The following is a 72,089-nucleotide window of genomic DNA, read 5'->3' on the forward strand; positions in this document are numbered from 1 at the left end:
TTATTTTAGAAAATGTCTTAGATCTTTCAGTGGTTATAATGTGAAGCAATGGGGTCCACCTCCTTCAAGTCCCAAAAATGTGCATGCATCCTTCACAAAAGTAATCCATCCGGCTCCAGGGGGATAAACGAAGGCCTTCTGAGGGTAATCGGTGCGGTTTTGTCGTAAAAATATACATATTTAAAACTTTATAAATGAAAATATCTGGCTTCCGGCAACGTTCGACGCGCGTTCACGGGAGATGGATGCCGGCGTAGGACGTAGCGTTTGATTTAGCTATACTTCGTTCTACGTCACGACGCTTCCTACGCTATGCCCTACGTCATACGCCGGCATCCATCTGCCGTGAACGCGCGTCGAACGTTAGCTTGACATTATAACCACTGAAAGTTCTAAGACATTTTCTAAAATAACTGAAAATGTGTTCGTCTGAAAAAAGATTGACATATGCGTCTCGAACGGCTTGAGGGTGAGTAAATCATGGGTTAAATATCATTTTTGGCCGAACTATCCCTTTAAGATCATAAAAGAAACCGTTGTGATCCTTCTGGGGTATCTTATGAACAAAAGGAACTCTACCAAAATCTGTCATTCTAGCAGTGGTTGATAATGATGCATTTGTAGGATCATAAAATAAAAACCTATTTAAGTTTAAAAACTATGACCTAGAATTTCTAGCCATTTATCTGGATGGACAACAGCACCCAGGCCCGCAAAGCCACTGCAACCTGAATATGAAAGTGGTTCTGCAGTGTGGGAATTTTACCAGTTAGTGCTGGCTTCTGGAAAGAATCTAAAAAAAATAAAACGCATCTATTGATAGAGCGGACTTCCTACACTGCTATACACTCTATGCATTCAATCTCACGCGGAGGTCTTCTGAATAATTTAAATGTGTTGATGGTGTCCCCGGATGCACTTTTTGTTTTTTACTCTTAGATGAACCGGTTATAATCGATATAGTCGATTTGGTTTTGAAAGAGTTAATTGCATGTCTGACATAGTGGTTTGGAACCATTGAGTATGCTATATTTAAATTAGCAAATGCTTCCAGAAACTCATTCCACCCAGGAGGTTCATCAGCAATCTTTAGGTGGAGCTGTGACACCTTTAACCAAATTGTTTTATTAACAAAGTTCGGGAGGAGCACGTTCAGATAATTAACATGAGCGGAGAGCACTCAGCAATCAATGATAAGAGGTGTATATACATTCAGCAGTCTCACCTCAATTCGTTGACAGTTTAGCAGCATCCCTCCACCACCCCTTCTCCACACTTCTAGTCCTAACCTCTTACATACGGGGGGAGTACTCTGGGTTCGGGCCGAACTCCGAGCTCAGAGCCCTTACCCCGGACAGCACGCCAAATACGCATTAAACTTTACTTACTCTAATTGTATGTAAGTGTGAACTCGTGAAATCGAACATGTGTGAACCTGAACCAGGGATCGTTCTACCTTTAAACACAAACTCACCTGAATCAGTTCAGGATGTGACATCTTTAGTTTTAGACATTTTATCTAAAATGTATCTAACATTTTTCAAACTCCTCTGTGGAACATTATTTAACATGTCATGTGGAACATTATTTAACATGTCATGCGCAACATTATCTAATGTGTCCTGGACACTCGCACTGCCTGTCACAGGTGAGGATTCTTATTCAGTGTCGTCAGGCTGTGGAAGGGTTCATGTTAATGTGTTAAAAATCTCTGTAAAACAACAGTGTGTACATCTTAGCCTTTTCATGTGTTTCCAGATCAGTCTTGTGCAGAATATTTCTTATGGTCATGTCCAAGTCATTCTCCATGGCCTGTTGAATAGATTCACGGGGGCCGCCAGTCTTGAGCTTATTCAGCTGGTACTGTGGTACTAAAAACATCTTCTCAGCATAAAAAGGGTAACAGAAATCCTCCATGTTGGTTGATTAACTGTCTTTTTCTACTGACGCCAACTTTATTAGCTGCAGCAATTTTGATTTTGTTTCTTCTCTTCAGTTTGTGATTTTGCTGTGGTGTGAGTGGTATAGTATTACCATGGAGTACATTAAGAGCTACTTCACACAATGTTACAATGAACTCGTCTGTGGCAGACTCAATAATTTGCCTTTGTTTGGGTGTAGCTTTTAATAACAACTTTAAAACAGACAGGCTTCTTAAAAGTCTGATTTGTCTGCTCTGTCTTTTCCTTTGGATACAGATGAGCTGAATAAAGAACAACATTCAGATTCTTCGTTGGCGGAGCTGTTCACTGCTGCGCTTCAGGACAGTGATGTACCAGATAAGATATTTAGATGATCTTGTAGTGTTCAGTGATAGTTGGGACTTGCATCTAAAATAGTTGAGTGCAGTTCTGAGGCGTTTGTCAGAGGTAAGACTGACGGACGGTGAACCTGGCAAAATGTGACTTCGCTCAGGCTACAATAACTTACCTAGGTAACTTACCAAAATAACTTACAAATAAATACATATAATACAAAATAACTTACAAATAACTTAGAAATTACAATAACTTACCAAAAAGTGGCCCTGGACTTTCTGGCCCACAGCAGCCCCCCACATCATAACACTTTGGCTCATTAACCACCTTCTGTTGGTGCCATCTTTACAGCAGAAAACCTTTTGAACCAAAGCTTTGCTTGAATTTTGTTGAGAGTGGAACTTGAAAAATATGTCTAGATTTTCTGATGTCGGTACAGTGAAGAAATCAAAGCTGGGGATGGCTTCCTGACTCTGGCTCAGTCTATCTTCCTGAATCTGAATGAATGAATAATAATAATAATAAAAGGTTATTTAAGTTTATTTAACATATAGGTGCCGTTCTTCACAAAATAGGCTCATCTGTGTGTTGGCACACTGTTACCTAGCACTAAAATGCAAAAAGACAAATAATATTAATACTCATAAAACCTGCCCAGAAAGCCACACGGACAAAAAGGTGCAAACTTCTTGTGTAAGATGTGTTGGTCCTATCTGCAATGATCATAGCTACAAAATCTACAAAGGATAGTAGCAAATTTAAATTTCTCTAAAACACAATAACATAAAGATAAAAGATAAACATAAAACAAGGAACTTGTTTTTGAAAGAAAACAATATAATTTAATAGGATTTATTATTTAAATTTTAAAATAATGGTTGAGTTAAGAACTAATTTCTCAGCACTCAGCAGTGTTTGGAATTAATATTAACTACCATCATTGTTAAAATGAGTAACTAGTTTACTAGTGCGAGCTAAATAATGCTACTACTGATTTCATTTCAGCTTACCGGTTCAGTTTGATTGCCATCTTCACTACTAGACTGAGGCTCAGGAACAGGTAAGAGGAGTTATTGGTCATCATCAGCAGGCGCTGCTGGTTCATCATCAATGACCGTGGTGCTGGATCCAGCCTCGCTATCATTGGCCTTGGCTGTAAAACTAGAGCCGTCAGAGCCTGCTGAACTGCAGCTTCCCTTCGCGCCAATTCTGCCAAATGCATAATCAGTTCATTTGAAGCATTTCACAGCATCTACCTCTAATGCTTTTTCTTTTTTACGTTTACGCGTAACTTTTCAGCTCCACCTTTTCTTTTCTTCCCCCTTTCATCCATAGACAATTATTTGTTATTATCTCATCTGCTTAGAGAAATTCGCTGTACCGGATCAATCTGTCTCTCTTTCTGTAAATTAGACGTGAAAGGGGGCGTTTCAAGATACGCAATGGAGTAGACCAAACTAAACAGGGAGGGAGGGCAATACACTCTTGCATGCAAACAAAACACACTCCTTGTCGATCGACTCACTCATCCATTTGCATAGAAAAGAGATGTAATATTATGATTTCCGTCATTTTTTAAAAATATATTTGTGTACCAGGTGGGCCGGCCCACATTTGCCAGCGGCCCACCGGGAAAAGTCCCGGTGCTCCAGATGGCCAGTCCGCCCCTGGTGGTGGGGAATAGTGAGGATCGCCCAGTAAATGCCCAAATTCATGCCATTCATTATTATCCTGCACCTACTTCGAAAAAAACGAGCTTATGCGTTTTTTAGGGTTAGTGGGTTACTATCGTTCGGTGCAGGCAGCGATGGGTGCACAAAAGCTGTATAGCACACATACTGAATACAGTATTGAAGCACAACTTCAAGAAGTCTGAGGAAGGTGATAAAGAGGATGGTAGAGATGAGGAAGAACTGCAACAAGAAAGAAGCTGCATTGAGCAATGCAAGACCTGGACAACATTTTTTACAACTTCTGATGGCTCTGATGATTGGAGTTCCAAGATGGCGCCTGTGTGTTTGGCTGGCCGTCGGTCTCTCTCGTATATTTTATGGATCTATTTATGGATGTTTACCTGGACCTTAAATTGCTGTACACGCCTGGTCTATGACCGCCAGTCACTACTGAACATTCGTACCTCTTTTATGGACATGCATAAGCAGGATGCAGCGCACGTTCTTAATCAAATGTACAGAAGCTTCACTACAGATACTCTGGAATGTCTTCGCCAGTGGCCTCTCATCACTTCGCGGAGAAAACGCAGGAGGAAACGCGGGAGTCGGGGTGGACGCATCATCAGATTGAAAGCGCTTCTTCGAGCTGGGATCGATCTAAATCCGCATCATATGTCGTGTTATGGCGGATATGTTACCTGGCGACTGCGAGCGCTGGCTCATCGATGGCTTCAACCTATTATTCCCCTGCGACCGTCTCCTGCCTGTTTGGATAGCTTCCCTCGGATCGGCTTTTGCCATCGGCAAAATGGCGTGACCCATGGAAATCTACGTTCATTGAGGAAAGCTTCGTCTTCCCTCGATGTTATTCCTCCGCCTAAAATGGCTCTGATCAACGCCCGATCCTTGGTGAACAAAACCTTCCTGCTCAACGACTTTTTCTCCTCTCATAGTTTGGATTTTATGTTCATCACTGAATCCTGGACTAAGGTTGGCGATCTAACCCCTTTTTCTGAATTAGTTCCAACTGACTGTTCGTTCTTTAACTCCCCCCGTCCAAATAGACGAGGTGGGGGGATAGTGACTATTTTTAAAAACTCATTCTCTGTACGATGCCGGTCAGTTACTGTCAGTGCATTTTCTAGTTTTGAAGCTCAGCTACTTCATTTAGACTGGAATGGCCCTGTTTTATTAGGGGTGATTTACCGTCCTCCACACTCAATACAGGATTTCATTCAGCAATTTACAGAATTCATTGGTAATATCACCACAACCTACGACCGTTTTTTATTGATGGGTGATTTTAACATCCACGTTTGCTGTCAATCAAACACCCTATAAAAGGATTTCCTCAGCCTCATAGAATCCTTCAACCTAGTCCAGTGGATTAATGACTCCACTCACATTCAGGGTCACATCTTGGACCTTGTACTTTCCTATGGGATGGCAATCAGTGATGTTGTTATATCTGATTTTATGCTTTCGGACCATAAGCCAATATTATTTTCTACATCCCTTCCTTGTATTTCTCACTCCACTATTGCAGACGTAAGACTGTCTCGGTCCTATTGCCCTCAGTTTGGAGCAAATTTTAATGAGCACTTTATGAAATCCTCATCGCATTTGCTTTTGGATTCACCGCTATTGGACCTAGATGCCGACCAGCATCTCGCTCTGTTAAACTCTGCTTGGCTGAATGCCCTAAATGAAACTGCTCCGCTTAAGCCTTATAAACCTAAACCTAAATCTGAACCTTGGCTCAACGTGGATATTCGTCAACTAAGACAAATTAGCAGAAAGGCGGAGCGCAAATGGAAAAAGGACAAGCTACATATTTCACTCCAGCTGTTTAAAGCCAGTTTGTCGACCTACCAGAATGCTGTAAAGTCGGCTAAAGCCACATACTTCTCTGACATGATTATGGCAAACCACTCTAGACCCAAGGTTTTATTCTCTGTTATCAACTCTGTTTTAAATCCTCCGGTAAATACATTGCTTGGTGCTTCTGATGAGCTATGTGAAAGCTTCTTGAGATTTTTCATCGACAAAATATCCAATCTGAGATGCAAAGCTAGTCCCTCTTATACCGAACACTCTAGTCAGTTGTTGAATTCTGTTACCTGGGATACTTTTGAGCCTATCACTCTGAATCTCCTCAAAGAAATTATAGCAAATATGAAACCTTCGTCCTGCTCTCTCGACATAATTTCTCCTAAGTTTCTTAAATTAATTGTTGATTCAGTAGGGCCAGGATTGGTGTCATTTGTAAATAAGTGCCTCCTCATCGGCTCCATCCCTACTGCCCTTAAGGTGGCCACGGTCACACCGTTACTCAAGAAGCCTTCACTGGATCCTGCCGTGCTAACTAACTTCCGTCCTATCTCTGCATTACCTTTTGTTTCGAAGGTGTTAGAAAAAGTCGTTCTTGGCCAACTCCAGTTTTTCCTAAAGTGTAATGACATTTCTGAAAAATTTCAATCTGGTTTTAAGTCTGCTCACAGTACTGAATCTGCCCTGTTGAGAGTTTTAAATGACATCTATTTATCCACGGATACTGGTGACTCTGTGGCTCTTGTACTTTTAGATCTATCAGCAGCTTTTGACACCGTCGACCACTCTATTCTGATATCCAGACTAGAGCATTATGTGGGGCTAAAAGGAATTGTCCTCCAGTGGTTCCAGTCTTATCTCTCGGGTCGAACTTTCAGAGTAAAGTTAGGAAATTGTTCCTCTTCCATTGCGCATCTAACCTGTGGTCTTCCTCAAGGATCTATCTTAGCGCCATCTCTTTTCTCTCTCTACATGTTACCACTGGGCACTATTCTAAGAAGACATAGGGTATCCTTTCACTGTTATGCAGACGATACACAAATGTATGTACCTATCAAGAGAAACGATCCCTCTGCCCTTTCACCATTATTAAGTTGTCTAGATGAAGTTAAATTTTGGCTGGACCAAAATTTTTTATTTCTAAATGAAAACAAGACCGAGATCATTGTCTTTGGGCCCACTGTAAATCCACCGGCCGCCCTCGACCTAGGTAGTCTATCGGCTTTTAGATCCTCACGTGTACGAAACCTGGGCGTTCTACTAGATGAGTCTTTAAACTTTGATAAACAAATCTCCTCTGTAGTAAGCTCTAGTTTTTATCAACTTCGTCTGCTGTCAAAAGTCAAACCTTTTCTTAATCACAAATCTCTTGAGATGGCTGTTAACGCCTTTATCTCCTCACGTTTAGACTATTGCAATTCACTTTACCTCGGAATTTCGAAAACTCAAATTGCTCGTCTCCAAATAGTGCAAAATGCTGCTGCAAGATTCCTCTCAAATAGTCGAAAAAGTGACCATATCACCCCAATTCTGAGGTCTCTTCATTGGTTACCCGTTAATCTCAGAATCGATTTTAAAATCCTTTTATTTGTATATAAATCTTTATGTAGCCAAGCACCAAGCTACCTATCTGAATTGTTACAACCATACACCCCATTAAGAAGTCTGAGATCGAGTGATAAGAACCTGTTACTAGTCCCACATTCCAGACTGAAACGCAGAGGTGATCGAGCTTTCGCTGTGGTTGGGCCTCGGCTGTGGAACAATTTGCCCTTAGCAGTTAGGATAGCCCCTTCCGTGATTTCTTTTAAGTCACTTTTAAAAACGCACTTGTTTTCCTTAGCCTATAATTAAGGATGGTTAGATTTACTATATATATATATATATATATATATATATATATATATATATATATATATATATTTTTTTTTCTCTTTCCCTAAGTCTAATACTGCCATTTCTGTTTTTATTATTGATGTGTCTGAAACCGTTTTGCCATATTTGTTTTCTTATTTTTTTTATCTTTGAAGTTCGACAATGCTTTTGCTATTCCTGCATAAGGCTGCTGTATCTGGGCTGTGCTCTCATGTATGGTTCTATTGTTTTAATCTTGTAGTTCTGTAAAGCACTTTGGTCAGTCAGTGGCTGTTATAAAATGTGCTATATAAATAAAACGAACTTGAACTTGAACTTGAACTTGAACACAACTTCAAGAAGTCTGAGGAAGGTGATAAAGAGGATGGTAGAGATGAGGAAGAACTGCAACAAGAAAGAAGCTGCATTGAGCAATGCAAGACCTGGACAACATTTTTTACAACTTCAACTCAAGCAGTCTTTGAAACAAGAATTTTAAACAAAATGTAATACTAAATTGGAGATAGTCAAATCTGAGCATAATGCATTTAGAGCCATTCAGTCCATTCTGCTTGAACAAGGAGAGATGCATCGCATGAGTCACATATCCAAAGGCATTCTTCAGATGCTTGTCCAATTCCTGTAGCCTTTCAAGCAGGCCTGAAGAGCTCAGTGGCTCAAAGTACTGTTCAATAAAGCTTAGTGGTCCTCTGGAAAACCACGCTGATGACCCATTGCCACTTCTCCCAGTCCCAAGCTGATTAAGTGCCGCTCAGGATACTAAAACACAGGTAAGATGTAGTCTAACAATTTCTTTTCTAATTTTTTAACACATTGACTTTATATTTAACTGTGCAGTATAAAAAAGTTGGGTAACACTTTATAAAAACTGCACGCTATTAATCATTAGTTAAGCATTAGCAAACAGTTCATTCATCACTTATAAAGCATTAATAGACATTAAAAAGCAGTTTATAAATACAGTTATAAATGCTTTGTTCATATCTATAATGTGTTTAATAATTGTATTTTCATACTTTATTAATGATCATTTTATCATTTCTAAATGTTTGTCTCAACAGATGTGCCAAAAAGTCCAGAGGGCGAGATCAGAGAAAAATGATAAAGCACAGCACAATCGAGCTTGGAGGGATGGATGCCAAAAGATGTTAAAATAGAAAGGACATCTACACCACCACAAAAGTGAGGAAGACTGCCAGCATCCATGGTTATCAAGAACATTACAGGTCCGACACGATTTGCCATCTCAAGAGTCCACAACATACGCTCAGCTTTCAAACTTTACTAGATTATCCTGGATATGACCTAGAGGGAATCTGGAAGATTGCTATTTTTTGCTGGAGTGTACAGATGAAAGGCAGAGGTAACTGACAGTTTATGGAGTCCAGCGTGTGGAAGGCCAATATTTCGCTGCACAAAGTCTCAGGAAAGATTCCACAGTTTCTCTGGTCATTCGTTTTGATGACAGACCCAGTCGAAGTGAGAGGGACAAATTAGCGGCAGTCAGAGATGTGTGGGATAAATGAGTAGAAGTTCTACCTCATCTTTGCAATCCTGGATCACACATTACAGTGGATGAACGCCTCGTACCATTCAGAGGACGCTGTCCTTTTCGTCAGTATATTCCAAAAAGGCCAGCCAAATATGACATCAAAGTATGGGCAGCCTGTGATGCCACATCCAGCTATGCCTGGAAAATGCAGATTTACACAAGCAAGCCATCAGGTGGAGCACCTGAGAGAAACCAGGGGGTTGGTTCTCCAAATGAGACACACTTTTAGAAATACACTCGCGAACTTCCCTAAGCACTTCCCCTCGTGGGAATCCCCACCGCCATTTTAGAGAAAAAAAATTTTTTTCATAATTGTTGCGAGCAGGACGAGGTCGAGGGCCGTGAGAGAGCGGCGCGAGGCCGGTGGCGTGATTAATGATTTTTTAATTTTTTTTAAATTTGTTTATTTAACAGGGACAGTGCAAGGCACTCAGCCATACCAGAATTAGCTACAAGCTAAATTTCATCTGTAGTCCCTGGGCAGGAAGAGGTAACATACAATTAATCCAACAAACACATATAAATATACCATAAAACATCATCACGCAAGTAGCCTTTCAGACAACAATAAAGTTTCACATTCTTAAAAACACAATAAAACAAAACAACAGAACAAAATAAAGTGCAATATTAATAGACACAACAAATGCAGTGTTAGGATACGACAAAAAATGAGTTTTTTGAGTTTATGATTAATGGGTACATGATTGTATAGATTTTAGCCATAATTTTATTTTATATTTAAAACAAGTAAATGTACTGATGTCTCTAATCTCGTTTGGGACTGAGTTCCAGTACTTAGAGGCTCTGACAGAGAAGGCTGATCTGCCAAACTCAGTACGTCTGTGCTGTACGGCACAGTGACCTCTACTGGTCGCCCTGGTTGTTCTCCGACTATCTGAGAGCAATGATATGAACTCCTCTAATGGGGGCGCAGCCAGATTATTAATTACTCTGTACACTAAACAAACATTGGCAAAGCGCATAACATTTTCAAAAGTCAAGAGTTTGTGCTTTTGAATGATATTGCAGTAGTGATAACCTGATGGCTTTTTGTCTAATACTTTGAGAGTTTTGCTGTGTTCCCAGAATTTTGTTCCCAACTCTGGTGCTTTGTCTTCTCATGGTGAGATAGGACTCCATCCATTTCATAGCATCATCAGAAAAATTAAAGTTTGACAACTTATAGAGAAGAACAATATGATTTACTGTATCGAAAGCTTTTTTTAAATCCAGAAAAACAGCTCCTACAGCACTCCCACTGTCTAATTTCGATTTGATTTTTTCAACAAAATAGCAGGTAGCCATTTCGGTCGAGTATTTTTTCCTAAAACCAAATTGCATTGGATGAAGTATTTGTCCAGAATTTAGAAAGTCGGTTAACTGCTCAGTTACCACTTTTTTCTGCAATCTTTGATGCCACCGGCAAAATGCTGATGGGTCTATAGTTAGCTACATCAGTAGGTTCCCCTGCCTTGAAAATCGGAACTAAAGCCCTATTCGCACGGGATTAGGATTACCCCTGAACCTCTGTAATTAAGAAATTACCCCCTGACGTCTGTGTTTTTCGTGGCTCATTCACACGGGCAAATAAATGTTCGTAATTCCCTCGAGTTTACGGACTTTACAGCGCGCGCCCACCCATTCACACTTCACTAGCTGAACGTGCTGAAACGAAGATCGCGCTGCAGTATTGCAATTCAGAACATAGCCTATTTAAAACCAATTTATTAGAGAAATATATTATATATATTATAGAATATCATATTATTGTATAAATATATAATATATCTTCTTTTTCTTTTATTCTTTGTCCATATTTACAACAAGCCTGCCTGAAGAAGGTATTATAAATACCGAAACGTCGCGATAGGCTTGTTTTTCTAATTATTTGGTTTATTTCATTTTATATCATTTTTACTCTTTCACACTTTCAGGATACTTACAGGATGGACGTCTTTAGAGGCCGTGTGAGACAAAGAAATGCTCCATGATACAGACTACTAAGTTACACTTCCACAAAAAGCGTCCAAACTTTCCAAAAGAGCTTCCATGTTGCGCCAAAATGCTTAATTTGACGTTTCCATGACAACGGTCCGAGTTGAGCTTCCGCATCACGTCTAGTTTGTTTTCTCTTTTGCAGCACTTCATAGTTTTTACTGGAGAAAAACTATAATCGGATTGGAGTAGAGCATATCGAGAGATTTTATTGTTAATATAGTTTTAATACAGACGTAAAATGGACTGTTAAACGGCCCATAATGGTTATTACGTTCTTTAGGAAACGATAGACTCACAGAAAAACAGCCCAAATCACAGACATGGGGATTCGCACGGGACTGGTATTATCAGAGGACCCCTGTGTTGACCGAAATACGGTAGGTAATTTTCAGGGGGAATTTTTACAGACATTTTTACAGACATGGCAGATTCGCACAGGATAAAAATCACAGACGACCTCTGCGATTATTACAAATTACCGGAGGTCCCTAGGTAATACTAATCCCGTGCGAATAGGGCTTAGGTGTGTAATGGGGGTGCTGAGGGAGTGAATATTGTTCTTTAGCAACATTGAATCCCACTTGAATGTATCTTTTGCCTTTGAGAACTTTAAAGTGCTTAGTGTCTTACACATTTTATTTTCAGGAACTTCAGTTATCTTAAAAATGGTCTTATTATAATCTGGTGTTGCTATATTTTTAATTCTTGCACCAAAAGTGTCAGATAAATTCTGCACTGATGCGGTAAAATAAGTATTAAATGCAGAAGCTATTTCACTGGGATCATTATTTAAAATTCCATTCATTTTCAGCTCATGTCCATTTCCCTGATTTTGCTTGTTGTTTTTCTTTATTAGTTTATTCATGTTGCTCCATATCAATTTACTATTTCCTTTTCCGTCTTTAATAATGTCCAGAAAGAACTTTGCCTTTGCTTTCCTTAGTTCATTGACTACTTTATTACGAAGGTTTGTAAAAAATTGTCTGTCAGTTATTAATTTAGACTTCAGAGCTACTTTCAAGGCAAAGTCACGTTTTTTCATCAGGTCCCACAAATGGTCATTAAACCATGGTAGGTTGCCCTTACTCCGTCTAAAAGTTTTTGTATATTTTTCTTTAAGTCTATTTATTGTACCAATGAAGGACTCACAGGAGGCATCTATATCATCTGTGAGTAAAACATCTCTCCAGTCAGTTTGACTTAGTTCTTCCTTGAATGCATTCATGTCATGTTTCCTTATTCCATAGGAGTTTTTGATTATCTCTCGTTGGTAAATAATCCGTTTTTTTGTTAATTTCCTTGCAATAAGAGTCATGTTATGATCTGACAAACCAGTGAGCAGATTATAAGATTTTATAATTCTCTCTGGTTTGTTACTGAAAATGAGATCAATTTGTGTTTTTGAGACATTTGTTATTCGTGTGGGTCCATCTATTAATTGAGTCAGTTCGAACTTGTCTGTAAGTGCTTTTAACTTTTTTAATGATGAGCGACACCTGCGCGACTCACCGGTCTCGTATCTCTCACGGAGGAGCGGAAGCATAAAAGGAGAAGCGACGACAGTGGAGATCGAGAGAGGCCAGGCCTGGATTTTATTTGATGTGACAGCAGCCCCGCTGTCACATCAAATAAAACATAAACATCAAATAAAATCCAGGCCTGGCCTCTCTCAATCTCCACTGTCGTCGCTTCTCCTTTTATGCTCTGTGTGAACAAGACGGGGGGAAGTTAGCGCAGGAGGGGCATACAAACATGTCCTTAAACGCAGCCTCTGAAACCGCATTTTATTTTCCTGTTTATCACTGTAAAGCTGCATTGAAACAATCTGTACTGTATAAAGCGCTATATAAATTAAGATGACTTGACTTGATGTGTAGGATGAGAATACAACATTGATTTGTAAAATATCATTGCTTTATGTTATAATGCTATAATAAAATCCGTCAAGGCCACTCTCTGCCCACAATCTCTGAAAGTAAACTAACCCTGTAACACGAGCTGCTCCGGAGCAGGTTATGTTTAGAGTTACTATGATCATTTGCAAACCTTGAAATTTACTTCCATTCTGGGAACTGAGAATTGAGATTACTGCTAATGTATCCGTAATCTTATCCAGGTGTGTTGTGTAACCTGCTTTCTGGAATACCTCCATGGTAGGTTTACAAGAGCAACATACAGAGCACGCAGAGCTGCGTAAACCAGGGCAGTTGTGTTTGACTACCAAAGGACATCAGCAGAAACAAAAGTTGCTTATTAAATGTGATGTTAAGTGTTTTCTGCAAGAACTTAACTGTACAAATCACTCCATGTGATCAAACTATCTGTGGTGTTGATGGTTACGATAAAAGCCATTAGGTTTCTCTATATCAGGAAGCATTTATGGTTTTTCGAGACATGTCCTGTGGCATATTTGTGAGCCTTCTAAAAAACGAAGTAGTCTTCATTACCTGTGTACAACACCTTGATGTTGTCCCTATGAGACTAGTGTAAGAGAGTTAAAAGTTTAGCACATTATGTTAAAAGAGGGAAGCTGATGTTATATTTAAATATTTGAATGTTAATTCAGCAGTATCTATTCTGTGTTAAAGAGCATGTTGTTGTGAGTACTTTTATTATGACGGGGGATATAGAAAGAGGCGAGCAGAAGGAAAGGAAAAATGAGAAAAAAGTGAATAAAAAAGAGAAAGAGGCTAAAAAGAGGAACTCATCAGTGTTTGAGGGTTTTACTTCTTTATTCCTAAAGTTATTTTAGGATTAAAAGCCCTGAGAACACCCACAAGCAAATATTACTCTACGAACAGACTGTGAATGGTACCTTGATAGCAATACAGTGCACTTTCCATCAGGGACATGAAGCCCAGAGTTTTGTGACCTTAAAGAGCGTGATGGATTGTAAAGCGATAGAATATCGGTTAAATACACAGGAGCTAAATCATTTAGGGCCTTATAGGTCAGTAGCAAAACTTTATACTTGATACAGAAATGAATAGGTAGCCAGTGTAGAGATGATAAAATTGGGGTTATGATCATATTTTCTTGATCTGGTAAGAACTCTAGCAGCTGCATTTTGGATCACTTGTAGCTTGTTAATTGAGGATGCAGGAGATCAATCTAGTAATGATTACAGTAATCTAGTCTAGAGGTCATGAATGCATGAACTAGCTTTTCTGCATCAGAAACAGATAGCATGCTCCGGAGCTGAGCGATGTTTCTGAGGTGGAAGAAGGCTGTTTTTGTAACATTTGAAATATGATTATCAAAAGACAAGTTGCTGTCTAATATAACACACAGGTCTTTAACTGTAGAGGATGAAGAGCTTCTTTATTCAGGTTTTTTGTCCAATATCTGAATTTAATAGAAGAACATTATCTTTAACACACTGTCAACTTGGATAATTTAGAAATTGTATCTGATCTAGATGAAATAAATATAAGTATCATCAGTATAACAATGGAAACTAATTCCATGTTTCTAATAATATTACCAAGTGGCAGTATGCATACATGCATATTGAAAATAGCAGATGGCCTAAAACAGACCAGTTTGGATGCAGCACTCCATACTTTACTGGCGTTAAAGTATGTCCTGATCAATAGTGTAGAACGCAGAACCGAAACCAAGTAAAACTAGTAGTGAGATGCAGCCTTATTCCAATACTAGAGGTCATTTGTAATTTTAACAAGCGCAGTTTCGTTTCTCAAAATGTCCAGTTGACTGAGAACTGTGTTTAGTGATTTGCAAACAGTCTGTTATACAGTGCAATTGCAATTCGAGTGTAAAGTAGATAATGTGCTTGCAGTTTTGCAGACGAAAGATTAAAAAAGTGTTAATGGTTTCACTAAATGTGGGCATTAGGGAACCACTTTTAGTGTTAAAGCAATTAAAGGGGTGATACAATGCAAAACCAAGTTAACCTTGGCATAGTTGAATAACAGCAGCTCGGTGGGTAAAACGGCCATACACAGAATCTCAAAATCCTGTCACCTCCTTAATATGAAAATCTCAAAACTTTAAACTGCAGCTGTAAAACGGTCAGATCTATAATCAGCTCAGATGTGACGTCACACCTGGGGGGTTTCCTTATTTGGATCTGGTCTGTGCCTTTTGTTACGCCCCTAAATTTGCATACACACAGCCTACTTTCTGGGCCCAGGAATATCAATGGTGGTCGTGCAGTCAGACACAGTTTAGCTGCAATGGCTCGAGAATGACGAGTTCTCATGGTGGTTAAAGCCGGTGCCTGGAGATGAATACGAGGCAAACTCCGCCGTTTGTCGAAGACGTTTTAAACTGGGTACAATGGGAATCTCCTTCAAAAGAACTGTATTTCTCTAGCTCTTTGGCTGCTGTTTGCTGATATGAAAAGCTCACTGTATATTGTAATAATAAATAGCATTTGTGACAGCAATGATATTTTGTGATATGTGATGATTTATATGTGTATGTGTGTATTTCCATTGCAGGTTTGGTCTTAAATTTCATATAAGGTGGTATTAAAAAGGTCTTTAAAATACTAGCTATTGTTATCTAGCAGGTGCAGTTAGTGTGACGGTTTGGTTTAATTGAAATATTTATTCGATAGTAGTTTAGATAGGTCAGTAGCAATACTTTGTAATCAATACGGAACTTAATAGGTAACCAGTGTAGAGATGAAATAATTGAGTTCTTTAAGAATCAGTTATTTTAAACAGTTATTTTCAATCATGGCCAACATGTTGGTTTGTGGGACCTAAAGGTGAGATCATGAAAATGTGCTCAAGTGTTGTAAAAATGAACATCAAAACACTAGGGGCCCTATTTTAACGATCTGAAACGCAAGTGTCAAAGCGCGAAACGCAAGTAACTTTGTGGGCGGGTCTTGGGCACTGTTGCTATTATACCGGCGGGATAAATTACTCTTGCGCCCGACGAAAATCTAAAAGGGGTTGGTCTGAAGTAGCTTCATTATTCATAGGTGTGGTTTGGGCGTAACGTGAAATAAACCAATCAGAGCGTCATCTCACATTCCCTGTAAGAGCAGGCGCGCTTGTTCCATGGCGGATTGATATTATAACGGTGGATTTGCCAGGAGCGGTTCACAGCCGAGGAGACCGACGCTCTCGTCAGGGCCGTAAAACACAGAGAAGTTCGATTTTATGGGGATGGGAGAAACACCCCCAAATTAGCTTCGGTTAAACAGGCGTATAATAACTTGGGTAAATGTGTAAGCTAGATTTATGCCTATTTTTTCACATCTTCATGGACACCACAATGATTTCCCTCGTGTGTTAATATTTTTCCTTGTAATAATGTATGTAAAAAAAAAAAAAAAAAAAAAAGAGAACTGCTGCGCCTGTGTGTAGGTGAGTTAAGCAAAGTGTATGTGCGTTGTGCACACGCTACATTGGTTATGGCCAAGCATGTGCCCTTAAAATAGCATATGAATACCATGCGCAACGCGGACTTTTCCCTCCACAGACGCACATCGGTAAACTAGCAAATGCATTTGTGCTCCCGGGGGCGGTTCAGCGCAAAGAGGAGGGTGTTCCGGAGTAGAGGGAAAATTCCGCTGTGCGCGGGTGCAAAATAGTAATGATACATGCGTCGGTGTACAAAGTCAATTGTGCTGGGTGCAAGATAGGGCCCTAGGTGTGTATTCTAGGTGACTGATCAACTACCCACATAACAGTGTACAAATAGACCTATTTAGATGATGCAACAAAATCATAAAGATAATAAAGCAAAATTGGTATTGACTGAAGCTAAAACATCAGTAAAAAAAAAATCAATTAAAATATATTAATAACATTAAATTTTTTAAATATGAACTATACATAGAAACACTGCACCTTAAATGTATATTTTAAAAATAATTAAATAAAAGTGGAAAATATTTTTGTAGATTAACTGTGAATGTTTTTACTCTGTGATTTTTGTCATGTTGACAGTGTTTGAGCTTCTTCCTCATATTATGAAAGCATGTTATGACTTGTATCCTTTGACAAACAATGTTAGTCTGTTACTATTTGTTTTACCGTCTGCCCTTTTTATTCATGTAAATTTGTATTTCTTTCAGTTATTTATCATTTTTCAGACGTTTAACTTTTTCGTCATTGACACCATTATTATGGTTTAACTCATTGTATGTTTGCTTTGAAATAGCTTCATGAGGAGAGATGGTGAACATATTATTTTTAGCACTATATATTAGACAAATTTGGTAGCTAGAAACAGACATTTAAAATGTAATGCGGGCACAATCTGAGTAACTCGAATAAGTTAACACCATAAACATTGCTGGACTAAACATCCTATAGGCAGTTAAGGCCCCATAAATACATTTTAAAAAGCTCTCTATTACTATGTCCCATCAGTCAACATACTTTAAGATCTACATTATGACTCACCACACTCAATTCAGACTGATAACTCAGACACAATTCAGACTGATAACTCATGAATTCAGTTCAAAACAAAAACTAAACAAACTAAAACCCACAGTGGGAAACGTCTCAGGTTACGACTGTAACCCTAGTTCCCTGAGTAGGGAACGAGATGATGCGTCGATGACACTTTGGGAACGCCTCCGCGTGATTACGTCTGAAGCATGTATGTCAACTGGTCCAATGGAAAGAATGAGAGGGTGGCGTGGGCGGGTGACGACATGACCAGAAAAGGATAAAAGCACATCCGGTGCAACCATTCGCTAGCTTAAAGAGCCGACGCAAAGTCGATCACAGGGATGCAGGAAGTATGGCAGGGCGACGCATCGTCTCGTTCCCTACTCAGGGAACTAGGGTTACAGTCGTAACCTGAGACGTTCCCTTTCGAGGGAACTCGCGATGCGTCGATGACGCTTTGGGAACGAGAATACCCAACACGCCAGACTTACAATTGCCTGTATGTAAAACTATCGGCAACCTAAGTATAAAGCACCTGAGAACCTGGGGCAGCAACCAGGTCCAGGCTATAAAACCTCACGAATGTGAGCGGCAAGGACCAACCTGCCACATCACAAACCTCCCAGATAATAAGGCTTTAGAGGCCGCCATACCCCTAGTAGAATGAGCTCTGACCACCAAAGGGCATGGCTGGCCAGAGGACTCATAGGCAAGAGAGATAGCCTCAACTATCCACTTACTGATTGTTTGCTTAGAGACTGGAAGACCTTTCTTAGGTGATCCAAATCAGACAAATAACTGATCAGATATGGTCACACTGGACACAAGAGATTCAGTTTTTCCTTGTCCGAAGAGGTAAATGGAGGAGGACAGAAAGCCTGCAGCACAATAGGCCTCAGAATATTGGTTGGCACCTTAGGAATGTAACACTGTCTAGGGTATAAGAATGCCTTGATCATCCCGGGTGCAAATTCAAGGCAGGTGGGAGAAATCGAGAGGGCCTGAAAGTCTCCGACTCTTTTGAGGGACGAAATAGCTAGAAGTAATATGGTCTTGAATGTCAGAAATTTTTCTGAAACCGACTCTAGGGGCTCGAAGGGAGGCCCTGAAAGGCCTTCCAGAACTATTGCCAGGTCCAAAGCTGGCACCCTAGTGCGAGTTGCAGGCCTAGCCTCAAGGTGCCACGAAGGAAACATATGATCAGGGGATCTCGACCCAGTGATGTAACACCCACCAGGGCATGGAAAGCCGCAATGGCCGCCACGTATACCTTTAAGGTAGATGGACATAAACCTGATGCAAAGCGATCTTGGAGAAACTCAAGTACTGTACTAACTGAACAGTTAACTGGATCCCACTGGCACTGGTGACACCAAGACGTGAAAACTCTCCACTTTAGTGCATATAATTTCCTCGTAGCTGGAGCTCTGGATTTAAGAATGGTCTCAACAACCTCAGTTGAGAGACCACTCTCTAAAAGTTGGCCTCAGAGGCCAAACCCATAGTTTACAAATCTCTGGTCGGGGGTGAAATATTGTGCCCCCTGCCTGAGACAGAAGGTCTCTCCTGATCGGGATCTCCAAGGGAGGGCCGCCGAGGAGATAAATTAGGTCCGCAAACCAAATTCAACTCGGCCAGCATGGTGCTACTAGCAATAGACTTATTCCATCCCGGCAGACTCTCTCCATAACTCCTGGGAGTAGAGCAACAGGGGGGAAAGCGTACAGATGTAGCCTCGGCCACGTCTGCATCATAGCGTCCAGTCCCAGAGGGGCTGGGTGAGTGAGGGAGAACCATAGTGGACAGTGCGTCGTGTACTGAGATGCGAACAGATCCATTTCTGTATGGACAAGCACATGATGGCCCCTCAGATCTGGGAGGAAATGTTTCAACGCATTGAAGACTGCCATCATCTCCAGGCAGTTTATGTGCCAAGAAAGATGATGACTCCTCCACAGACCCTGAGCTGAGCGGCCTTCCATTACCGCTCCCCAGCCGGTGAGGGAAGCATCTGTTGAGATCGCAACTCGATGGCAAAGAGCTCCCAACACTGGACCTTGGGATAGGAACCAGTGTTTCCTCCATATAACCAAGGCGCGGAGACACCGCCGCGTGATATTGATCGTACAAAGTGGGTTTCCCCTCGGGGAGAACCCTCTGATTCTGAGCCACCACTGCAAGGGTCTCATGTACAGTAGGCCAAAGGGTATCACATTGGATGCTGCTGCCATGAGGCCCAACAGTTTCTCGAACTGTTTCACAGTGCGTGACTGGCCTAGCTTCAACTCTTTTGTGGCTGTGAGGATAGCAGCTACACGAACGGGCGATAGTGGCTCACATCATGACTGAATCCCATACCACACCAAGGAAAGTGGTTATCTGTAGTGGAGAAAGCACACTCTTCTTGGCATTGAGTCTCAACCCCAATTTCTTGACGACATCTTTGATGCCGAACCGCTAACTGCTCTGATTCCGCCAGAATCAGCCAGTCGGCGATGTAGTTCAGAATGCGTGTGCCCTGCAGCCTGAGTGGGGCCAGAGCTGCATCTACGCACTTCGTGAACGTGCGGGGTGATAGAGCTAGACCGAATGGAAGCACCCAATATTGGTATTCTTTGCCCCCAAAAGAAAACCTCAGGAACTTCCTGTGTTGAGGGAGGATGGAGACATTTAAGTAAGTCCTCGGATCTGATTTGGGTCACGATCTGTTTGAGTGCGAGCATCTTGAACTTGAGTTTCATGACTGCACAATTCAACAGACAAAAATCTAAAATGGGTCGCAACCCCCCCCATCCTTTTTTGGAACAATAAAGTAGCGGCTGTAAAACCCCCATTCTCTGTCGGTTGAGTACACCGGCTCTATAGCACCCTTCGCTAATAGAGACTCTACGTGGTCTACTCTACGTGAAATGGTAAATTGCATTTATATAGCGCTTTCAACAGACCCATGGCCTCCAAAGCGCTTTACATATTGCCTCACATTCACCCATTCATACACCGACGGCGGTGTCAGCCATGCAAGGCGCCATCCAGCTCGTCGGGAGCCGCTGGGGTTAGGTGTCTTGCTCATGGACACCTCGGCATTTGGTCAGGTAGAATCAGGGATTGAACCACCAACCTTCCGGTTTGTAGACAACCTACATGAACCACTGAGCCACCACTGAGCAACCACTGAGCCTATTTACCATTTCAAGCCGCCCCTGATAGGCTTGAAGCACTGCCATGGTATGCAGACAGGCTCCAGCTTGACCTGCCGCCGTATAAGGTTTGCCCACTAAATTAGAAGTTGTTTTTAGAGGTTTAGTGGGCAACACGGGAGCCTTCAAGGACGATGCTGACCCAGGGTCAGACAGTTGGCGAGCTCGCAATGCGAGTCAGCCCCCTCGAAGGCTGACATACATGCTCCACTCCCAAACAAGCTACACAAAGATCGTGTGTATCCCCACCCATAAGGAAATGAGGGCAGGGAGGAACACACTTCTTGAATAGTTGTTTCGCCATACTTGTATATAAGGAATGTGACAGACTAACAATAAATATAACAGACAGTTTGACACAGAGCGCTTTGCTGAGGCACAAAAGCTAGTGAACGGTTGCACCGGATGTGATTTTATCTTTTCCTTGTCATGACGTCACCCGCCCGTGATGCTCATTCTTTCCATTGAACTAGTTGACATACGTGCTTCAGACGTAATCACGCGGAGGCGTTCCCAAAGCGTCATCGACACATCACGTGTTCCCTCGAAAGAGAACTGGTTCCATCATCCAACATGAAATTATGTCAGTGTCCAGCACTTTGGCTAACTTCGGTTGTTTTAAATGTGCTTTTCAAATAAAATTGTATTGTATTGTATATTATATATCCACTGTAAAAGTCCCTGTATTTCCCCTATGGCTCTATGCCATGAAGCCGGTTCACGTTCTGGTAGACTGAGGAAGAACCTGTTACACAACATGAGAACCAGCAATCAGTTCACGCATGAAGGCAAGATAATCTTTAATAGATATGCACTTAATAAAAATTTTAGGAGATTATGCAAACATTTACTAAATATTTCACATTTTGATATGAGTTCACCTTGTTTTTCACATTTTGATATGAGTTCACCTTGTTTGTCCATTAGTCTTGGCTGCAGATGGAAAACTTGTTGGCAAAAGCTGTATATAATATATGTGGTAGAGCATTGCTAGAATGTAACTATTGAATTGCAATAGCTTACATCTGCCTTATTTTACACTTAGGCCTTGATTTACCAAACGTTGCAAATGTCATGTCCAGCTGATCTCTGTAGTCTACTGAAGATTGTATCTTTTAGATGCACAAAATAGCATGTCCTGTCATTAATCTGCAGGTTTTTATTGATGTAAAATACAGGGCAATGCCAATGCCAATATGATCATTTTATCAGCAGGGAGCTTTGGGTTGGGATCAGTGATGGTGTAATGCATTAAGTATATAATTACTGTAGTTGAATTACTTTTCCCTTGAAAAGTAAACTAAGGGATTACTGATTATTTTTCTATCATTTAATTAGTTCTAATGTAAGTGCATTAAATACTGTATAGACTACGGAACAATTATAAAACAAAAGTGGATTTAACATCAATATTTAACGTTTAATGTTGAAATGTATGTTTTTAATGTAACCTTCTCTGTTTAAATACTTTGTACAATTCAAGAATGAATAATGCAGTTTTATATTATTTATTTAGAAGGATTAAAAGAGCAACTTCAAGTCAATCCTTGTATTGGTCAACTGGTCGAGGGTGATATGGGATTTAGAAAGTAATTAGTAATGCAATACTTTCTAGAGAGAGTAAGTAATCAAATTACACTGTTGAAAATGCAATCAATTAATTACTTTTTTATAATTATAATCTTACCCAAGACTGGTTGGGATTTTGGTGGACAGAAATGCAAAATCATGTAAATAAAAAAAAAATGAATGGATGTAAAGTCAATTTTAGTACGAGGATTTAAGGGAAAAATTAACCATAGACATTTTTTTTAATAATTGTTTAACAGTTTCTACTTCGATCTCCAGCTGCAGGGAGACATTTAAAGCTTCTCTTTAGCTGACAACATTTTTCTAAACGATTCTCGTGACAAATTTAGGAAGCTGGCAATTAGTTACAGAAATATGTGTGATTGATTAAATGTGTGTTTTTTTTTTATTGAAAGCACTAGTAATTATCCTTCAATATTGAAAGACACCCAGAGCAGGAACTAAACACGCACCCCTCCCTTGTGAACGTGTTCTTTTGAAGCTTTTGAGGAAACACTCACACAGAAACACTCACTTTCCCTTCAGACACCAGGCTGTGCTGTATGCTTTGAGGTATGCTCTTACAATTTCATATCAAATATGAATAAGAAAGTGTTTATTAAATAATGATTTTTCATATACAAACTTTTTTTTTTTCATGTTGGATAGAAATATAAACATACCAAACATAAACTTTTTGAAACTTGTTTAGGCTCAACTGGTAGAATGAAATGCCAATGTCTGGAGTTTGATTGGCAAGAAATATACAAGCTTATCAAATGTCAAACTTAAAACCACAGTTAGTCACTTCAGATAAAAGCATCTTCCCAACTGATAAATATAAATGTGCTGTCTTTATTTGAAATCGCTGCTTTCTTCTCTGCTGTGCAACTCAAAAGCTGCAAGACTGTAAAAGATTCTGAGGGATGAGGGATGATTTTTATACACAGATAAAACTGAAGCATCCAGAGCTCAGCATACAGATTACTGTTCACATCGTCAGAGAGTGAAGATACAGATTACTGTTCACATCGTCAGAGAGTGAAGATATCAAACCCCTGCCATGCATCCCTATGCAATGACTTTGTTAAAATTGATTAGCAGTGTTAAAGGCAATAATTGTTGTAGCTTTAGGATAAAAATATGGTAATCTGTGGTCATAAACACTGCTATATGTGTGTCTGAGCAGAGTCCTCTAAGCAAATGTGTTTTGGTCTTAGTATCAGTTCTCTATCATTTAAGGAAGTGACTGATGCAGCTGAACTGAGGGATCATGACTGACATGTAATATAAACTTCTGCTAAAGCAGATAATTTGTGGAATGCAAAAAAAAATATAGGCCTACACTCTTTTAGCAATACAAAGGTCAAGGGCTCCATTTACACACATACTGATAAATGTACACTGAAAGCAGTGTCGGTTCAAATCATCCGAAGAGGCATTTGGATGCAGAGAAGGTCAAACACATATACAGTCTAAAGACATCTAAGATTTGTTTTCTGCTGCTAGAGCCACTTAAATGAAGATTAAAAAGAGATTATACCATGGTCTGGGTGAATACTCGATTCTGATTGGCTGCAGGGTGTCCATTAAAAAGTGATAGAGGACACCTAGTAACCTTCAGGCGTAACCAGGGAAACCAAGTTATTGTTTGTAAAAACTTTATATTTCAATTGTAAAACTAATTAAAATATAAACTAATGTTTTAAAAATGTGTTATTTGGCAAGTGACCATGGTATAAGCGGGTTAATGACCTTTCTAGGTGTCCATTGTCAGGTATTAATGGACTTCAGCGGAGGCAACCGTCCTCCGCTGCGCGTCGTCACCTCGTCGGACATTAACCCTTACATACACTACACCAATGAGTTTAATAAACAGCAAACATAAAAAAAAAAAAAAAATTACTTCTGATTTTTTTTTATCATAATACAATTGATGTGATGTCTGGTTAAATTAGATTTTCATCTTGACCAAATATAAATAAATAAATAAATAAAACCGGTGTGTGTGAGAATTAACATCAAAATTCAAACTAAATGTACATTCAGTAATTGCAATAATACATTGATGTACCAAATGTGATTCTTTTTTAGCTTTGCAGTGTAAATACCTGTCAAAAGTTAAAAGACAGGTTAATCTCATGAGTAATATATTTTGTCTTACACAGCAGGAGTTGAAGGATGCAGCTGGTCATTTATTTCCTGATGATATTAACATACACACATGCAGATTATCCTGCATTAAAAGCTCTTCTGTCAGAGAAGGGGCTCAGAGATGGTGAGTTTTCACTGCATTGATCTGAAATGACACCTAACAACATTCTTTATTGTGAGATAGACATACTGTCCATCAGGGAAATGCTCAGTGGTTGTTTTCTTTACTATATTATACATTTATCCACTGATTCCTTTCATATATAACCTTTTCCCTCCGAAATCAATTTTTTTAGTAAGAGGAAAACTTATTTCATGTCGCCAAAACAGGATGACATCCGTGAATGTTAAGCATAAATGTTTCTAGGCTGGCAGTAGTAGGACATAAACACCAGCCACTGGCACATGCAGTGATAAAAGTGTTGAAAACTGGGCTTAAAGGCACAATATGTAATATATTTGGATTAATATACCCAAAAACCACTAGAACAATCTTATATATTTTGTTGACTTGTGTGCTTGCATTATCCCAAATGTTTCCAACAATGTTTAAATCCAGAGAAATCATTGTTGTATAGCTCAGTACTGTTAGTCTTATTGTTTGAATCTCTTGTTTTATAAAGAAATCAGAAAAAAATATTTTGTCAAATGGCAAACATAGCATTCTCAGAAATAGCTTTATTTGTAGTAACAGTAAAAACAGCATTTTATCCACCATACAATGTTTTAAAATGAATTATAACAGATAGGCATAATAAAAACTAGGGCTGTTGATTTAACGTGTTCATTTAATTAATTAGTTATCGTAAAAATGTACGTGTTAAACTTATTAATGCATTTAACACACCCTCCTGCCCCAGATCAGACTTATATAGTTCTTCTTACATTTCATACAGTTTATTGGTGATGAACATGGTAACAACACACTGTGTGATCGATCCTATAGAAAACAGTTAGTTGCTCTTAACATTCAAGATATCAGGGCAAAATGCCCCGTATGAGTTTTTGTCTCATATTTATATCATATATGACACAGTTAATCAATATCACACGAGTGCTGTTTTTGTCCCAAATAGCTCGAGTGCAAATGTGATATTGATTTTATACAGGTTTAATAAATAAGAAGTTAATATTGTGTTATATCTTAGACACAATATTGTCTGCCGTAACAAAATTTCATTGACAATTTTCAATAAATTTTTTATCTATAATGCCAGAGAACTAATGATTCAATGGCACATTCATAAAGAGAGCCATTTACTTAATTTCTGAATGAATAAGCCGTTTGAACGAATCGAAAGAATGAATGACTCAATGACTTACTCATTTAGACATTTACCGCCATCTACTGGCAGTTTTAGCTTTTTATTTAAAGTATAATTTAATTAACTCACGATTAATTAATCACCACATTGTGTAATGTGATCGCTTGACAGCCCTAAGAAAAAAACAATGTAAAATGTCTTAGTCCTCTCTTGTGCCTTTACTGTCGTCATTCCTTCTTATATCCTTCCGGAGCTCCTTACATACTTACATACTGTGCCTTTAAGAATACTTGATATAGCTTTTGATGCGACCATCCAGACTTTGAATCAACCTTTTTCCAATCCCATTGTTCTCCCTTTCCCATCAAATATCATATCATCATATTCAGAGAGGCATTTATTTTAAATAAAGTGAAGACAATTTTTGGTAAGTGGAAATAAAGTCCCCTAATGGGCATTTAATAGCATCCATCATTCCCTTGCTTAATGGGTATTTATTGAAAGAGACATGACAGAAAATTATATGTAATATAAACCCACAAATATTTCATGTTTTAATTATTTTGTTTGAGTACTTAAAGGGTAACTTCAGCAATTTTCTTGATACATATATTTTACAGTAGTTTAGGGTTCAATTCTCACTATTAACAAGTTGCTTATTAGCATGCATATTATTAGGATATTGGCTGTTTATTAGTTAGCTAAGATTTATTAAATAACTAGTGGTGAATAACACTTTAAAATACATGAAATCTTGTATATTTTAATCATGAGGATGCTAAAGAGGTGATATGTGTTTCTGTATCTGTTTCTGTGCATGTGTTCAGTTTCTCAGATGTTGTCTGTCCAAATACAAAGCAAACTGAAGAGTACTGAAATCCCAGAGTACCGGGGCAAGAAGAACATCGAGATCGGCACTGTATATTATGTCTTATCAAAGTCAGTTCACTAACAATCAAACCAAATTAACTAATTAAAATGTTCTTAAAATGTTCACAGATACTAAATGCATTTATTCAAACTGTCTTTCCAGCATGCGGGTTGTGCAGTGCAGCATGCCAGACCCATCACTGGTGTTTGTAGAGGGAACTGGTGTATCTGTGGAAGTCAGTCAACTCACACTAGCCATCACCGGCAACTGGGCAACACAGTTTGGCATAATGTAAGTGTACTAGTGAATCATGGGTGAATAATCAAATCAGCTTCACCTGACGTGATCTTGGAAACAAATAACATTTTCTATAAACCTTTCTACACAATCTTATGATCTTAGTCGATAAGAAGGACCATGCACACAGACATAAGTCAAATAAAACCCAATTAAGGGGATCAAGAACACGACGTAAAGTGGTAATAACCGTTGGTTTATTTATATCCCACTTATTACACAGCTATTTGACTTATAAGTAAATAATTGGGCAAGAACTACTGATTTGAGTAGAAAACAAAAAATGTATTATTTCACTTGTAATAAACTAATAGCTTTCACAAAGAAAAACAGTTCCCACACTCTAGCAAACATTTATCCAAGACGAACAAACCAGTTAAAACAAGTCGAACATGTAATGAAAAGATAATGTACAGTCATCCTGTGTATTAACCCTTTTCCACGTAACAACCATTTTGGCAAATGAGCATATATGACATTCCCAAAATAAAAAGGTTGCTGCTCATTAGTCATTCTGAAAAGACACATAACCAACATGTGACCCGTGCTGGCAAAATGAGTCACAATGAGCAAAAAAAATTAAAATAATAATTGTTATTTTCACAAAAACCTTCAAAATGATGTATGATTTGTTGGAATCAGACAAATAATTACTGAGTTACACCTGTTTGAAGTTGATAGAGTCAAAGTCACCCAGCAACCATACCTTAAAATCTCTGGTAATAACACCAAATTTGGCACAAACCAAGTCAAAACCAATATCTATAGGAAAAAAATATATTCAACTTTTTTCCATGATACCAGAATTGTTTGATTAACATTACTGAAACCAAACATCACTAAGTCATAACAGATAATGTTTGCGTGAATACTCGCCAAGACTAATTCTATGTATATCGGGATTGCGCGCTGTGAGTCAGCGGGAGTAAGATAATTTTGTTTACATAAGCATATTAGTTTGAAAATCACATTTCATTGGTTCAGACTCATGCTATTGAGAAATTACTATAAATATTCACAAAGTCGAAATGCTGTGCTTTACAACGATACCAAATTTGTGCTGAGAGGAGCGCCGTCATCAAGAGTAGGGAAGGAGACGATGCATCAATGACGCTTTGGGAACGCCCCTGCGTGATTGCATCTGAAGCACATGTGTCAACTAGTCCTATGGCGAGAGTGAACGTCATGGGCGGGTGACGTCATGACCAGGAAAGGATAAAAGCACATCCGGTTACGACCACGCTAGCTTCGAAAGGCCGAAGCAAGTCGATCACAGGGATGTAGGAAGTATGGCAAAGTGATGCATCATCTCGTTCCCTACTCAGGGAACTAGGGTTACAGTCGTAACCTGAGATGTTCCATTTCGAGGGAACTCGTGATGCGTCAATGACGCTTTGGGAACGAGAATGCCCAAACGCCATACAGCCAAGAACCTGTCATGTAAAACTGTCACGACATGAGAACTCTAGACCCCGGGGCATCCATGTCTAATTCATAAAATCTAAGAAACGTAAGTGGCAAAGACCAACCAGCTGCATCACAAACTTCTTGAATGGACACCCCAGACAGAAGGGCCTTGGAGGACGCCATACTCCTAGTAGAATGGGCTCTAGTAGCCAAAGGTGAAGGCTGGCCCAGAACCTCGTATGCAAGAGAAATAGCCTTGACTATCCACTTGCTAACCGTCTGCGCTTGGATGCAGGAAGGCCTTTCTTAGGGGGGCCAAAGCATACAAATAACTGATCAGACTTTCTCCACTGGGCAGATCTGTGGACGTAAGTATCTAGTGCTCTGACTGGACAGAAGGTTCAGTTTCTCCTGGTCTAAATCCTTAAAGGCAGGAGGACAGAATGCCTGCAGTACAATAGGCCGTGGTATGTTGGTTGGAACCTTAGGTATATAATGTGGTTTAGGATAGAGGAACGCCTTAACCATCCCGGGTGCAAACTCAAGGCACGAAGGAGATACCGAAAGGGCCTGGAGATCTCCTACTCTTTTAAGAGAAGAAATGACTAGAAGGAAAACAGTTTTGAAGGTCAGAAATTTATCTGAAATGGACTCAAGAGGCTCAAAGGGAGCGACTGATAGACCTTCTAGGACCAGGGCCAGATCCCAAGCTGGAATTCTGTTACGAACTGCAGGCCTCAGCCTCAGGGTGCCACAAAGGAAAAGTATAAATAACCCTCTGGGGTCTGAGCTGGTTTCTTGCCCTGGAGGTGTTCTGACATGCTCTGACATTTGTGCTTATTTCTGTTACTTGTGACATTTTCATGGCTAAAGTCTGATCACACTGTATTTAGCACAAACTCTGCTACAATAATATGTCAGCAGCATGTATGTAAAAGTTTGTAGTTTTGAGATAATGACGTTTATGCGTGGTTTGTGAAAATATATAAAAAAAATAACTGTCACTGAAATAAGGTCATGAAACCCATACTGATTATTTCTTCACAAGACTTTTGAAAATTGTATCACGTAGCCTAGAATATTTGCTCCAAACCTATGTGAAAATCATCATGACTGCTCATTCAGATAAGACAATATATTGATTTAAAATTTGTAAGACGTGTTTTCTGTAAGAAAGCTTTATGCGAAGAGGCGTGATCACATCATTAATATGTATGGATTTCACACCTGAGAAAGACAAAGATCCACCCCTAATGGCCCTATTAGGAGCTTTCAGGCCCTATAATTCTGAGCAACCTTGCACAAAGAATGAGGAGATTTAAAAAAGAATGGCTTTTTGATTGTTTGGATTTATTTACAACACAACATAATCCAAAGATACACAACAAATGACAAAAAAGCACATTATTGAAACCAATGATCCAAGACAGAGACATTTGTGCCATTCCTAAAAACATTGTACATACCTTTCATTTCCAAGGTGTTTGAGTTTCACTTTACCATGTTCATGTACAGAGACTCATGTGAATGTTGAAGTCAGCAGGACTCATCCGTGGGGCATCTGGTCCCTGTAAAAAATAAATAAAAAATGATAGCCTTCATTCAATCGCAGAGCGCGCTCCAAAATATGATACATGAAACGCATGTGCAATATGAAACATTATGGTTACCATATTATACATATCCAGGTTTGAGCAGATATCCACAAACACAGTGTAGTAAACACAGGTCTAAATATTATAATATTCACCTTATATCTAGCAACAGTTCAACTGCAATGTGAAGTTTATGCAACAATAACATAAACTAATAATTAAGAATTTCTTATATAACCAAAGCACGGAGACACCGCCGCGTTATCTTGATCATACGGAGTGGGTTCCCCCTCGGAGAAAACCCTTTGGTCTTGAGTCACCACTGAAGGGGTCTCATGTACAGCAGGCCGAATGGAATAATGTTGGACGCGGCTGCCATCAGACCCAACAGTCTTTGGAACTGCTTTACAGTGAGTGACTGGCCTAGCTTTATCTCTTTTACAGATGTGAGGATTGAAGCGACACGAGCAGACGAGAGCACGGCCCTCATTTTCACTGAATCCCACACGACACCAAGAAAGGTGGTCCTCTGTGCTGGAGAAAGTTCACTTTTCTTGACATTCAATCTCAACCCCAATTTCTTCATATGCGCGAGAACGACATCTTGATGCCGAACCGCTAGAGGTTCCGACTCTGCTAGGATAAGCCAGTCGTCTATGTAGTTCAGAATACGTATGCCTTGCAGCCTGAGCGGAGCTAGAGCTGCATCTACGCATTTAGTGAATGTGCGGGGTGATAGAGCTAGACCAAATGGAAGAACCCGATACTGGTAGGCTTTGCCCCCAAAAGCGAACCTTAGGAACTTCCTGTGTTCTGGAAGGATGGAGACATGGAAGTATGCATCTTTCAGATCTATCGTGACAAACCAGTCCTCGGATCTGATTTGAGTCACGATCTGCCATGGGCGTCAGGACCTCTTCTTTGCCGAAGCCTTCTTCGCCAACAGAATGGGCCCCAGAGGCCTGTTGACGGCGAGTGAGATACCGTTTGAACGCCTCCGCTTGCTTTTTCACTTCTTGAAATCTATCTACCACAGTGTTAACTGCTTTACCGAATAGACCACTAGTCGAAAGCGGGGCGTCCAACAGAAAATATTTGTCTTTGTCTTTGATATCAGAAAGATATAACCAAAGATGTCTCTCTGTAGCCACATTAGCTGCCATCGACCGTCCAATAGCACGAGCGGTCTCTTTAGTGGCTCGAAGAGACAGATCGGTGGCCCGACGCAGTTCTCGAACTATGTCAGGCCCCGCCCCCTCGCCAGTCTCGAGGTCCCTCAGCCATGGTATGTAGACATGCACCGGCCTGACCTGCTGCCGTATATGCTTTACCCACTAACATAGAGGAAGTTTTTAAAGGTTTAGTGGGCAGCATTGGGGACTTCAAGGACGATGCCGATGCCGGAGAAAGATATGATGCAAGAGGCTGTTCTACTTTCGGCATCGTCCTATAACCATATTCATTCAACCTTTTAATCTCAGAATAAACATGAACTTGAGGGCTAAATACTCTATACAAATAAGGTTTATTCCATGATCTAGATAACTATTTGTGAAGTTCTGGAAAGAATGAAAGTCCCCTAGGTGGAGCTATTGTGCTTGATGTGAGGAAACGGTCGTCTAAAAGGCTCTTAGGACGGGCACCTTGTTTCTCGGCTGGCCATTCAATATTCAACTTAGACACAGCTCGAGACAAAACCTTCACCAGCTTCTTATGCGCTGGGGAAGAAACTGGCATTTCTTCTTCCCCTGTTTCGATGCTCAGCACATCTAGTTCCTCGGCAGGCACGTGCACACATAGACATCAAAGGGGGCTTGAGCACCTGCCCTTTTTATTCCTGGAGAGAAAGTGCCCTTTTTTCTGGGGTGCTTTTTTTTATTTTTGGAAAATAATATTTCTGTTTGCGCACAGCTTCCCTGTCAAACAAAAATATTTAATGAAGAATAGTATCTAAATATCAGGTCAGGAGTTCTGAAGCGCTCCCTCTCCCCCGACTGTTAAACCCGATTGCTTCCGCTAAAGAAAATAGTCCGCTCCGTCTCTACAGTTAGAATCCTGTGAGTCCATAGTAACGCTCTGTTTTTCATGACAACGGTCTGTTATACTCCGCACAGCGGTCTGTTATCAAGAAATAACACACCGCATTCTACATTGGAATTAAACCAAGCCATGTAATAAAATAAGTTAATAAAATAAGCATATATTACCACCTAGGTGATATGCTTTTATTTTGTTTACTGCATTGCCCTGTCATAGATGCAAATGTGCGCATTTTAACTAGTTGACGCCTAGTTTGCATACAGAACGTCCCCAGTAATGACTTACATCAAGAGTCTTTCCCCCTGAAATTTAGAAATCCAAATTGGTGAATTTAGAAGAAATCTACAGATGCAAACAGATGGAGGATACACTCTAAAAAATGTAATAAATCTGAGTAACTGCATCTGGTACATTAATAAATAAAACTGAGTAGAAATAAGTTAACATTAAACATTAAAAATAACAATATTTATAAATTAACTTTTTATTTATGAGTAATTTAACTTTTTTTATTTCCTCTAAACCTTTATAAAATAGTATTCCAACCACAAATACATACATGACATTGGCTTTTATTGAATTTTTACTCAATTATTTTGGTAAGTTTAATTTTAAAGTGTTATGTATTCTGATAACACCAAAATAATTAAATGATGTAGTACAAAAATAAACAAATTATTAGTAAAACACGCCACCTCTGCTTGATGCAGTTATTTAGGTTATTCTAAATATGAAGAGTTCAGATGAAAAAGCCTCTAAGTGCCATCTGAAATTTCCTTCTATAATGATCATTTTTATCAAGCTTGTATGTTTATGTTCACTTATTTCACATTACTGGCAGTGAAAATGACCTATTAATTGTCATTTCAGTTAAATTACTGAACTTAAATATACGAGCTTGGGAAAAATGCTCATTTTAGAAGAAAATTACTTGAAACTTGAAACTAGTAGCATAGAAAATGTTTTCAAAACATTGTGGAATGGTTTCCTTTGCTGCTCTATAAACCTAGTGAATACTAAGGAGACCGTGGTTTCTGTGTGAACTGATTATTTTGTAGACATCTTTTGAAAATGAAACAATTGCGTGAGTTTGAGGAAGATAAAATTAATTAACTTTTTTAATAATTTTTTTTAAAAAGGAAGTCAGAGTTGCGTTAATATATACTTTTTTTGTTTAAAAAAAATAAAAAAATACGTAATTATGAGAAGTGCCCTTTATTTCACTTGAGCCCCTGCCCCTCAAAATGTCTGTGCACGTCCCTGTTCCTCGGAGTTCCTCTAGACAGCTGAAGCACCGGTGCCTCTTCCGGAGCGGAAGAAACCGCGGGGCAGGTTTCCAACTCCGGAGAGAGAGGACTGAATCTCACGGGTAAAGGTTGAGAAAGGGCGGGGCCCGTCTCAATCCCCTCCGTGAGATCCATTTGCGATCCCCACGATAAGAGCCTCTGTGCTGCCTCGGCAGCAACGGGAACCGAACCGCCACGAACGCTCACCTGAACACTCTCCTCAAAGAGTGACAGGCGAGAGTGGAGCGTGTGAAGTGGCAGCCTCTCACAATGCTCACAGTCAGCCCCCTCGAAGGCTGACAGAGCATGCTCCGCTCCCAAACACATCACAAAAAGTTCATGTGTATCCCCACCCGTAAGATAACGAGGGCACACGGTTTAATGATTGTTTGGACACCATAATATAAAGTTTGAAGCTGTATAGGTTTCGTGACAGACAACAATAAATATGACAGACAGTTTGACACAGAGCGCTTGCTGAGGCACAGAAGTTAGCGCGGTCATAACCCGGATGTGCTTTTATCCTTTCCTGGTCATGACGTCACCCGCCCGTGACGTTCACTCTCGCCATAGTACTAGTTGACACATGTGCTTCAGACGCAATCACGCAGGGGCGTTCCCAAAGCATCATTGACGCATTGCGAGTTCCCTCGAAAGGGAACAGAATTTTTCATGGACAAGGGGAAAGGTCTTTTGGTTAACTTAGTGTTAGCGTGGCACTGGTCCAGGTGTTTCTACAAGTTACTTATGCTATTTCTCAATGTCACATATAGATTAGTTTAGATTAACTATAGAATAGTTCTTGACTATTACTTTCTTGTCCTTTTCTCTGACAAACTGAAAATAATGGGAGTATGTCCATCTCACAAATGTAGAATCCGTCACTGCCGCCATCTCAACCATCGCATTCCAGCAACAGGAAATAGAAACTACTTTACCCGCAGATAATTTCCTCTGGTGCTGGAATGTCTTGCGGTGTTGGTAAATTCTTAAAATGTATATATATTTTGGGTTAAAATGCGTTGTTGTAATGTGCATTACTGAGATTGTAATGCGTGTAATATTACCAAAAGTTTTATTAGTTATGTGTTATATTACTGCGTTACAGCAAAAAGTAATACTTTTGTAATGCACTGACCCCAAGCTTCTCAGGGTCCTTCAGGGCATGGCTGCGATGACAAGTTTCGTAACAATGCGTCGCTATGTTCGTAAATAATTGCATTTTATTGCAAAAAAAATTATCAACAGGCAAAACGGCCAACATTAGATCAACACTGGGTCTTCCAGCAAGACAACAACCCAAAGCACATCCAAGTTGGTCCAAATGTTGTTGAGGGACAAGTGGCCCCTGAAAGCCCAGATCTAAATCCCATTAAGAATCTATGGCGGGAGCTCAAGCTTAAGGTCCATGCTTGAAAAGAGCTGGAGCAATTTGCCAAAGAGGAATGGAAAAGATCAACCCGATCTCACGTCAATTCGTACCAATTTTACAAGGTGTCTAATTCGTACAAATTCATACGACCTCATTTGTATGAATGTGTAAATTTTTTGCTAAATCGTAGATATTTTACGAGTTGCCCAATTCGTATGAATTCGTAAGAATGACCTACTCCTGACCCCGCCCCTAAACCTAACCCTCACTGGGGTTTAGACAAATCATATGAATTCGTACGAGTGAGGTCGTATGAATCAGCCACATTTTACTCACTCGTACGAATTGTTCGTGAGATAGCATTGGAAAGATCCCTCAAGATAGCTGGCAAGCATCATATCAAAGTAAAATGTTTTAAATAAGACATTTGTAATGTAAAGGAATTGATTGTTTATAAGATATGTAATATGATTGTCTTTTGTTCTATGACTGCAGCCATGATCATGGCTCATTTGATTTGGCTGTGTACAATATCCACATCTACACCCTCCTGCAGTTAGCGGATGATGCTGGCCGTCTCTCCATCACCACTGTTCAGTGTAGTGCTAATGTAGGAGATGTGAATATTCAGTTCCATGGAGGAGCTAGGTAAGTATTAACAAAACATAAAAGACTGATGATACCTGAAGATACACGCAACAAATGTGAATATCTCTTATGACTAACACTAATAGAGCATTTCTATTCTTTCTATTCTGCAGCTTTTTTGTCAAGCCGTTTATAAGTGCTTTCAGTGGAAAAATATCAGAAATGATACGTGAGCAGGTTTGTCATTTTATCAAAACAAATTACCCAACACTATTATCTGCTGCTGGTGATATTTCATTATGTCTCAATCATTGTCATTATTATTATTATTTTTCTTATTATTTTTTTTTTAGATTTGCCCGGCCATTCAAAAAGCAATAATTGGATTAGAGACAACTCTACAGGAAACACCTGGTACTGGCACAAAAAAAATGTCTTAAAATGATATATTATACTGTATATAGATCACATAGATTTATAGTTAAAATAAGACATATTATGCATAAAAAAAATTATTTTACCAATAATATATATTTTTTTGCCTTGTGGCATTGTTTTCCATAATCATTAAGATAAATGTGATTAATTGTTATTAAAAAATAATTTAAAAGGCCTAATTTTCTTGAATTTGCTGTGAAAATTTGTGTGAGATTCACCCTACTGTGGGTTATTTCGGCCGTATTATTGAGCTATTGCTACTTAATGACATTAATGTTGTTGGCGTGATTGTAAATACAAAATCCTTGGAAAACTACTTAGAAAACGACAGCACGCATTACATTCCTCTTCATTAGATGACTACAGTAATCACGCTCAAATGAATTCTTTCTAGTTAACATACCTGTGGGTCCGTATATATCTCTGAGCATCCCTCTGACATCCTCCCCGGCTGTGACAGCACAAAGCTTTGAGTTAGATATTAAGGTAAGGATTTTTATTTCAGCATTTATAATACTGATTAAAGCCAGGCATACACTGTGTGATTTCAGCATTTATTTTGTTAAATACCAACTCTCACTGTACGAGTAAATCGCATTAGATGTAAAGCCAAAGCTCACGATTTATACAGTCTGATCGTAGAGCTGAGACTTAAAATATCCATTTCGTGTCGCCATGGTTTAACTTCTGTTTTCAGGCAGGCGCAGTGAAGGGAAAAGGCACTGAGTTTAGGGCAATCGGTTCGTAGCTCTGCTTCAACTGTGCGATACCCTCACAAGAGGAGACCAAAAGTCCTAACATCAGTAATTAACCCGAGCATCTGATTGCCGGTCGGGAGAGGTTAATCGCCTCTCGTTTCCCGCTGTTTCCTGCACGACAAAGCTGAAGTTCGGCCGGACTCAAAAAAAGAGTCATACAACTCAGGAATCGGCTCAGATTCAGACGAAAATTGCACAGTGTTTGTCCAGCTTAACATTTTATTGCCATATATTAAATGCATACAGTTACAACAGGGTTGTCCAATCCTGCTCATGGAGGGCCACTTTCCAGCTGATCAAGGTCTGCAGAATCACTAGAGACTTCCAGGCATGAGTGTTGAGCTAAACTCTCCAGGAGCAGGATTGGCTTCTCTGAGCTGTCCAACCATCCCTGAGCCCCAACTATTATTAGGTTTCTCTTTCTGAATATATTTAGAATTCGAATAGATTTCTCGATTTGTAAACAGTGTTATGGATTCTATTTATTCGCTTTGGAATTTTTACCGTAACCTGCCAATGACGTTTGGTTGTTGTTCCTGTGACAGGGAGAGTTTTACAGCCGCAGTTCTCCATCTGAACCACCTTTCTCTCCAAGCGTGTTTGACGTGCCGTATGCAGAAAACTACATGCTTTCAATGGCTGCCTCTGAGTTCTTCGTGAATTCAGCAGCGTATGCATTCCTCAGCTCTGGGGCTCTTCAAATCAACATCACAGATGACATGGTGAGGAAGTACAAAAAAATAAATACTATTACCATATATAATGAATAAAACTATACAGCATCACAACTCATTATAGACTTACAAGGAATCATGCCCGCTTATAGATTTAAAATATAGATTTAGCTATTAAGTCACTCATTCTTCTCATTTAATTTAGATACCAAAGAGTTCTCCAATCCATCTGAACACCAGTCAGTTTGGTGCCTTCGTTCCACAGGTCAGTGTATGTACAGGTTGTGACTTTGTAAGGGATTTTTTTTATTTATAAAATATCTTATGTTTAATGTCAACCAGTAAATAACTAGAGAATATGACTACGTTTGTATATACTGATGTACAGTAACACCAGTCACGAATCTCATGTGTATTTACATGTCTAAAATCAGTGTTACTTGTGTCTTGTGTAAAATACAGTGTTAAGTTACTTCCAAACTGTAATACATTATACATTACTTGTTACTGTTATTTAAAAGTAATTCTTTACCTTACAATATTACTATCTCAGCATTGTATTACATTACTCTTGTATTACCTGTATTGAGTTACTTTCACCAAAATAACTACAGAAGTAGAACTTAATATTCTAAAATGACTAGGGCTGTAACAATATGCAATATGAAACCGAAATCGCGACACTCAGATCCACGAACCTGTGTCACGGTGTGAAAAGGCAGAATCGCGACACACCCCTTCCAACTCCCAGAGTTATCCTTCCCGTCCAGATCCAATGCTACCACATCTTTAAATTACTATTAGTATTATTTAAAGTTAACATTTTAAAATACGTAGACCTACACCACAAAACTAGTTGAGGATCAATTATTTAAAATTGGGCAATTCCAGCATTATGGATGTGACATTTGCAGTAAAAACTTGAAATATAAATTTTCAGAAAATGCATTTAATACCAATATATTGAAACGTCTGTTTATATATCCATAGGCTACTCCCTTAATAAAGGAGTCCAGACATTAGAAAAATATCAGTATACACATGCATTTTATATTTAATATGAGGGAAATAGAAATGCATGCATGACACAAAAAATCTTTAACTTTTAGGTAGCAAAATATTTTTTTGTAATTCTGTGAATTACACTAAGCAAACCAAAAGTAATACTACCCACCGGATGAAGAAGGGTTGGCTCTCCACAGAACATAATATATTCATTGGAATGGTTATATTACTTATTTCGGGTTCAATGGTGGTCGTTTCGCACCCCCCTGGTGCCCGTGAGCGGAAAACCCGCACTTGCAACTTTGAGCCGGCGGGCTGCCGGCCGCCGCGTCAGGAAGTATCGCCTGATATCAGGTCTCGCGATGTAAACAATTGCTTTACGGCCAAAAGAAATCTGTTAAAATGCTGTCATTATTGCGCTCCCTCACGCTGTTCGAACCCTAATGAAGAAGATGTTTTAAAGAATGTCCCATCTGCTTTGATGTCATTGATCTACTAGCCTCTGGTGTCTGAGAATCGCCAACGAGTTTTTACAACAGTGTTGTCAAATATCTATTCCGAAGCTGTGGGGGGAGCTCTAGAGAGAAACCTGCGAGCAAAAAGCGAGAATACAGCGAAGAAATCCCGAAACTACTGAGCCCCGCTTTAAACAGAACAATTCAAAACTAAAGAAAACAGACTGCTCTCTGCTTATGTAATCCGTATGAAATGTGCATTTCTCTCTGGCGCGTTCACCACTGCGAAGATCGCGAGTCAGGATCGTCAACTTCATCTTTGCAGCCGACACTGACACAGAAAACACTTGTTTATTAATAAACAATTAAAATGTCTCCTTGCTATATTTGACATATTCATAATCATAACTTTTGCCAGTTCTTTGTGACAGCTTTTAGGTGCTTTTATTGGCAGCGCCACCCTTACATTTTACATGAACGCATCACCACCTCATCTAAAACATGATTGCGTGATGAAAACATGATGAAAAACACCACCTAAACATAGCCTAAATGGTTAGAAAGAAAACACAGAACAAACAGAGTAATGCGCATACGTCCATCTCGCGAATGTACAGTCTTTTACCATATTCTCCCATTAGCCGCTTTTCCACTGGCCAGCGCGAGCACAGAGACCTAAATCATGCCTCGCGGCACTCCTGCAAAACCTGCCCTAAACACGCCTTTACTGGACTATGTCACACAATACAAAGGTACACCAGCAAGAGGGAGATGAATGAAATAAATCGCCAAACAAATATATCAGAAGCTGTCATTTAGTCTTTATTTACAAACTTGGACACCACACGTGGCTATTGACTGACCACGAACAGGTAATATCTTACTTCCATTTTTCATTCGTTAATGTCTCACGGTCTTGCTGTTTTTTTCCCCCATTTATTTTCTGAACAATTAAATTTTGTGCTAAAAGTGTGTTGTAACGAAAGCGTTACTGAACATGTACAGAGTAAAATATTACTGAAAATTGATTAGTAATGCCTTACACTACTGCGTTACAGCAAAAAGTAATATGTAACTGTAATGCATTACTTTTGTAACGCTTTACTCCCAACATTGTCTAAAACGTGTCTGTTCCATGTTCTATAGTTTTCAAGTAAAATCAAGTTGTTATCAAGATGAATAATGTGCTCTGTTTACAAATTATTTGTTCAGCTACGCACATTGTATCCCAACATGGAGATGCAGGTGCTGTTATACGCCAGCGAGACGCCACTATTCTCCTTCAGTTCAGGGGTGATAGACATTCATGTGCCGGCTGCAGCAAAGTTCTCCGCTGTTAAACCTGATGGTACGCTGGTGCCTCTCTTCAGACTGGATGTGGTGAGTACACAAATTATGCACAAAAACGTCTCGGTTCAGTATGGTAACCCTCATTCCCTGAGTAGGGAATGGAGACGTCTCGTCGGAGGAGTTTCCAACGAATTGGGATCACGCTAGGGAGACCAATTGCCTTTGAGTGAATTAAAACAAGCAAGATTTGCATTCCGCGGCCCGCCTGCCTGTGCGGGTATAAAGGCGGAAGCAAGCGCATACACAAACGTTTTTCGCTGAGGAGCCGAATGGTGTCCAGTCTTCCGCGAAGGTACAGCAGCATGGCGACGAGACGTCTCCGTTCCCTACTCAGGGAACGAGGGTTACCAATACGTAACCGAGACGTTCCCTTTCGTTCGGGAACTCCTACGTCTCGTCGGAGGAGTTTCCAACGAATTGGGATCCCTAATAAAACGCCATGGTGCTGGCCCCTTCCAGCACCCTGCCTAAGCTTCAGCAGCAGTTTCTTGAAACTTATCTCTTAAGTGCAGAAGCTTAGCTGGGAAGAAGTCACACTGCTGTTCCGCAAGACCCGCTCAGTGGACATTGGATAACACTGGGAAAGCGTGCCCAAGATGTAGAAGGGAACGCTGCGGTGCCCAAAACCTGCCCGAAGGGAGGCACTAGAAATACACATGTGCACTAGCCCATAGGGTAGTGAACACATGGCAGTCTCTGAGGTAGTCCCAGCCCGGAGGATGGGAGCGTACTCAGCAGAGACAACAGACAGAGTCTGTCAAGGGGAAGACACTGGCTAACCCGGAGGGTAACCGAATCATGGAAAAACACCTATGGGGTTGCCGTAGGGACCACTACATAGAACCCCAGCCTGTACTCAGCTCAAGAGAGAGGTAACAAGCCTGGCGACCGGCGATCCAGCTCGCCTGACGCCGGGGGGTGACGGAGGAACCCACGAGGTTAACCATTTGTTGGGTAACCAACGGAGCAGGAAAACGCACATATCTGGCCCCTGGGGCGAGAATGGCGTAGCAAGCCGACACTAACCTAATTCCTTGCGCTACTGGACGAAGCGAGTACATGGGAGGAAACAGGTTCTACATGAAGGCTATAAAACCTAGCGAACGGCAGATATCTGTCAGCGAGGCGCCTTGAGCCAAAGCCCAGGAAGAGGCAACACTCCTAGTAGAGTGTGCCCTCAACCTAGGTGGACAAGGCATGTCCTGGGAATCATAAGCCCGGACGATAGCATTCACTAGCCAGTGGGCTAACCTCTGCTTGGAGACAGCCTTCCCCTTCTGCTGGCCTCCGAAACAGACAAAGAGCTGGTCTGAGGTCCTAAAGCTTTGCGTTCTGTCAACATAAATCCGTAGAGAACGGACTGGACAGAGAAAAGCCAGGGCTGGGTCTGCCTCCTCCGGGGGCAGCGCTTGCAGGTTCACTACCTGATCTCTAAAAGGAGTGGTAGGAACCTTGGGCACATATCCGGGCCGGGGTCTCAGAACAACGTGAGAGAAATCCGGCGCGAACTCTAGGCACGATTCGTCGACCGAAAATGCCTGCAGGTCCCCTACCCTCTTGATGGATGCCAAAGCGAGCAGGAGAGCTGTCTTCATTGACATAATATATAAATCGACTGCATGCAAGGGCTCAAATGGTGGATTCTGGAGTGCTCTGAGCACTAAAATCAGATCCCAAGAGGGTACGGAGTGCTGATTACGAGGAGGATTCAATCTCCTAGCACTCCTGAGGAGCTCCTAGCACTCCGTGCTTTCCCAAAGACTTACCTTCTACTGCATCGTGATATGCGGCTATTGCGGCAACATACACTTTGAGAGTGGAGGGAGACAGCCTTCGCTCCAACCCATCTTGCAGGAAGGAAAGCACGACACTGATCGGGCAAGTTCGGGGGTCTTCCCGGTGGGAAGAGCACCAACCGACGAATAGGTTCCACTTCAACGCATAGAGGCGCCTCGTAGAGGGGGCTCTAGCGGAAGTGATGGTGTCTACCACAGCCTGTGGTAGGCCACCAAGAACCTCTGCCATAGGGTGCCCCGTCTCTGAGAGAGAAGGTCTTTCCTCAGAGGAATCAGCTAAGGAGGGGCTGTTGCGAGGAGCATGAGTTCTGCAAACCAAGTCCGGTTGGGCCAATATGGCGTAACAAGCAGAACCTGGTTAGGTTAGGTCCTCCCTGATCTTGCACAAAGTCTGTGCGAGAAGGCTCACTGGGGGAAACGCATATTTGCGAAGGCCCTGGGGCCAGCTGTGCGCCAGTGCATCCGTGCCGAGAGTTCCTTCGGTCAGGGAATAAGACAACTGGCAATGGGTCATGTCCGGAGAGGCAAACAGATCTATCTGAGCGGCTCCGAAGATTTCCCATATCAGCTGGACCGCCTGGGGATGGAGTCGCCATTCTCCCGGAAGGAGAGCTCGTCGGCTGCACGGTTGAGCACACCAGGGACATGAATGGCTCGAAGCAACCTCAAATGCTTCTGACTCCAAAGGAGGAGATGGCGGGCGAGCCGCGACATATGACGGGAGCATAGACCACCTTGGCGGTTGATGTACGCAACGGTCGCAGTGCTGTCCGTACAGACCAGTACATGCCTGTGACGAAGTAAGCCTCTGAGGTGGCACAAGGCTAAGCGTACTGCTTGCAACTCTAGGCAGTTGATGTGCCAATGCAGTTGGGGCCCCGTCCACAGACCCGAAGCTGCATGCCCATTGTACGTGGCCCCCCAGCCGTTGGCAGAAGCATCTGTGAAAACCACAGCATGCCTGGACACCTGGACTAAGGGTACTCCGGCCCGTAGAAATGCAGGGTCTGACCAAGGACTGAAGGTTTGGTGACAGTGCGGGGTGATGTTCACCCGGAACGTGCCGCTCTGCCACGCCCATCTCGGGACTCGATCGTGAAGCCAGCGCTGAAGCGATCTCATATGGAGCAGACCGAGCGGCGTTACTGCGGCTGCGGCTGCCATATGCCCCAGGAGCCTCTGAAACTGTTTCAGTGGGACCGCTGACCTGCCTTGAAAGGACTTGAGTCAGTTGAGCACTGACTGGACGCGCTCCTCCATGAGCCGCGCAGTCTGAGCGACCGAGTCCAACTCCAAACTGAGATAAGAGATCCTCTGCGTGGGGCAGAGTTTGCTCTTGTCCCAGTTGACCTGAAGCCCCAACAGACTGAGATGCCGAAGCACCATGTCCCTGTGTTCGCACAACAGATCCCGCGAGTGAGCTATTATGAGCCAGTCGTCGAGATAGTTGAGAATGCGAATGCCACGTTCTCTCATGGGAACAATGGCCGCCTCCGCGACTTTCGTGAAGACACAGGGCGACAGGGCCAGGCCGAAGGGAAGGACCTTGTACTGATATGCTCGACCCTCAAACGCAAACCAAAGAAACGGTCTATGTCGAGGAAGAATCGAGACATGAAAGTAGCGAGGTGGAAGGCAGGGACCCAACTTCGGAGACATTGCTGCTGCCGAGAGCGGGGTCTGGGTGTGCGGGGCAACACCTACCTGCTTCCACCGGGGGGCAGACGGCAGGGAAGGCCCGGAGGCGTTCGGCTGCGGGCTGCCCCGAGGCGAATGAAGGAGGGGAAACGAGGAGCGAGGCCCGGGGGCGTTGACTCTTGGTTTCCGCACCTCCTTGCCCAGCGGGAGACGAGAGTGACGAGGCCGTAGCGGCGTCACTGCCATCTGAGCGCTGGGGACGAAGGGAATGAGAGCAGCGAGGCAACATGGCGGCGCACACTGTCATTCTGACCCTCTTGGACGGGAGAGACTGGGAGTGGCGAGGCAATTGAGCGTCGTCCTTGACTGCCAGTCTCGACCGTGTGTGACCCAGAGGAGGCGGAACAGCTCTTATTGGGTACCGCTGACTGGATGACCAGTGGCGGAACAGAAACAAGATTCTCCACCAAGGGTAGTGAGAGAGGAAAAACTTTTCTGCAGATTTTGGCATGTTTGGCTGCCATATTGGCGCCAAAATGCTTCCATACTGCCAAAGTTTTTCACACACATCCGGGCAGGCACGGGCAAGGCATTTAAGCGTCGCACAGCGCCCCCAGAGTAGCCCGGGAAAGTGTGGCTGTCAAGTCTGAATCTGATTCAGCATGAGTACACACACCATTATAGTGGGAACTCAGCATCAACTTCATTTCTAGAGTATAACAGCCCTCTCTCCGATGTAGCGATCGACATCTGATCCTCCCCTGGAGCCCTGAATGAAATGCCTGGTCCCTCATAAGAAGAACCAGAATGCCATCCGAAGCTGCCAGGCATGCAAGACAGTGAACGTGGCCATCGCTGACACACGGCACGCTGAGCGCTCAAGCCTTCATCAAAAAGTCAAGACGAACAACGTGCCGACGTGGTCACGCTCTCATGAGAGAGCATAAACCACCCACGAATGCAGTCTCAGCATGTTTGCGATGCGCTAGAGGAGTGAGTGGTACGCTCACTGTAATCCTCAGATCACCAATGCTATTAGCCAAAGTAGCCCTTTTCTGGGACACCAGAAGAGAAACTAGATTGGGGAATAAGCAAAGGGACTCCACCCCACTGAGGCACACGAGTCTCGACCGCGCATCTAGAGCACCGAACGACGCGCGCTGGGTTGCCGTGACAACCCGCGCTGTCAGCCGGCAGCTCGACGGCACACAACACGCTGAGCGGCTCAAGCCTTTACGAGAAAGGAGAGACGAACAACGTGACGACGTGCTAATGCTCTCATGAGAAAACATGAACCACCCACGAACGCAGTCTCAACATGCTTATTAGTTTTCCCAAGCATGTGAAACTGTGATCGTGGCCGTCAAATGAGGACAGGAAACGACCGCATCCGGAAACACACGAGTGAAACGTCATCCTGAAAAGGACGCGATCTTCACTCGTGTTGCTCTTTCAGAAAATATTCTCTTAGTGTGCTGAAGCACGCAGGGATCAACGCGGCAACACAGCGGGGAAACTGCAAGCCCACTGAGTGCACTCAACCAGGTACCAGCTGTGACAACAGCTCTTTGAAAGAAGCAGATCGCTCGTGAGTGACAGTTGATATCCGGGAGATCGCGAAGATCACTGCCGCACCGTAACACCAACACAGAGAGGTCTTGAAACAGCAGACTCGTTGAGCTCACGGAAAACACTATCCAGACGCTCATTCACTCAGAGGACACAACTGGTCGGCTCCGAAGCAGAAAGCGCTTGTGTATGCGCTTGCTTCCGCCTTTATACCCGCACTGGCAGGCGGGCCGCGGAATGCAAATCTTGCATGCCAATGTTCATTGGCTCGTTTTAATTCACTCAAAGGCAATTGGTCTCCCTAGCGTGATCCCAATTCGTTGGAAACTCCTCCAACGAGACGTAGGAATTCCCGAACGAAAGGGAACATAGTATAAAAAAAGTGAAGAGGAACTCTCACACTTTAACAGTAAATATCAAAATTACACAAAACATGTTGGCAAGACCTTCTATAAGCTGTAAAGTCGAAACTACAAACAGTGATACAGAACCATGTGTTCACCAAATTGATCTATTAATCAAAAAGGAAACAGCAATTCAGCTTAGAATTAACTTCAGTGTTCTTCTTTCACTCCACCTGCAGGACGGCAACTTCAGTGGAAGTGCTCAGATTGACAAAAACCTGACTGGAGCTTTCCAAATGAAAAAGTGAGTTTCATTGATATTTGTCCAGTTAAAGACGCAGTCAAATGAGCTTCATTTTTAGTTGTGTTTTCATTTCAATCATGCATTGCCGTTTTTGGTAACGCTTTAGATTACAGCCCGAAAAGGAAAGTACTGTGTAAGTAAAACAAACTTTACAACGTACCTTTCTGTAATTATAACGTCTCTATAAAGTACGTAAGTGTAGGTATAAGGGAACAATATGTAAAGTTCGGGGAATAAAGGGGTAACAACCTGGAAAATTAACAAATTATTTCTACTGTAATTATTTTAGAACTAAGGGGCACTTATTCTTCGATTATGGTACAACCACCTTACATTTAGGAGCAATTTATTAAGAACATACTGCGCAGGTTTTTGTTATAATAGTGTACTAATACGTAAAGGCTTTTTAAAATGACGGGTACATAGTGTATTTATATAGTATTTTTGTTGATAGCAAAAGTGCACTGATTAAGTTTGGGCTTCTGTGTTTCAAGGCAAGTAAAACTAAACCTATTTCAACTTTTGCTTAAATACTGGGTAAATATACTCTTGTTTCATGTAGTTACAGGATAAGTGTGACATTGCGGGCCGTAAATTAAAGTGGTGCTTGTTACCCTCTAGTTCTATGTAGTTACAGGAAAAACACGTACAATACTTTCCGGGCTGTAATCTAAAGCGTTACCCAGTTTGTTTGTTTTTTGTTTTTTTATTAAGTTCCCTGAGGTCCACTTATAATGTTACTAGTATCAAACACACTTATATTTTAGAAATAATTGGCCATTTTCTACCCTATTTTTGAATGCCCACTGCATCTTTGCATATGAAATAAGTATTACACAACGGACCCTTTATGCAGACTCTGATAATGCGTTTCCATCGCAAGTGTAGTAATTTTTTTCATATTTTAAAATTTCTTTTGATTTCTCTCTCTCTCTGTATATATATATATATATATATACACACACACAGTATACAAACACATATATACAGTGTCTCATGAAAGTGAGTACACCCCTCACATTTCAGCAAACATTTTAGTGTATCTTTTCAAGGGACAATACTATAGAAATGAAGCTTGGATATATTTTAGAGTAGTCAATGTGCTGCTTGTATAGCAGTATATAGTTACTGTCTTCTGAAAATATCTCAACATACAGCCATTATTGTCAAAATAGCTGGCAACAAAAGTGAGTACACCCTAAGTGATAATAGCTGTACGTCGTTTAACCATGCAAAGCCACATGTTCTATTCATCATGTTCATGTTTTTGTCTGCTTGACAGGACCATACAAATGTGTGTATCTTGTATTAGAGCAGTTAAAATTTGTGCTTTGAGTACAATTATCTTATACTGACCACTGGATGTTCAACATGGCACCTCATGGCAAAGAACTTTCTAAGAATTTAAGAATTAGAATTGTTGCTCTCCACAAAGTTCACCTAGGATATGAGAAGATTGGTAACACCCTAAAACTGAGTTACAGTACAGGCCAGGGTCATACAGAGGTCATACTGTGCTTCATTGAGGGAAACATGGATTCCAATATGTAAGTTCTGAAGCAGAACATGATGCCCTTCCTTCAGAAACTGGGCCGAATGGCATGATAACGACCCCAAACACACCACCAAGATGACAACTGCCTTGCTGAGGAAGCTGAAGATGATGGAGTGGCCAAGTATGTCTCCAGACCTGATCCCTATTGAGCACCTGTGGTGATCCTCAAGCGGAAGGTGGAGAAGCGCCATGTGTCTAACAGCCAGCAGCTCCGTGATGTCATTATGGAGGAGTGGAAGAGGATCCTGTGCAGCTCTGGTGAACTCCATGCCCAGGAGGATTAAGGCAGTGCTAGATAACAATGGTGCTCACACAAACTATTGACACTTTGGACACAGTTTTGACATGTTCACTTAGGGTGTACTTACTTTTGTTGCCAGCTTTTTTGACAATAATGGCTGTATGTAGAGTTATTTTCAGAGGACAGTAAATATATACTGCTATACAAGAAGCACATTGGCTACTCTAAAATATATCCAAGTTTCATTTCTCTAGTATTGTCCCTTGAAAAGATATACTAAAATGTTTGCTGAAATGTGAGGGGTGTACTCACTTTCATGAGATACTGTATATCTATATGATTTAACATGGTAACTGGATAACCCTTATTTCTATTTTTTTCTTTCGATAAGAATGCTAGACATTTTAAATTTAAATTCAGCATGATTACTATTACAGCTGCCATGATTAAATAATCTGCGTTGATCAGCGGTCTTGCACTGGTGCATTCATCTCTATTACATAATAAAGTACAAAATGAGTTGATGAGCTCTGACAGCTTGCTTTCAGCAAAAGCTCAAACTTACACTATGGTTTTGTAGCAAAATGACCTCTTATATGTCAAATTTTTATTTCTTAATGCATGAATACTTTAAGTAAGCCCAAGATATCTACAAAAAAAAAAAAAAAAAAACGTACGTTTTCTGAAACTCTACTTCATCTTTTGCCCTGAATGCTGCATCAAGTTTAACGCTGACTCTCGGATCATCTGAGATTGGTGATTTTAAGGTGAGACCAGACAGTGATGATTCATGTCAAATATTCACTTTAGTAGATCAGCATTATAAGATGTTTTATCTTTGTCTAATCATTCAATGTACAGACTGACACACTCGAGCAAATGTCAGTGATGGCAGTGAAGATGTTTGTACTTCCAAAAATAAATGGTATGATATTGCATTTATTACAAACTTGCACCCAAAAAAGCAACTTCTGTAAACTATAGACTTTGCAAAACTGGTTTTTAGAAAGTCTGGTAACTGATAATTAACACCTTTTTCCACTTTGCATTTTAGCGGCTCTGAAGGCTGGTTTTCCCTTACCCACACTGAAAGGCTTTAGTTTGATCAATTCTCAATTGCTTACAAAAAATGTGAGTACTATTAAATGTTTAACTATTGAATGTTTGTATTCTGAAATGTATGGGGTTTGGATTTCGTTTGATATTGCAAAATGGTTGGAAAACACAGTGATACAGTCTGAATTTGTTTGTGACTTTTTCAGGGCTTTGTGGCCATTTTGACTGATGTCCAGGACTCCCTGACGGGCCTCTGAGCTCCACACATGACCTGCACAAAATAACTAATAACTGTACAACTGCAGAATTGTTTTCAGTGTAAGAATTATATAATCATTACTTGAAATGTCCATATATACAAGTTGATCAAATATGATCATGTTATTTTTCCACATAATATTATGTACAAACTTTTTTGCCACCCATCCATGCAAAATACTCTACAGGCTATTTTCTACAGTTTACAGTGGAAAAAGAAAGAAAAAAATATATAGTTCCTTCATTGGAGTTAATTTGCGTAAATAATCTGGCTTGCATGGAAGGCTGGCGTGATGTCTTTTAGCTATGAGCTAGAGTTTGTGTGAAAGCTTATTAAAAAATATATAATCATAAGCAATCCAACATTCATGTTATTTCACTACACCATAAAAGGTTTTGAAGCCTTTTGGATATGACCAAGGCGCTATATATATGTATAGTTTGTATATCAGTCCGATAATGATATATATACTGTGTGTGTGTGTGTGTGTGTGTAGTACTCCTGAAAAGAAGTATAGAAAGTTATAGAAAGAACAACGCTAATGTGTATTTCCCATGAGTGAAGCACATCACGGGTGCGCCCCCTAACAAAGCGTGAGATGACGTCAGCACGCAGGTAGGCCTACCTTTAAGGTGAGTCAGCGAAAGTGGCCCTCCAAAAGCAGAATTGGACTCCTCTGTTTTAACAAGAGCCTGGAAGAGAGCTGGTGTGTTGGACACCAAAGGGCAGTACTTGGTATTCAAAGTGCCTTGTGGGAGTGTAAAAGGGCCCTTATTATGCTCATTTAGAGGGTCATAATTTTGTTCAGGGGTCTACTAGAATACGTTTACATGATTTAATGTTCACAAAACTAAATTGTTGCAGTACCTGTTTTCAGTTTAAGTTTCGGTTTCTTAAAAAACCTGCCTTCCAAAAAGCCCAGTCTGCTCTCATTGGTCAGCCTGCTCCAGTCTGCTCTCATTGGTCAGCCGGCTCCAGTCTGCTCTCATTGGTCAGCCTGCTCCAGTCTGTTGTCATTGGTCTCCTGCTTAGAGCGTGTTTCGGAAATGTAACATCCCTTACCATAACCTTAGAGTCAAGAGGCGCTCAAATACTGCTCATGCTAATTAAGGTATATAAGTTTGAGTCCGATAATGACAGAACAACAAACTGATCGACCCAAACCACCTTCCCAAGCATGACTTGTGCAGGACATTTGAGTGACCATATTCTGCTTCTGGCCCTTTCTCCAGCTGTCTTTCGACAACCATCTCAATAGAAGTGCCAGCATGTCCTGAGGGTGAGAGCGTAGCATCAAGAAGGAAAGTCCTTGGTTTAGGGAGTTCCACAAGTTGTAGTCTCATGAAACACAGAAATGTAAGGATGCTGCAAGTAATTTTAGTCATTTTGACTATCCACATCCATTCAGCCACACACTCTCTCTCAGAAACTCTGTTCTCTAAAGACTGTCAACAAATTCAAACATGCAAAATGATCCTTAAAAAAGATTTAGAATAAAATCTGTGTATATAGATTGCACTGACAATGGCTTCAAAAAGTGAACTCATTCATCAGTAGATCAATGTTACACATGGTTATTCATGTCTCAACGGTTTGTAGTGCATCAATAACCTTCTGATGGTGGTGTTGCAAATCACACAGTCCTGCCAGTTCCTCTCTACTAGAAGTGTCCTCAAATGTCATCTCTTTTGCATCAGACATAATATACATATCTAATGTATACAGTGGATAGTTGCTGGACCTCATGCTGTAGTTTATCAGGGTTTCTTTTAGAAATAATGTAAAGTAAATAACACATCATATTTACAATCAGAGATTAGACACTAGATGAGTTCAGTGAATCAGACCACATATTATCATGGTGATTATGAACTTCAAATGAACCTTTCAACATACATATACAATTAAAATATGGAACAGGAGCTCAAGGACGTTGAGACGCTATGGGAACACTATACCCACAACGCCATAATAACCAATGCCTGTCTGTGTGAAATCATTGCGCACACTAAGATACAAGCACCCTAGACCCTGGAGTGGAGCCCAGATCCAAGTTATAAAACCTCACAAATGTGTGAGGTGAGGACCAGCCTGCCACATCACAAATGTCATGAAGGGAGACACCCGACAATAAAGCTTTTGAAGCAGCCATACTCCTGGTAGAATGGGCCCGGACAGCCATAGGTGAAGGCTGACCAGCCGCTTCATAAGTATGTGTGATAGCCTCAACCACCCACTTGCTCAATCTCTGCTAAGATGCAGTGTACCCTTTTCTAGGTGACCTGAAACAGAGAAAGAGTTGATCTGACTTTCGCCACAGGACAGCTCTGTGGGCATAAGCATCCAAAGCCCTAACAGTGCATAGCAGATTACGTTTTTCCTGATCTGATGATAAGAAAGGTGGAGGACAGAAGGCCTGCAGCATAATGGGACCTGCAACATTAGTTGGGACCCTGGGAACATAACCCGGCCTAATAGTGAAGGAAGGCATTCACCATACCAGGTGCAAATTCCAGGAGTTTTTTTATCCAAGGCAGTAGAAGGTTCTGGAACTAACGAGATTAAGCAGCTGAACAAAAATACGCCCTTGTTCCGATTGTTCTCATCTCAGCTCCGCCGAGACAAAATAGACATGCCATTTAAAAAATCTTTCATTTATTGTCAAGTCAAGTCATCTTCATTTATATAGTGCTTTTAACAATGTAGATTGTTCCAAACCGGCTTTACAGAGATACAAGGATAGTTTAAAGTAACAGAGATTGTTTTGGCTTTATAGCAGTTCTTGAATAAAGTTATTTTCCAGCTTAAGTTATTTTGATTGATCCACTTCCGTCGCAACGATCATTAGTTATTAACTTAGGGGCCGCTAACACAACACCGTTTTAACAGGAAACTCTACACAGACTTTAAACGCGAAACCTGTGAGAACGCTGATGGCGTGCACATGTGTACTACGAGTTCAGTCCATTGGCATGTGCGCTTGAATATATGTGCGCAGGTTTGTAATTCCCTATAAACCAAGCCTTAAAAAACTACTTGTCTGGCCTTAACATTTTTGATACAGAATTTTATCACTTCGGGGTAGATACGCAAATTTTCCCGACAACGCTTTATCTGTAGAGTGGTAAAGGGATCCTCCATAAGTAGAAACTAGTTGGCACTTTTGCACCCCGCTATGACATCGGGCCCAGGATGTATTCAGTAAACAGCTGGCGACGAAACTACCACCTCACCGGCCATGGGACTGTGCGATCGACCTGCTGCCTGGGGCCACTTTACCGCAAGGTAAGATCTACCCTCTGTCCATCCCGGAGCAGAAGGCCATGGAGGAGTACATTGAGGAGGCTCTTCGTCAGGAATTCATCCGTCCATCTACCTCCCTTGCCGCTTCCAGCTTCTTTTTTGTGGGGAAAAAAGGACGGAGGCTTGTGCCCCTGTATTGACTACCGGACTCTCAACGCACAAACCATCAAATACCGATATCCCCTTCCTCTGGTTCCTGCTGCCCTGGAACAATTCCGTGGTGCTCGGATCTTCACCAAACTGGATCTCCGCAGCACATACAACTTAATTCAGAAAAGGCGATGAATGGAAGACGGCATTTCAGCAAGATCAGTGCACCACTCACTTCTCTTCTGAAGAAAGGGGCCAAGTCTCTGTCCTGGAACCCGAAAGCCACCAACGCCTTCGAACAACTGAAGAAGTCCTTCAGCTCTGCTCCTACCCTCGTCCATCCCAATCCAGATCTCCCTTTCCTCGTCGAGGTGGATGCATCTACCACTGGGGTAGGAGCGGTACTTTCACAGCGGCAGGGTGAGCCTCCAAAACTCCATCCAAATCAAATCAAATCAAATCAAATCAAATCAAATCAAGTTTATTTATAAAGCACATTTAAAATCAACCTTGGTTGGCCAAAGTGCTGTACAGTAAATAAGAAAAACAAAACAAGACAAAAAAAGCATACAAGTTATGGTACATTGAACGCATTAGAGAAAAAATGTGTTTTCAACAAAGATTTGAATTCAGCTAATGTGGAAGCTGATTTAACATGTAGTGGTAGGGTATTCCACAGCTTAGGGCCAACTACTGCAAAAGCCCGATCACCTCTTCGCTTCAAGCAAGATCGTGGAACAACCAAGAGATGATGATCTCTTGATTCGAGTGATCTGGATGGATTATGAGTGGTAATTAAGTCAGAAATGTATTTGGGGGCCTGGTTGTTAACCCCCTGAGGTCGGCAATCATGCCTTTTTTTCATCTTTTACACTGATTTTTTTTATCAGTGTGAAAGAGACTCATAAATACTCTGTTGACTTTGATTTTCCATAGGAGTTTCATACATCAATCGATCCTGTTAAGTGTGTTTTTTTTTTTTTATACTCACAATAAAAACAAAGTGTTGTGCTTTTTGCCAAATAAAGAAAAATAAAAGTTTTGCCTTCACTCTGTCAGTTAATTCTGAAATGCGTCCGAAAATGAACCATAACTCAGCGAATACTCAGTCAAACAGGCACACAGGTACACAGGCATGAAGCTTGAATTCTCTTCTTTTAAATGAAGTAATGTTTATAAAAAACAAATATTCTCAGTTTATGCAATCTGTATGAAAAGAGAGAGATGTCAGTCGTTCTCATCTCAGCTCATTATTTTTAATTTGACCCCGCCCACGGAGAGCGTGCGCTATTCAAACGCAAATGACTGAGGCAATCCACGCAAACCTGCAAACGCCCCCATATCAGCTCGAGAAAACACATCAAGCTTATTCAGATCATTGTACTTGTTTACACCGTCTCGCGGCACTGTGAGGAATAATACTATCGTAATAATAATAATGGAAAATGTACCTCAGAAGTGCTGGTATTTCGAGGAGCAACGGATGCCACTGAGCTGAGGAATACTGTAGTAAGTTTTTTTCATTCTCAAGTGAATTGCGTTTCTGTGTGTGAATGAATGAACGGCAGAGATGCGCGCTGTTTACCACAACTTGCAAAAAGACGGTTTAAATTTGAATCGCGTTTCTGTGTGTGAATGAATGTTTCGCTTTTAGCAAACTGTATTGCTATACTGAGTAAAAATCGACTGAAATATGTTTAAATAAAATGTATTTGTATAAGCAACGTATTAAACTGCAAATTAACATTTCTTATAATAAAAACAAAAGACCTATGTTACAGACATATGAAAGACAACATTTCGTTGATTAGTTTTGGATAGATTATAAATTTTTACTGTAAAATGTCTGCCACCTCAAATAAGCTTTTGTTTGCCAATTTTTGCTCATTTGTTAAATATAGTATGTTTTGTCAAAAATAAAGTCATCAAATAATATGTTATAGTGTTTATTCCAATGTAGCCTAGGCTATATTCAAGTAATGAATCCTTAACTTTGAAAAATGTATGACAAAATGTATACTTTAGTTTTTACAAAGAAAGATTACACTTGAATTGTTGTTGTAATTGTAACCTTTTTAATAAAAAAAATATATATTTACAAGGTAGATGTAAACAAACTATTAAAAGGTAAATATAAGCCTTTTCTTTAAATATTTTTTATTGTGTTTTATTAGTGACAAATTTGGGGAGAGGATAAATATTCCAAAACGGAAAATACAGTATGAGAATTAACTGCACAATTACTAGACATGTTTTCCTTGGATATTATAGGCCAATTTGCAAGCACAATTTGTGAAAAAAATAATAATAATTGAGATGCTTCCAACTGTTGCTCTTGCATTCTTTCTTGTGGCTCAGTGACACACCTGAATGAATGGCTCATTAAGTATGCGGGCCCCATTGTCTCCTCAGGTGCGAACCACTAAATATGCATGATGGTGTTGGATCGTTGATGCCCACTCGAATATTGCCTTTCCAAACAGAAAGTGTTTTGCAAAATTTAAATCAATGTATTGGCTGCGTTCGAAACCGCATACTCAATGAGTAGGTACTTAATTTCAATAAGTACTTACTTAACGAGCGCTAAAAGAGTAGGTACTTTATAGCCAAATCTCGTTGAGTATGGATGCGATCCGGACATCATCCGCCATGTTGACGTTATCATGTGACCTATGACGTTATCACAAGCGCAACAATTTAAAAGTTATGATGCACCGATATCTGAATGCATCAGTACAACCTAACTCGAACGGGTTTCATCAGCGTCTGAAATGGTTGGCATGTCTGCAATAGTTAGACGAATGTGTGCTCAAAGGAGACGTCGGGCATCTGCTCGGAGATAACGCCTTTGGAGAGGACTGATGATTTTATACTCAAAGCAAGTATTACTACTTAAAAATTCAGATTACCCCAGAATGAATTGCATTACTAGCCCACCCCAACACTTATGCACAATAATAATGACAAATGCTGACCAACACTTAATTATATAACATTTTCTTAATGAAAATTATATATTTAGGTAAAACAAGCAAACTGTTGTATTGTCATATGACATAGCTATGCATGAATACACACTAGACAAATGCAGCTGATGTGAATACATACAATTTTATTCAAGCAATGATTAATAAATGAATTCATGAAATTATTATATTTTATTTACTGACAACAATATGAAACATGAATAAAAATAAGTAAATGAATGAAAGAAATCATCACAATAAATAAATACTTATAGAAGTCAATACCACATGAAACATCGCTTTATTCAAGCTTTTTGTTCTAACAAACTATCATGTATTTAAAGGCAGTGAACCCCACATCATACTGCCATCTCAACAGAGGTGTTCCCATTCTGCGGCTTTATTCTGATGAAGCAGCTGACCACCGTGCCCACCTTCGCCTGTCTCTGCCGTCCATCATGTCCCTCATCGCTGCAGTCAGACTGGAATCTGACCATGGATGGGAACAGGAGATTGAGGTCCTTGTGTTCCTGCACTGGCTGGCCCATGCAGCATCTTACAGGGTGGTGTCGCAGGCTTTCGACATCCCAAAGACCTCTGTGCATGACATTGTGCACAGAGTGAGCAAGGCCATCATGGGAATTTTGAGGAGGGTGATTTGCTTTCCGACCGGAGATGACCTGGAGGCAGTGGGAGCAGGATTTGCACAGCTGTCTGGGTCACCAGCTTTCAGTAGAGCAGTGGGTGCAATAGACGGCTGTCATATCCGTATCAAACCTCCAGCAAATAACTCCCACTGTTACTTCAACAGGAAGCTGTTTCACTACATCCAACTCCAGGCCATCACTGATCACCGGGGGAAATTCCTTGATGTCTTTGTGGGATATCCTGGGTCTGTGCACGATGCCAGGGTGCTGAGGAACAGCCCTGTGTATGCTGGCAGCCTTTATCCACCTGCAGGCAAGTGCATCCTCGGGGATGGAGGCTATCCTTGCCTGAGTGCAGGCCCGTTTCAACAGCAAGCACTCCCGTTCCCGCAACATCGTTGAGAAAGCTTTTGGGATGCTGAAGACACGCTGGCGCTGTATTTTCTTCAAGGCCTTGGAGGTGAGCCCTGCCTTCGTGCCTGAGGTTGTTGCGTGCTGCGCTGTACCTCACAATCTCGCTCTAGTCAATGGGGACATCGTTGAGCCAGAAGATGAGGAAGACCTTGATGACGGCCTCCCTGATCCCCACAACCTTGAAGCAAGAGTGGGAGAACATATGCGGGACAATCTGGCTGCCGCTGTGTCTGCTCCAAACATCCCTGTGCCTGCTCTTCATGAGCATGACTACCTTTAAAACATTTAAGAAGATTAAAATGTTTTACAATTCATGTTGTCAGCATTCTGTTTCTTGCCAAATGTCATTTTACAGGTTTACAATTACATGCAAATATTTGTTAGAGCTTTATTACCTTTGTGGTGTAGTGGGCTAAACCACTGAACTGGTTAGCAGAAGATTGCTGGTCGATCAGCAAGGCTCTTTACTCCAGGCTGGTCCAGGGTCATTGTCCCTGTAATAAATGCATTAATCACTTTGGATAAAAACATCTGCCAAATGCATAAATGTGACTGATTTTTGTAAAGCTTTTTTTGAAACGGTCTCGGGTTTAAACACTCAAAGCTGCTTATTTCGTCAAGGTATTACTATAATACAAAATGCATGCACACATTTACTACAATTTTTATTTGGTGGGTGAAAGGGTTAGTTCACCTCAACATATAAATACAGCCAATATTTACTTGCTTTCATGCTGTTAGATCCCTGTGTTTTTTTATTGTTTAAATACAAAAGGGGACTTTTGTCAAGTTTGTTCAGCTGGTTTCATATAATATCAGTCAGTGGAGCCCAACTTTCAGTCCTGGCATTATTTGATGATGCTTTTGAAGCATCTGAAAGTCCATTGACTGGTATTGTATTAAACCAACAGTACAAACCTGACCAAAATCACATTTTGTGTTCAGGAAAACAAAACAAAAAAACAGAGGGATCAAACAACATGAACAGGGTTCCCGCGGGGTCTTATAAAGTCTTAAAATGTCTTAAATTCTGAACTTTAAAATTAAGGCCTTAAAACGTCTTAAAAACAGCCAGATTTTCATCCGCGGTCTTAAATTTCATTTAGTCAGGTCTTAAAAAAGATTCTACCCTCGTTCATTTCCAGAAACGCTGGCCGCAGAAAGTTATTACAAAGTAGCAAAAAAGTATCGAAGTCGCTCGCCAAGAGGCAGTTCACATATCGCGTCTTTTTCGCGCTCAAGTTCATTCAAATGTAGGCGCGCGGTAAGCGAGTCGCGACGCGCTCGTTTTTTTTCCAGGCGCAGCGACATGAACAAAGACATGAAGGATGCGGGTGCACCCAAACACTACGGGGGTTTTTCTCTTCTCCGTAAATAAATCTTGTAACAGAGCTACAGCAAGCGTTTTTCGGCGGTGGAAATCCATTAAACTTTTTTGTCATTGTGGAGTTGCATAGCAACGACAGACGCCACGGGAAAATCGGACCGAATTTTACTATTAATAATAAAAGATAAGCTAAAGTGTATTGTAAATGTCACTAAATCATTTTTTATAAAAAGAATGAGTCAAAAAAGCTAAATTAAAGTCTGAAATATGTGAGGTTTATCTTTTTATAAAAACCTTTTTTGTCAACTTTATTTGAACTTTAGTATAGGCCTTTTCAGAATGTTTGTAAACAATACGCTGATTTCACGCAGCCGCCATTTTGAACTTGAAAGTGAGGCTCCGGTGGGAAGAACCCCGGAAGTACAGATAAACAACAATGCCTTGGACTACCAACCTGAAGCTGCTGCCGCGATTTACACTATTGGAAGATAATTTCTAATATAGGATATGTATATAGTTCATTCCTGCTTCGTTTTTTACTCTCTGAATTATATATAAATAAAATTATTATTATTATCGATTTCAAAATAACGGCTGCGTGAAATCAGCGTATAGGCGCCGAGTAACTTCCGGGTGGCAGAACGCGAGCGGCTTCCACTGACTAACTGAAGAGATCCAGCCGGCGACTGGAACAGTCACATAGTTAAAAACATTGTTGTTGATCAAAGTTGAAACGATGATGAAAACGTGTTGTGTTTGGGGTTACGCTGCCAGATATACAGCAAAAGGTGTAGGGTTTTATCGATTTCCTGTGGGTGAGGAGGTTATAGCGACGTCGTGTCGTCAAAAGGAGGAAATCTTAACGATCCCGCTAAATTATGATTCATCCAACGTTTACATATCTGCTGCCAACCCTGCTTGCCCTTCAACTCTGCTTCGTGTGTTCTCAAAACGGTCCATCTACAAAATCACAGCAGAGCATTTATCTTCCGCCGGGGAAATTCAAGACTAATAGTAAATTGTCTCTTTTGATGAAGAGACTGCATTGACCGTGAGACTCACGCAATTGTATGAGGCACCACGTAGGATTTAAATCAAACTTCGCTTATCAATACATACATAACACACGTGCATACACCTATACATTACTCGCATGTACATGTATACTATTGGATGTTCAAAATACACATGAAATACATGTGCACACTAATATGAAATTCATACATATTATGTTAGTAATGAATGCATATGAATATTGCATATAAACTTGACGCACGCATACACCTATACTCGCATACATATAGCCTACACAACTAAAGCATGCATCCGCGTTTTATTTATGCGCGAGTGTTTTATGGATGTGTATGCGCGCATCGAGTTTATATGTAGGCCTATGTGCGAGTGTTTATAGGTGTGTCTGCGTGCTGCGAGTGTATATGTATGTGCGAGACGAGTGTAGGTGTATATGCATGGAAGTTTATAGGTATTTATAGGTATATGCGTGCGTCAAGTTTATATGTAGCCTATATGCAAGTTATTCACAAGCATTCATTATTATAGTGTGCACGAGTATTTCATATATGTATTTTGAACATCCAAAAAATGTATATGCGAGTAATTTATAATTGTATATCGTGTGTTATGTATGTATTGATCAGCGAAGTTTGATTTAAATCCTACGTGGCGCCTCATACAATTGTCACTTTTCACACGCTCACTACACATCCATTTTCTCGCGCAACTTACCTAAATATTCCTCAAACATGATATATCGACCAATCAGTGTTTTTCAACCGCGCAAAGGTCGATATAACAGCTGGAGAACCATTGTCACATAACAGTTACCTCAGGAAAGCCATTTAATGACCATGATAGGCTATATTGCACGTTATTTTGGCTGGAAAAAAAGAGCTAGAGAGTATTTTGCTAGTTATGTGTAGGCCTAAGTATATTACATATTTATTATATTTTTTACTTATATCATTAAACACAGTTGTTATTATGATGAAAAAATGCATTATATTTAATTAAATGTTTTATTTTTATTACACTTTTACTGTCGACGGTGGGCCTCCTTTCCAAGCAATTTACTAGCGTTGTCATAGGAACGCTTTTGCTTTTGCCACCCGGAAGAACGTCTGTTACTGTTGTGACGTCATGGTGAATTGTCGTATATAACATGTTGCAAGACACTTTTAAAATCTGGCTATCATTTTTAATCGTATTATTTTAATGTTTATGTTAGTGCGTACTGATGCTAATTTTATTTGTTATTTGCTGTTTTTCGACATAAAACTTGGTGAATTGATTTCATTGTGTAGTAGGCTATTAGTACTTTTTGAACCGGATTCTGTGAGAACAGTGATAATTTTTGGCACTATAATAATTAAATGAAATGTTCATGCCATTTCATCTCTAGTTATGATCAACTATGATCAACTAAAATCAACTAATTATGTGTTTTTTACAGTAGGCCTATAATATGCAAAGTACAATTTTCTATAATTTTTTTTTTATATCCGATTCTGTTCTTTTCTCTTCTCTGACACACGTTGTTGGGTCTGGAAGGTTACTAATGTGATTGCTTTATCTGTAAATTAAGTTAATGCTTTTTCAATTACTGAATTCATTGAAATAAAATTAATTCTTTGATTTGAATATTTTTTGGCAATGCGTCGTGTAGGTCTTAAATTTCAATCTTTATGGTCTTAAAATGTCTTAAAAAGGTCTTAAATTTGACTAACTGAAACCTGCAGGAACCCTGATGAAGGTGAGTAAATAATGACTGAATTGAGAAACAGTCTCAAGTTCAGCTTAGGTCATGGAGGGCTATTGTCCAACCCTAATTATACACACCTGAATCAATTTAAACCAATTAATAACTGACTACTTGAAAATTACAGACAGGAGTGTCGACACTGAACCCTCCATGAATGATGTTTTATTAACAAAGTTCGGGAGGAGCACGTTCAAATAATCAAGCAATCAATCAATCAACTCCTCAAACAATTACCATGTCTACCCTATCAGCTTGAGAGGAAGCATATATATATATTCACTCTGTCAACTCACCTAACTTCCTTGACAGTTTTCAGCATCCCTCCACCACCCCGACTCCTCACTCTTGGCTTGTTCTTTCACAGCCAGGAATACGGGGGGAGTACTCTGGGTTCGGGCCGAATACCGAGCCCGGAGCCCTCTCCTCGGACAGCACGCCAAATACGCATTTATTCTATCTGACTTATTTGTAAGTGTGAACTCGTGAACTATGGAGAGAGAATTGTGTCTTTATTACATGCGAGAAAATAAATGATCTGAGAGAAAAAAAAAAAGTTTGAGAGAAAAAGTTATCACACTGATAGCAAAAAAGCATTTCATGAGAGAAAAAAAATATTTGAGAGAAAAGGTTTTCATACCAATAGCAAAAAATAATAATATTTGAGACTAAAAAGTATTTTCTCATAGAACATAAAAAAAATTATTTCTGAGAAAAAAAAATCTCTCTCAAAATATTTTGAAAACAACTCTCAAATATATATTTTTTTGCTATCAGTGTGAAAACATTTTCTCAAAAAAAAAAAAAAAGTGTTTCTCTCGAAACGCTTTTCTTTGCTCTCGATGCAATTTCTTGCTCTCGTGTCAGGATTTTGCTTTCACTGAGAATTGTGTCATGGGCGGGGCCACGTTCCTATTGGCCAGTCGGGTGAGCATCGTCTTGTCTTGGGAGTCGAACTGAATCATTACACCATTGTTCGGTTCACCGGCATAGATGCCGCCTCTGCCTTAGTTGAGCACAGACACTCCAATGTTTGGGTAAGATGATTCATGGTGATCATATGCCTGGTTCAGATTACAAGATTTTTGTGTCTGTTACGATAGTCACGGTGTCAGATTACACGATTTTGACTCCTAAAAGTTTTGTCATGTAGTGGATGGACAAGAAATATGTCAGACTACACGTTGCTTTCCGACCAGTCACCGTAAGCCGTCTCATGCACACATTCACTCGCACATACACGCACTCACTCACATACACACACTCTCACTGTGCTTGCTCGCTCACACACACACACACACATTGTAGCTCGCTCACACACACACAATTGCTCTCACACGCGCGCACACACACACTCACTGTCGCTCACTACCTATAGTGAGAGATACAGATGCTAAACACATTAATAACAATCATTTTAGGTTATAGTTCTGTTATAGGTTCAAACAGGAAATGTATCATATTGACCTTAAAACAAAATAGTTTATTCTGAGTCCGAGTAAAACTGTACAGGAGGTTGTATATGATGAACTAGGGCTGGGCCTGGGCGATATATCGGATGACATTGTTATGCGCATCTGGTCAGTAAAGCCGGTTCCTTGATTAGTAGTAAATCGCCATCGCCTGCTTTCAGATGAAGCGGCATACACACAGAGCCGTAGTTCACTGACAAGCTGAGCCATATCGCATTAATTATCGCAGGCAATACGTCCGTGATCATCTAAGATCACCGTGAATCATCTTACCCAAACATTGGCGTGTCCGTGCTCAACTAAGGCAGAGGCGGCATCTATGCCGGTGAACCGAACAATGGTGTAATGATTCAGTTCGACTCCCAAGACAAGACGATGCTCACCCGACTGGCCAATAGGAACGTGGCCCCGCCCATGACACAATTTTCACAGTGAAGCAAAATCCTGACACGAGAGCAAGAAATTGCATCGAGAGCAAAGAAAAGCGTTTTGAGAGAAACACTTTTTTTTTTAGAGAAAATTTTTCACACTGATAGCAAAATATATATATTTGAGAGTTTTTTTCAAACTATTTTGAGAGAGATTTTTTTTCTTAGAAATATATATTTTTTTATGTTCTATGAGAAAATACTTTCTCTCAAAACTTTTTTTAGTCTCAAATATTATTATTTTTTGCTATTGGTATGAAAACTTTTTCTCTCAAATATTTTTTTTTTCTCTCATGAAATGCTTTTTTGCTATCAGTGTGATAACTTTTTCTCTCAAACTTTTTTTTTTCTCTCAGATCATTTATTTTCTCGCATGTAATAAAGACACAATTCTCTCTCCATACCATGACCTGCCTTGAAAATCCCTGCATGAGCTCTGTATGCATTTAGAAGTCATATAATACACTCCAATAAAACTGTTGTTTTAAAGTGTTTTTCTTTTTTACATTACACCACACATTTACTAATTATTCATCACTTCATAAATATTTAATTTACGAATTTTATCACAATCTTAAAGTATCAATACATTTCTAGAAGTCTATAATGTAGGCTACTGTGAATGCCTAGAAATTGTTTGTTTTATATACATACAGTAGTACAAAAGTCTTAGGCCACCATTTGTTGTTGTTGCACAGTACTGTGTGTGTATATATATATATATATATATATATAATTTAATTCACATTAACCCAAATGTGTAAATGATCATAAGATGTTTTTTGTCATTGAATTTATTTTTTCGCAAGGATTTCAAGGACAGAAAGGAATTTTTCATCCCTTTCTTTTGTTTCTTTATCTCTCCTTTCCTCTCTCTCGCTTGCCTCCCGGTGCCATCTCTCTTCTCTTTCTCTTACTTCTCTTTCTTCTCTTTCCTCTCTCTCTCGTCTCTCCCGTTCTCTTCTGTCCTCCTTCTCCTCCATTTCTCTCCACAGTCTCTCCTCCCTCTCAGCTGCTTTCCGCTCTCTCTCCTCCTCTCTCTCCTCCATCTCCTGGATCAGGTCCTCCAGATCTTTCACCCTTTTTCTGGGTCTTGCTGGCTCTGGCCTCACTGAGGATGAAGAGGCCACAGCAACATCCGGCCCACATGAGGCAACGAGGGCAGGAGGAGTGATGGAGGGTCTGCCCCCAATTGCCTCATCCATGGCAGCATACCACTTCCAAGATGCTGCTGTGGCCCCTCCATCCTCAGTGCTCACCCCTGTTTGCGGACATTTCAGATCCTGCAAAAATGCACAAGCATGATACAAAAGCAGTCATTTTAACATCACAATATTTAATCATTTAATTTCTGTATTAGAAGTAACAAAATGATCTTACTTTGTATTTTTGTTTAAGGTTTTCCCATTTTTTTTTAACAAATGCTGCCGTCACTCTGCCTTGCAGGTCCTGCTCCACCACAAAAGATCTGCAGCAAATGCAGAGAAATCAAGAATCAAAAAAGTGCTGTAATATCTCTGTTTGAAAATACAATAATTGAAATATACTACAAATAAACAATTAAATATATTTTTTATTATTTCTGTATACTCACTCAAAGCCTTTGATGGCAGCACTCCGCTTCATAAGCCACTCTCCGCCGAATAAGCAGATGTGTGTGCTCATCTGTCCCTGTAACATCCAGACAAAATTCACGTTACCTCTGTGATTTGTGAGCTCAATACTACATTTACATGTTGATCATAAATGTTCCACAATTTTTCAACAGTACTAATGGACAAATGAAATAGATTACTTATGTTTAGTTACTTTATGTAAATTTATTAAACATTCGTCTAATGAAAACAGTGTTGACAACGGTGAATTCTCCTAAACAATAGTACACATACATCACTCAGATGTCTATTTCATATCTATTAGACGTAGAAATCTGCAATTCTTATAGAAGATTTTCTTGCCAGATATTAAATAGACATTTAGTAATTGTATTTAAGATGTGCACGGTTTAAAATGTATGCAAATCCACTTTGGAGACGTAACGTTATGTGTCCTTACTGGAACTCCAATGTGATTTACAGCGAAATCACAAATTTACCATACTATATAGCGTCTTTACACCTTCAACAGTTTTCCGTGAAGTAGTTCAACACATGCAATCATTTGGTTTGTAATACTCACATTTGAAAACACTCTCGTCCGTCATTCTTAACGTCATGTTCGAGTATGACGTATCCTTCTTCTTTTTTTTTATGACGTATCCTCTCGCGTGGCCTCCTGGGATAGAAGAGTATCCATCGATTGAGCACTCAAAAATCTGTGCGGAAGCAGTAAGCCATCCGGGAACTTCTCGCCTACTCTTTTATGAATACTGATGTTTCGAACGTACTGCTTCCTTCACGTACTGTTTTCGCCTACTATATAGTAGGAAAGTAGGCATATTCGAACGCACTTCGAAATTCACGATTTTTTGTACGTCACCCAGTTAATTCTCGCCTACTCTTTTGGATTCGTACATACTTTTTTGCTCGCCTACTCTTTTTCCCATACTAAATAGTAGGGAAGTATGCGGTTTCGAACGCAGCCTCAGTGTTATGTGAATGATTAGGCAGGATGATTTTCATATCATTTTGAAGAAAAAACTCTAGGCGACAACATCCATTAGTCAAAAGTCTGATTGACACATATTTAGTATGTGTTTTGTGGCCTTATTTCAGAAACTTTAGTTTTTAGTTTATTCAATAACCATGCATAAACATTATTCTCTCACAAATACAAACATGTACATTCATGTTGCTCACATATTATGGTAGCCCTGTTTGTGCTATATAGAGTGAATTTACACCTTTGCCATTAATATGTTTATAAGCAACTGAAAAAAGCACAAATGTCAGGGCATGTCAGAATATCTCAAGGACCCCAAAAACACCTTAGACCCCAGAGGGTTAAGAGATTTATAAACAAATAATTCAATTTTAAAATCAATTCTGTATCGGACTGGTAACCAATGCAGAGACGTAGAATTGTGGTGATATGATCTCGTTTTCGGCTGCCAGTGAGCAGACGGGCAGCTGCGTTTTGGACCATCTGAAGACGAGAGATGGAAGAGAGAGGTAACCCGACATATAATGAGTTGCAATAGTCAAGTCGTGTTGAAATAAAAGCGTGAATAATTGTTTGAAAGCTATTCCTATTTAAAAATGGCTTGACTTTGGCTAACCGGCGTAAATGATAAAAGCTGGCTCTAACAGTGGCATTAATTTGTTTGGTCAGTTTAAGACTACTGTCAAGATAAAATCCTAAGTTTTTGACTTCAGAAGTGAGGTATGGTGTGAGGGTGCCAAGATCGGTACATTGTCTATCAGAGAGCTCATTTGGTCCAAATTGGATGATTTGGGTTTTATCGTCATTAAGCAACATGAAGTTGTTAGTGAGCCACAGCTTGAGTTCGTGAAGACAGTCTTGTAATCTCTTACATGAAAGTGTTATCATTATGTTTGATGGGTATGTAGAGTTGGGTATCGTCCGCATAACAATGGTACGACACACCGAATCTACTCATAATTGATCCCAAAGGAAGCATGTACAATGAAAATAATAGGGGTGCCAGAATCGATCCCTGGGGTACACCACAATTAAGATGAGTCGCAGAGGATAGATGAGTACCTAATCTAACAGAAAAACTTCTGTTAGATAGGAAGGACTGGAACCATTTGAGTACCATACCTGAGATACCGATCGGACGTTCTAGCCAGATAGAAGAATTTTATGATCCACAAAGTCAAAGGCTGAACTCAGGTCTAATAGCACTAAAGCCATGGTATCGCCAGCGTCTGTCGTTGCTAAAATGTCACTGAGAACTTTTAAAAGAGCAGACTCAGTGCTGTGAAGGGGTTTAAAACCAGATTGAAAAATATCCGAAATAGAATTAATGTGCAGATAGTGTTGCAGCTGTATAAAGACCGTTCTTTCAAGAATTTTTTATAAGAAAGACAGGTTGGAAATGGGTCTGTAATTCGCATATACAGCGGAGTCAAGTGACGGTTTCTTGAGGATGAAGACGCAATAGATGAATATCGCTAGTTATCCATGGCTGGGGCTTGTTTTGAGGAAGGATAAGCTTTCGAGGTGCAATGGAGTCTAAGACGTTGGAACATTTGTTATTAAAGGCTTGTAGCTGCTTATCGACATCCGGATGAGAAGTAGAGGAGTCCAAGATGAGAGGATTTTCGGCCTCAGAGTACATTTCAGAGAACATAACATGAGAATGTGGGGTTAAAGAGCGGGACCAACGAGCATGGGGTGGTACAGTTGTGGGTGGTAAAGGAAGGAATGTTGAAAAGAGCAATGGTTTGTGGTCAGAAAGTGGAGTATCTCTAATTTCAATATCGGCCACAGACAGACCATATGACAGAATTAAATCTAATGTATGACCATGACAGTGGGTGGGACCATTAACCCATTGAACAATATTTAAAGAAGATAATAGGTTTAAAAAGTCCTTGGCTAAAGCATTAGCAAAGCAACATACATGAATGTTAAAATCACCAATTATTAAAATATGGTCATATTTAGTCAAGACGCTCCCCAAGAGATCTGCAAACTCATTTATGAAGTTACTGGATGAAGGTGGACGGTAAATAAGTAGAAGCAAAACTGGATAGGGAGAATTTAGATGAATTTCCTGGAGTTCAAAGCTGGTAAAAGTGGTAGCTGACAGTTAGCGACACTGTACTCTGTTTTTAAAAATAGTCACAAGTCCACCTCCCCTGCTGGTTAACGGGGAGTGTTGAAGAAGTCATATTCCGGGGGAACCAATTCGCAGAAAACACTGAGATCGCCTGTTTTTATCCATGATTCAGTCACGAAAAAATAATCCAAATTGTTGGAGGAGATGAAGTCATTGCAGATAAAAGTTTTATTAAGTAAGGATCGAACGTTGGCAAACGCCATCCTAGAGTGATCGCAGATTATGATGATTAACAGACCTGCATCGGAACCGTGGAGAGGTCCGTTGAGCGAGCCCGGAAGATGTACACGGGGTGATCGGACGAATCCATAAGCGATCATAAGCGATCAACGAGTGACAACATAAAAACAACAGAGACAGTAAAACATCTTCAATAGCACAGAGGGCAGACGGCAAGCCACACACACCGGCGCCATCTTTTGTCATTGCATATTCATAATCCATGCGCTAGTGATGTATGTCTCGAGACCATTTTTACGTGGTCTCGGTCTTGTCACGGCCTTGACGGTCTTTGGTCTTGGTCTTGTCTTGGTCTCGGACCTCTCGGTCTTGTCTAGGTCTCGCTGTCTCAGACCGACATAGTGGTCGTGGGTTTTAGCAATACAATAGGCTACTACAATATCCACGACGACACAACGTTCGATAATGCAACATTATTATCCGCAACGGAACGGATTGAAGCGCGCATCCGAGTGAAGACAATGTGGCGTGTGCGCCCAATATACAAGAAAACACTTTATCCGCGCCACTAATCGCAGCAGCAACGAGCACTTTGATCACTTGATTTAAAAAACACATATCAGTGACATGATGGGTTTTAACTTCATTCAGGAGATTTTGGGTAACTGCACAACTGACAGATGACTTTGAGCGCAGTCAGCGCACCGCCAACTGTGTGTGTGTGTGTGTGTGTGTAACCATAGCGACAAAACAACCAACTTTCGGATCCTGCACTTAAGCCTATAATTTCGTTTTTAAACATTTTATTATGTATTTAAAAGTTGCAGAATGGATTCATTTGGAGACTCTGAAATCGGCAGAGATAGGCAGGCATTTGCTTAGATGAATTTGTGTCTTGATATCTCTCTCTGTGTGTGTGTGTGTGTGTGTGTGTGTGTGTGTGTGTGTGTTGTTTGATTACAGTATTGTATTTAAGATGGTGTTAGACTAAATAAATGGTCTTTTAAATATCATCTGCATATCTCCGTTGTGTTGACTAAACATTAGGCCTAATCCAAGTTTATAATTGCGTATCTTTAATTTGATGTTACGATTTCATCTACACATTAAGTATAATTTCAATTGGTTACATATTTCTCATTCTTTAGACAGTTGTTGGAGGAGCAAGATGGTGTTGGAGGTGTTTGATGTTTTGTCAGATGAACCAGTCAGTACCAGTCATGTCAGTCCTCAACAGTACACAAAAGTTAAGGGAGTCTCAATCCTCCAATAGTGCAGTAACAGCCGTCATGCAATTGCTACACATAGTTGATCTCACCCTGCAAAAACATTTACAGTGAGCTCACAGTCACACACATGACATGGTCTGTCTTTGTATTGTTCTGCCTGTGTAGTTGAAGTAATACCATCTAATATGTATTGAATGTAAACTGCGGCTGAACCCTAGTATGCTGGTGTTCTTGAGGAGGTTAAATTGAGAAAACCATTTGAGCAATACTTGAGAAGTGGGATAAACAGCGGAGATCTCATAATTGTATACCCCTGATCTCATTATGTCTTGGTTATTTGAAGGAGAATTAAAGAGAATAACATGAGATGAATCTGAGACTTTTATGAGACAAATCTGAGAATTATGAGCCTTAAAGAGATCTTATTATTGTGTGTCCAACGTCTCTTCCATCTCTTGATTATTTCTCTTTAATGTCTTACTGTAGCTATATATGAGAATGATATCTGAGGTATATTTGAGAAATACAAGAACAAATTGAGAATGCAATTTAAAGATTAATTATCTTTATTAATTAGAAATAACTGTAAAAACAATACTCAATATTGAAAAGTTGAAAACTGTATTTAATTTTGTGTAACACCAGTACAACACAAAAAAGACTGACCAGCAAGTGGAACAACAATGTTAGGCTCACACATGAAAAGTGTGGCCTGGAGGTGCAAACCATATTAACTATATTAACATATATATTAACATATTACCATGAAAATGAATAAGAAAAATAAAAGGGGTAGAGAGAGAGAGATAGCAGTCCACATAGGACAGGCTATATCAGTGGCCTACTCCTTGGAGCCTGCTCTGGCCCTACATTTGTTCACAAAGGCTTTCTTGAGCTTGGCCTCCTCAATTGGTTCCCAGTCCGGTAGAGTTGCACATCTCAGGACATAAGCTGTAAGACAAGAGCATTAAAATCTGTCATGAGTAATATGACAAAAAAAATTACCACATAGACCATATACAACTGCACTTCAGGTTAAAAGGAAATAACACCGTGAGACGTCCATTTCAGTTCAGAGAATTGCAAATCAGCAAGTAAGATTTTTTGGCCAATCATGAATATAAATAAAACAACAGTGTTATCCTTAAAGGTGCTATAAAGTGATACTGGATAAAACTTCATTTATGGTTTGGGGGGGGGGGGGGGGGGGGGGGGGGGGGGGGGGGTAAATTTGACTTGTCTGCCAGAAGTAGTTTCGCAGACTTCGCATCAATCATTGCTACACTGTCATGATTGGATATAATCATTCCCACTATCCTGGGCTAAAAACACACAGAGCCTAATTTTGAAAAAACTTACTTAGGATTCCGTCAACTTTTTTACGGTCAAGGACCTGCTTTCCTTCCTTTCCTGAGGGGTTGTTGCCAGGGCGACCAAAGGGCACTGCATTTTGACACTCCTCAACAGTGAAGAAATTATCAAAAAGTGCATGAAACAGACGCATGCAATTTGGTTTTGATGCGTGATTCATGGCAGCCAGGCGGAATGATGAGATGAATATGCCGCTCCCAGGAAACAGCTCCTGCTGGCCTGATGGTGAAGCTGGGCTGCCACAAGATCTCTCTCCAATTAAGTCGCAGAGAGTCTGAAGCTCTCTGACCTGGCCTGGATCTGAAAGGGAAAAATAGTACAAACAATACAGGAATGAGAAAATACCAAGCTACTCTTTAAAATGGTTAAAGAGCTTTAATGGCAGGCAAGTTTATTATTGAACATAATTAAAACATGCCTAGATAACCTTGCATAGGCTACAACACCACAAGAAAAAAAAATATTTTATATTAAATATTATAATATGCATTATCATATCACCGTATTATTTACCGCCATGCGAGCCACAAATTAAAGCTTGGCGAGCCACATGAGGCTCGCGAGCCGCGCAATGAATAACACTGCTACTTGTTCCTGCTCACTCAGCGCTCACGGCGCCCGCGCCCGCTCGCGATATTATCTCGCCCACTTCTATATCAAAATATAAAAATAATGACATTGGCAACATCGCTGTCTGTATCTGACAGGACAGTTAACATTGTTAGCTAACTTACCTCAGGCTTGCTTTCCGACGTGCGGTTTGTTCGGCAGTGTGTGTCCAGTTGTCAGACTCGCGGTGTAAAAGACTTTGAAAACATTTCTGGCCTAACGTTACTCTGACTCGTATTGGCTGTCATGTTTCGGCATTCGGAATGATGATTTTTTTTTTAAAGCTGCGAAGTTTATGGTAACTTTACAGGGGTTAAATGCCGCCGCCCCCCCCCCCCCCCCCCCCCCATCCCATAAATATTTTCTCATTGGATCTGCACAAATCACGTAGGTGACCCTTTTAGGTTTTAAAATGGCGAATTTCGCCGAAAGGTGAGGAGTTTTCATGCCTGAATATAAGTACAGAACAATTACATCACGAATGAATTAGCAATTAGAAATTACTTGCCTATTCTCGAGATGACTTCATCGATCCTTCTCTTTTCCTGTAGGATTCTTTCAAACTCCCCCTTACAATCCTGACATGGTGTCCATGCATTTTCTTGCGGGCTGGCTGCATGGCCTCTGCCAGGTGATGGACCAGAGGTGTTGAGGCTGTACGGTGATGGGCTGGGTGTATGGCCTCCACCAGGTGATGGACCAGAGGTGTTGAGGCTGTACGGTGATGGGCTGGGTGTATGGCCTCCACCAGGTGATGGACCAGAGGTGTTGAGGCTGTACGGTGATGGGCTGGGTGTATGGCCTCCACCAGGTGATGGACCAGAGGTGTTGAGGTTGTACGGTGATGGGCTGGGTGTATGGCCTCCACCAGGTGATGGACCAGAGGTGTTGAGGCTGTACGGTGATGGGCTGGGTGTATGGCCTCCACCAGGTGATGGACCAGAGGTGTTGAGGCTGTACGGTGATGGGCTGGGTGTATGGCCTCCACCAGGTGATGGACCAGAGGTGTTGAGGTTGTACGGTGATGGGCTGGGTGTATGGCCTCCACCAGGTGATGGACCAGAGGTGTTGAGGCTGTACGGTGATGGGCTGGGTGTATGGCCTCCACCAGGTGATGGACCAGAGGTGTTGAGGCTGTACGGTGATGGGCTGGGTGTATGGCCTCCACCAGGTGATGGACCAGAGGTGTTGAGGCTGTACGGTGATGGGCTGGGTGTATGGCCTCCACCAGGTGATGGACCAGAGGTGTTGAGGCTGTACGGTGATGGGCTGGGTGCATGGCCTCCACCAGGTGATGGACCAGAGGTGTTGAGGTCATACAGTGATGGGCTGGGTGTATGGCCTCTGTAGGGTGATGGACCAATGGTGTTGAGGTCATACAGTGATGGACTGGGTGTATGGCCTCTGTAGGGTGATGGACCAATTGCCCCCCCTTTGGCAGAGCTATAATAAAATTACATGGAACCAGAAATTACATTTCTGTAAACACAAATTGCCCAGAAGAGATTTGATCAATAACTACAAAGAACTGACTGGCATAGACATAAATGAAGGGTAGATGCTGCCTTGACAACTGGGGCTGTCTACTCTTTATGTATATGATGGCCAGTACCAATAATGAAAATAAATGTACTATGACCATATCTGCCATATTTATAATCATTTTATACTTTAAAAAAATAAAACATTTCAGTACTGGAAATAGCTGATCAACAAGATCACAATATGTTATGACGTGTGAGCTCGTAAAAAGATGAACGTAAACGATTCTGATCATTAAGCAAAAATAATAGCAAATAATTTTCATCAGGGCCCACGAGTCATTCACATACTATTTACTGAAATACAGTAATGGGCTCTACGCACAGCTCCACTACT

At 40.6% G+C, this 72,089-nt stretch overlaps 1 protein-coding gene across 2 annotated transcripts; it reads left to right on the top strand.

Annotated features, from left to right (window-relative positions):
- The first annotated feature begins 22,775 nt into the window (after positions 1-22,775).
- LOC311298603 (bactericidal permeability-increasing protein-like) lies at positions 22,776-49,005 on the top strand. 2 transcript variants are annotated; one of them, XM_084421679.1, is made up of 16 exons: positions 22,776-22,908; positions 24,504-24,613; positions 26,582-26,693; positions 26,788-26,916; positions 35,118-35,270; positions 35,384-35,447; positions 35,564-35,624; positions 36,043-36,134; positions 36,952-37,128; positions 37,286-37,345; positions 39,753-39,920; positions 45,477-45,541; positions 48,062-48,104; positions 48,199-48,262; positions 48,392-48,468; positions 48,600-49,005. In XM_084421679.1, the coding sequence occupies exons 2-16, from the start codon at positions 24,517-24,519 to the stop codon at positions 48,648-48,650; spliced, it is 1,413 nt and encodes a 470-aa protein (XP_084277805.1). In that variant the 5' UTR covers positions 22,776-22,908; positions 24,504-24,516; the 3' UTR covers positions 48,651-49,005. The 2 variants fall into 2 exon arrangements, with proteins under 2 accessions (XP_084277805.1, XP_084277806.1); XM_084421680.1 differs by having other exon boundaries at positions 22,809-22,908; positions 24,507-24,613.
- The last annotated feature ends 23,084 nt before the right edge of the window (positions 49,006-72,089 follow it).

This window comes from Rutilus rutilus, assembly GCF_951802725.1.
Source record: "Rutilus rutilus genome assembly, chromosome: 10".
Lineage (NCBI taxonomy): Eukaryota > Metazoa > Chordata > Actinopteri > Cypriniformes > Leuciscidae > Rutilus > Rutilus rutilus.

What these genes read in the sequence shown, in the direction of transcription:
- LOC311298603 (XM_084421679.1), top strand. Translation starts at nt 24,517, where the DNA reads ATGCAGCTGGTCATTTATTTCCTGATGATATTAACATACACACATGCA. An exon ending in GCTTTGAGTTAGATATTAAG is followed by an intron (nt 36,135 to 36,951) that starts GTAAGGATTTTT and finishes TTCCTGTGACAG; the next exon opens with GGAGAGTTTTACAGCCGCAG. An exon ending in TTGGTGCCTTCGTTCCACAG is followed by an intron (nt 37,346 to 39,752) that starts GTCAGTGTATGT and finishes TTATTTGTTCAG; the next exon opens with CTACGCACATTGTATCCCAA.